Source organism: Rattus norvegicus, chromosome 19 (assembly GCF_036323735.1).
Source record: "Rattus norvegicus strain BN/NHsdMcwi chromosome 19, GRCr8, whole genome shotgun sequence".
In the NCBI taxonomy this organism is placed as follows: Eukaryota; Metazoa; Chordata; class Mammalia; order Rodentia; family Muridae; genus Rattus; species Rattus norvegicus.
This window is the reverse complement of record NC_086037.1, coordinates 54,855,015-54,926,600: the sequence shown is the minus strand read 5'-3', so window position 1 is coordinate 54,926,600 and position 71,586 is coordinate 54,855,015. Positions and strand designations below refer to the sequence as shown.

General features: G+C 45.9%; 2 protein-coding genes and 1 long non-coding RNA gene across 4 annotated transcripts; 2 read left to right on the top strand and 1 right to left on the bottom strand.

Annotated features, from left to right (window-relative positions):
* Window positions 1-14,865: 14,865 nt before the first annotated feature.
* Window positions 14,866-25,687, top strand: Chst4 (carbohydrate sulfotransferase 4). 2 transcript variants are annotated; one of them, XM_063278054.1, is made up of 2 exons: window positions 14,866-15,051; window positions 21,540-25,687. In XM_063278054.1, the coding sequence occupies exon 2, from the start codon at window positions 21,555-21,557 to the stop codon at window positions 22,719-22,721; it is 1,167 nt and encodes a 388-aa protein (XP_063134124.1). In that variant the 5' UTR covers window positions 14,866-15,051; window positions 21,540-21,554; the 3' UTR covers window positions 22,722-25,687. The 2 variants fall into 2 exon arrangements, with proteins under 2 accessions (XP_063134124.1, NP_001100897.1); NM_001107427.2 differs by having other exon boundaries at window positions 15,029-15,122; window positions 21,554-23,681.
* Window positions 25,688-31,831: 6,144 nt separating this feature from the next.
* On the top strand, window positions 31,832-43,768 carry LOC134483643 (uncharacterized). The gene is made up of 3 exons (XR_010060477.1): window positions 31,832-32,183; window positions 37,640-37,796; window positions 38,689-43,768. It is a non-coding gene; the product is annotated as an uncharacterized LOC134483643 (long non-coding RNA).
* A 15,664-nt stretch (window positions 43,769-59,432) lies between these two features.
* Tat (tyrosine aminotransferase) lies at window positions 59,433-69,997 on the bottom strand. The gene is made up of 12 exons (NM_012668.2): window positions 69,966-69,997; window positions 68,747-68,993; window positions 68,496-68,600; window positions 66,247-66,314; window positions 64,844-65,002; window positions 64,107-64,245; window positions 63,408-63,460; window positions 62,468-62,620; window positions 61,837-61,965; window positions 61,351-61,434; window positions 60,549-60,647; window positions 59,433-60,158 (listed from the first exon to the last, which is right to left on the bottom strand). Exons 2-12 carry the CDS (start codon window positions 68,979-68,981, stop codon window positions 60,018-60,020), a joined length of 1,365 nt encoding a protein of 454 aa, NP_036800.1. The 5' UTR covers window positions 68,982-68,993; window positions 69,966-69,997; the 3' UTR covers window positions 59,433-60,017.
* Window positions 69,998-71,586: the final 1,589 nt, after the last annotated feature.

The window sequence follows — 71,586 nt, the reverse complement described above, 5'->3', positions numbered from 1 at the left end:
TAGGCAACAACAGGATATCTGAGATGAGTCTCAGCTATGGCCCAATATTTATAGTGCTTAGGAAACCAGAGACCTTGAACCAGACCAATGGCTTGTTGCAATAAGAAACTGCATGTAAAGCTCTCTCTCTCTCTCTCTCTCTCTCTCTCTCTCTCTCTCTCTCTCTCTCTCTCTCTGTGTGTGTGTGTGTGTGTGTGTGTGTGTACACATACATATACATATACATATACACATGCATACTGTATGACACATTGCTCTTTGCAGTGCCAGTTCCATGAATAAAGGTGTGATGGAGAGGTGAGAAGGATTGCAGAACAAATGCCCTGCACATGGCAGGGAGACAAAGCGAGAGGCATGGGGTGGTGACAGATGTAGAAGTTCAGTGGCTGTGGACTGGATAGCATTGCCAAGTAGGGCTGGCAGGATGGTGAACCGCAGCCTGGATGTGATACAGCAGGCGATGACAGCTTGTTCACAATGGAGAACGGTTCGTTTTCTGGATTGGGCCTCCTCGAAAAGCCTCCATGGTCCATGCTGTTGCCAGAGGCCATGTTGCTGCATGTGGTCTGTGCTACAGCGGGGAGCCATGCTGGTGTCTGTGGTTCGTGCTGCCCCCTAAGGCCATGTTAGTGTCCGTGGTCTGAAATGCCATTGAGGGTGTGGGAGGTTTATGTTCATGGCTAGTATTTCTGCCAGAGGCCATGTTGATGTACTCGATCCTTGCAGCCACCAGAGACCATGTAGATGCCTGTGGTCTGTTTGGGTGCTGGAAACCACATGGAGGTCCATGATCCATGCTGCTACAGGCTGTTATGGGCAAGGAAGCTTCTGTTATAATGGTGTCCATTGCTCCAGACTCATGATTGAGAATAAGAGACATCGAAGGCTTCTACAACAACCTCCTCTCCCCCAAAGAAACCAATTAGACAGAAAGCTATTAAAGAAAGTCCTTAAGAACTCTAAAGTGGGGGCTGGGGATTTAGCTCAGTGGTAGAGTGCTTGCCTAGCAAGCGCAAGGCCCTGGGTTTGGTCCCCAGCTCCGAAAAAAAAGAAAAGAAAAGAAAAAAAAAAGAACTCTAAAGTGTATCACTTCACAGTTGATGGCAGTGGAGGTGGGGTTGATAAAGGACTCAATTATCCTTGAAGGGCTGCTCACTGGAAGGTTGGCCAAGCTTTAGTGAGTATGTGGGCAACACAAATTATTCTTGGTGTTTCTCTCTCTCTCTCTCTCTCTCTCTCTCTCTCTCTCTCTCTCTCTCTCTCTGTGTGTGTGTGTGTGTGTGTGTGTGTGTGTGTGTGTGTGTGTGTGTGTGGTGATTGGGTTTTATTCTGCAAAATTCCCAAATAACCAATAAAAATATTATGGGGCAGGGAGAAAATGCCCTGTAGGCTTGCCTACAGCCTGACCTTTTGGAAGCATTTTTTTCAATGGAATTCCCTTCTCTCAGGTGACTCTATCTTGTGTCAAGTTGACATAAAGCTAGCCAGCATAGGTGGGAAGGAGACAACAGAGTGTGTGGGTAAGGGTCTTATAGAGAAGGTGTGTTTATACAGAGCTCAGGTATCAAAATAGGAGTTTATCACAGGGAATGGGAGTAGGGTGAGGAGAAGATTCTAGAAGAAGCAGCAAGAACAGAAGCATGCTTAGGGCCGAGTCGATGGTGAATTGGTTAAGAGCACTTGCTGCTTTTGCAGAGGGTCTGGGTTCAGTGCTGCTAAACGCCCATATGGTGGCTCACAACTGTCTAGAACTCTAGTTCCAGGGGACCCAAAGCCCACTCTGACCTCTCTGGGTGCCAGGCACATGCCTGGCCCACATGCGTACATGCACCATTCGTGCACATAAAAATATAATTAATATTAAAAGGGTAAAAAGAGAACAATTAAAAAATTCCAAATGTTTGTGGTTAATAAGACGTAAGAACTTGGTTACCTTTCTTGATGCCAATCAACTTGCAAATAAAAGAAACGGTGACCCCGGGGTGGCAGTTCATGGCCAGCTAGTGGATTATTTAAAGTGATACACTCACACCCAGAAGGTAAATGTTGCCACAACTCAGGTGAAACGTGTTCTAGGAAACGGAGATTAGTATGGCTTATCCCGGTGTTGGTTCCGATTTTGGCTACACTGAGTCTCATCCATGCTTATATCCGATTGGTACTCCTGACTTGCTTTTTTGAACAGAACTGGACGGGGAAGTTTCAGAAGCAAAACAAAAGAGAACAAGATCAAATATCCACAGGAAAATAATCTGTGGGTGCTCTATAGAGCAAAGGCAAACTGACTCTCAGAAAGATAGCGCCCAGCACTATTCTCTCAGGATAATGCCTTGCTCATCAGGACCGTCCCTACGGATTTAAAAAGAAATGAACACAGTATTTACACAGTAGTATTTAGAATTTGATTGTTTGCTAGATTTGTTAAACATATTTGACGTACCCTATTCTAATGGTACGTACCTTGGATCTGGCATCTAAGCTGACGCAACGGTTCATTCATTCCTCTTATTTCATGGCGAGTACAGGACTTAGAAATCCCCTGGCCACACCCTGGAAGACATCCACATTGGCACACTCAACCCACCTCCACCCCTTTACTGCCTAGTGCTTTTGCTCTTTCTCAATTTTTTTTCTCTATCAATGCAAATGTTTTCCTTTTCAGAAACGCAAGCCTCTTGATATAATTTAGGAAACGTCAGTAGTCACAATGGTTTGGTAGTATGTACTGAAGATAATGGTGAGGATATTTAGACTGACTCATACCCACTTATTTACACTCTATCCTGTAAAGGCTGTTATGGGATTTAAGTTATCTTTAAGCCGATCCACACCGTGTAATAAAATGTAAGACAAAGTGACCAGTGTGGGAAACATAACCACTGTGCTTGACGTGAAAGGTAATGGGTGCTTCACAGATCTTATAGGACTGGGTCTGTTTCAGGGACATTCATTTGATTACACTGTTTGGTCATTGGAAATGGCACCCATTGCACTCACGGAATGGTGAGTTCCTTTGTCAGGGTTGAACAAAGGTTCACTCAATATTCTTCTCAGAGGCTTGTGATGAACACCTTCTACAGGACAAGCACTATACTGAGTGCTGGACATTTGCAGAGGAGAGGAGTCTCTCTCTCTAGATGAGCTGGAGACACAGGGGTAAGACTTGTGTCAGAGTTCTCTGCCTGGGAGACCGTGTCAGTGATCCCATGCTACAATAATGCTGGGTAAGGACCAACCAATGGCCTCCGTGGTATATAATAACTGGTAATTGCCCATGTGTCGGGAGTGAGGTGGTTGAGGACCTCCTGGCTGCTATTGGCTAATCCACAGTGGCCTCAGCAGGACAACCATGGTAATTTGGATCTGCCTTTCATGCCTGGTATTCTACCTGTTATTCCAGATTCTCATGGGAGCAGCCTAGACACAAGCCTGAATGTGTGCATGATTTTTCTTTGTTCTGATTTGAGGCAGGCTCTTACTCTGTAGCCCAGGCTGGCCTTGAACTCTGCAGTTATCCTCCTGCCTCTGTCTGCCAAGTGTTAGGAGCACAGACAGGTGTCCCAACACCCAGCTACTGCACAAGCAATCTTTTTAATTTCTTTGACAATTTCATCAGTGTATGTATTTTTTATACATTCACTCCCTTTTCCCTGTCCCCCCCTGCCCCACTTCCTCTGAATCCCCTCTTCCCCCAAGTCTCCTTTCTGACTTTCCTGCCCTTCTATGTGACCAGTGATTTTAATCAGGGCTGCTTGCCTGAGCGTGGGTGGGGCCCACTCACTGAGGCACGGAGCAGCCCTCTTAGAAACATAAAACTATAAGCACACTATTGACAGTCTTTGGAGAGATGCTCGCAAATGCTGCCCTTGAGACACTTCACCAGCCCTAAATGACACAAGGGTTTATTTATTTACTGTCCCAAGATCATGGTTTTCTGTTTGCCTTGCTGTCTTCTCCCTAGTCTATCCGGGTCATGCAAGAAGGTTGAGTTCATGTCTAGATGGTTCTCTACCCTTTGCCTGCCATCTCACTAGTAAGAATAGCACGCCACATCCTTCACCTTCCTGCCCTAAAGGAAACCTGGGTCATAGCTACGGACATGCCTTCTCCTGCCTCATCTTCAGTGACAGCCCCACAGTGGAACGGTTGTCCCTCCCTGCTCCTCATGGCTACCTGCAATCCATTCTGACGCTCCCTTTCTAAAGATGGCTGGCTTTGAAGCTGATGTCAACCAGGCTTCTTACCCTGGTTGTGGCCAAATGGCTGTTGTCACACTTCAGTCATGCTCACGGGGCAACTCTGCACGGACTTGCTATCCTATAGGTGGTCTTTCTAGATCAATGGTTCTCAACCTTCCTAATGCTGTAACAGTTTAAGAGTTCTTCATGTTGTGGTGGCCCCCAACGATAAAAGTACTTCCCTGCTACTTCAGAACTGTAATCTTGCTACTGTTATGAATCATAATGTAAGTATTTGACAGGCAGGGTATCTGATGTGACCCCTGAAAAAGGGTAATTTGACCCTCAAGGGGGTCGAGACCCACAGGTTGAGAACTACTGTTCTTGATGTATCATGTCTAAAATCTTTGACATCCTTGCTCCTAAGAGCTCCATGGTAGCTCTACAACACTTCTTGTGCATTTGTTTCTCCTCTAATCCAGCTTCAACTCCTCAGTCATCCTTACAAGTCACCCCAGTGAAGGCTCGCTTGGTTCTCTGCTCCTCAGTGTCATGACTGCACTCTTGAAAAACAACCAGTTGTACCTAAGTCTGACTCTGCATGGACACCTGCCAAAAGGCAGCGACTGCACAAGACTCCCTCCTGTGACTACTCCTGTCATCCTAAGCTTAGGACCCCTCACCTCCAAAAGGCTTTTAGCGTTACTTGTCTGACTTATCTGCATCACTAATCCATTCTCATGGATGTTCGTTCCTGTCTTCTTTTTGTTTACTCTTTTGAGACAAGGTCTCATGTAACCAGACTCACCTCAAACTCACTATATAGTGTAGCTTGACCTTGAACTCTTGACCTTCCTGACTGCCTCCACCTGCCTAGTGTGCCACCATGCCTGACCTTTCCTAAAGACAGGGAGATAATACCTCATCTGTTGTTTGTTGACACGTCCAGGTTAAAGAAAAAAATGCAGGTAGATAAATGAATATACATTGACACATATATGTAGGTATATTATGTATGTATGCACACATATGTAGATTATAAGAGCAGGCTACCTTTCTTATCTCCCATTCCACTAGTCATACCTTCGTACTCAGGACCCGGCAGCATTAACTTCTTGTCAAGGCCATTGATGGCACAATGTTTTAATACCTTTGTCTATTTTTGGAGGGAGTGGTAAGAAAGGGTCGCCCTATGTAGCCCGTACCTGAAACTCGGTCCTTCTGCCACATAACCACGCTTGGTGGCATACATCTTCTATCCCCGCACTTGGGAGATAGGAATCACAGGAGTATACTACTACACCGGGTCCTTTTAGAGGTTTTGAACACAGTTGACTATTTCTTTCTCCATGACATGACTTCTTTTCTTGGCTTGAAGGACTCCATACTGGCCCTACATATACCATCTCTGTGTTAACTCTCAAATGTGTACCATCAACCAGAGGTCTCCTCCGATCTCTGAATTGATGTATATATCCGTCCACTTGATAGTTCTTCTTGGATGCCCACTAGGCCTCTTGAACTTGACTCTTCCAGAATTCAACTCCTGAGTTCCAATCCTCAAACCTAACTCTTTCCTTTTTCAAAAGCCGACTGTGTATCTCTGAGTCAGTCTTGACACCCGGTGAATTCGTACATCGTGATTTGACTCTACTTTTTCGCTGAATATTTTAAACGCTCATCATAGTGTCTGGTACCTTATCAATATACCATCCTGAGACCTTCACTTCTGCCCTAATTGATCTGTGGGACTCTACCCCTGGCCCTCTTACAGTGTGTGCCCCTCAGTTATCCACAATGGTTCCTGCAATGTCTTTTCTAAATCCCTCCCCCCAAACCTCCAGAGGCTTCTGAGTTTAAAACTAGGGCAAAGTTTCACGAAGAGTGAAAAAGGCATCATATCTGACCCAGTAACCTCAGCAAGTATAGCCCATGTAGCCATTCCATTAGGCCTCCTGTGATCCCTGACTAAGAGACTGCCTTTTCTCTTCCCTTTATCTATTGTCTTTCTTCAGGTATTTCCTTAGCCCTCATGTTCTTTGTCTCTCCACTCAATTCTTATTTTCCTCTACCTTCCAGTCACGAAAGCAGAAGCCCCCAAACACAGCCACAGTCTCTTTTACAGCACACATGTTGGGCAGGTGAGAAACATAACAACAACATATCTGACGACACTCTACCAACAGGGTGTCTTAGTTAGGGTTTTACTGCTGTGAACAGACACCATGACCAAGGCACGTCTTATAAGGACAACATTTAATTGGGGCTGGTTTACAGGTACAGGAGTTCAGTCCATTATCATTGAGGTGGGAGCGTGGCAGCATCCAGGCAGGCATGGCGTACAGGAGCTGAGAATTCTGCATCTTGTTCTGAAGGCAAACAGGAGAAGACTGGCTTCCCGGAAGCTAGGATGAGGGTCTCTAAGCCCATACCCACAGTGACACACTTCCTCCCACACCTACTCCAACAAGGTTACACCCCCTAATATTGCCACTCCTTGGGCCAAGCATATTCAAACCACCACAGAGGGCTTCACCTGTGTTTGCCTCACGTGTGTTTTCCATACCCAAAGCAGAGCCTGGACTATAACAAACACTCCACAGATATTTTGGACCTTATAACATGAAAGAAGTTAGGATAGACTGTAGAGATGTCAGCCCTGAAAAGATACTTACTGGCAACCTGGGGAGTTCGAGTCTTGTCTGTAATGTGTTCCAATGCAGCGTTTATATCTAGGAAGCACTAGAGATTAGAGTGGTACAGGAAGTGATCACACCAACGGCTGAGTGACGACTAGAAAGGATGGTATGGGAGGTGAAAGAAGAGTTGAGGCATCACTGACATACATCCAATCAAGAAAAATTGAAAACCTGAGCAAAGACGGTGGCTCCCAACATAAGGGGGACACGTTGAACAGCCCTTCAGGAGTACAATATACAGACCTTAGATATTAACATAAAGCGTGGACTGTAGCCCACCACAAGACCCACTAATGTCCTTACCAGACTTCATCTCCGTTAGGCAATCATAGTTGGTTCTGAAGCTGAGGTAGAATTCTAGAAGTCTGATGCTGTCTGGCAATTCAGGCTGCTGCTTCTGTCAAGGCAAATGACAATGCCTGAGCCTCACTGGGAACTCCTGGCTCTTTGTTCCCCACTTTATCGTCCTCCCTTCCCTGTTAAAGAGCCTCAAGAAAGCAACAACCAAAGAGAAATCTAAGACTGCAATTCTCTTTCCCCCTAACTCTGATTTACCCTAATCCAACCTGTTCTTCCACTGTTGAAACAAACACTTCAAACACAGAGATTAAGGCTATCTCTCTGCCACCAAATTCCTACACAGTTGTCCACTGCCGGATCCCACCTTAAAGAGGCAGGCTCGGGGGCTGGGGATTTAGCTCAGTGGTAGAGCGCTTGCCTAGGAAGCGCAAGGCCCTGGGTTCGGTCCCCAGCTCCGAAAAAAAAAAAAAAGAAAAAAAAAAGAAGCAAAAAGAGGCAGGCTCTACTTCGGGCAACTGCCCATTTGAAAATAATGTTTCTAACAACTAGTACCCCCACACACACACACATGCCCTAAGCTGCAGGTACATCCCGAAATGCTAAAATCAAACTTAGAGAAGGATAGCCAAACTCAAAAGATGACATCCTTCAGGGTCCTTTCTCTAAACACAGCTACTAATCCAATGCCTTGGGCTTGGTAAACAATGCAGGGTTGGTGGCCAGTGTAAGAGAGTATTGGGCCCCTTAGCTCTGTCAGACTCACCATCCACATTGTGGACTGATGAATACTGAGTAGAATAAGGAGTGCTAGAGCCCTTGAATAAAAGGAACTCACGGAGAGACTCATCCTTTTAGTGGCATTGTGGTCAGAAAAGTCCATGCAGTCAAGAAGTGCCATGAAGATACTCCAAGCTCAAATTCCAGGGAGTAATAGTCTGGGGAAAAGTGGGAGTGGGATGCTGTAAGTAGCTTATATATTAATATTAGTAATTGTCATGTCTCTTTAAACTTGTTGAGAAGCTGATTTTGAAACCAAGATTCATACATACACCCTTTCAGGTCCAATCATGAAATTGGCATGCTACCACCACCACTGCCCCACACACACACCTCAAGAATATAAACAGTGTGGCCTTGGGGCTGTAGAGATGGCTCAGTGGTTAAGAACACTGGCTGCTCTTTTCCAGAGGACCTGAGTTCAGTTCCCAGCACCCACATGGTGGTTCAAAAACATCTGTAACTCCAGTTCCAGGGACCCAGTGCTCACCTCTGGCCTCTGAGGACATTGGACATGTATGTGGTTCATTGTGCCCTTTAAAAATAGCTTAAAGGTAAACTATATCCAACAGGGGTTACTATTGTTTATTCCATGATATAAGAGTGCCTACAATAGGAAAAAGAAGCCCAAAGTCCAGCCACGGGAAGCTCATCAATGGAGAGAAAACTCAGTCTGGAACTCAGGTTGATTGCCTCAACTTCCCCCACTGGTTTCTGCCAGAGGTTGTGAGTGTCTGACTTCATGGTGCTACCATTCTGATGTTTGCTCTTTTACTTAGAAGGTTTCCCCAAAGGGATGCTGTGCTCTGCCCAGGACACTCTCTACTGTGAGCTCCCGTCTTCACTTAACTTGACTTCTGCTGGATGCCATGAGGACCCCATCTAATGTCACATATGTCTGCAATTATTTGTACTATTGATAACTCTAGCTGGCTGCTATCTATCTACCTATATCTGTCTCTGTCTCTGTCTCTGTCTCTCTCTCTCTCTCTCTCTATATATATATATATATATATATATATATCACCTACTACCTATCCCTCCATGTTTAATGTATATAATATATTAATACATTATATATCAACATATTATATCTCTAAAGTAAAGGGATATTAACATATTCATATATTGATTATATATATATATATATGTATATGCTCACTCATCACAACCGAACGTTTATCCACTGAAGATTGTCCTCTTTTTTTTTTTTTCTTTTCTATTTTTCGGAGCTGGGGACCGAACCCAGGGCCTTGCGCTTGGTAGGCAAGCGCTCTACCACTGAGCTAAATCCCCAGCCCCTAAGATTGTCCTCTTGATCACACAGAATGGAGCTGCTGTTCTAAGATGAATGCCCCGGATGCCATTTCCTCTTTGAAGGAGTGACTCTTTCCAAACGTAAGAGAGGGGTGATAGAGGATAGTGGTAAGAATGGTGACAGACCCCACAGAAACTGGCCCTCCCATACGTCCCTAGTGGAACGAGGGCATACATGGCCTCTATATTTAAAGTTACAAAACTTACAGGCCTAACATGTAAAGATTTTTGGTTTTCTGCATATCATTTCTCCCTTGTCCTTTTTGTGATCAACAAAACTATTCACTACATAAGATCATTGATAACTCTACAGGTGATGTGGAAATGTAAATCAATGTAAAGCTTCCTCTAAATCTTAAATCCTGTTGGAAGGAAGGAAGGAAGGAAGGAAGGAAGGAAGGAAGGAAGGAAGGAAGCAAAAGGTATAAAAATCCAAGCAAATGGATAAAAGATTTGTCTAAGATTTGCAGCAAGAACAACAACAAACAGCTTGGTGGTTATCAGCACGTACACAGCTAATCTCAATTTACCATGGTGTGCATTGTATGTAATTTGTATTCAACTCTTTTTACAAAAATAAAATGAAAACAACTAAGTAGGTAATACATCTTTAAAGGGGTATAAGGTTTATTTTTGTTAAATTTTTTTTTGGTTCTTTTTTTTTTTTCTTTTTTTTTTTTTTTTTTTCGGAGCTGGGGACCGAACCCAGGGCCTTGCGCTTCCTAGGTAAGCGCTCTACCACTGAGCTAAATCCCCAGCCCCGTTAAATGTTTTTAAAGACCAGTTATGTCTTAGTTACTAGTCTATTGCTGTGAGGAAATACCATGACCAAGGCAGATCTTACCATGAAAGCGTTTAATTATGGACTTGCTTACAGTTTCAGAGGGCTAGGCCATGATCATCAGGCATCTGGCAGAGAGAGAGAGAGAGAGAGAGAGAGAGAGAGAGAGAGAGAGAGAGAGAGAGAAACAGAGAGAGAGAGAGACAGAAACAGAGAGAGAGACAGACAGAAACAGAGAGAGAGGGGGGGAGAGAGGGAGAGAAACAGAGAGAGAGACAGAAACAGAGAGAGAGAGACAGAGAGAGAGAGAGACAGACAGAAACAGAGAGAGACAGAAACAGAGAGAGAGACAGACAGAAACAGAGAGAGAGAAAGAGAGACAGAGAGACAGAGACAGAGACAGAAACAGAGAGGGACAGAGAGAGAGATTGGGTCTAAAGTCAGAGCTTTTGAAATAAGCTACCCCTCAGTGGCACATCTCCAACAAAGCCACCTCTGCTGTAGCCTTGTAAGGTCAAACCTCCTAGTCCTTCTCAAGCAATTCCACTTGCCAATGAGGAAGCATTCAAATATACAAGACTCTAGGGACCATTCTTATTCAAACCACAACAGATTATCTGTAATGGTTGTTAAAATTTTTGTCCCAGGGAGCAGTAAAACAATATACCCACCTCCCCCCAACACACACACACACACACACACACACACACACGACTTCAGTGACAAACTGAAGTTTAATTCCATTAAAGTTCACTTTGGGGTAGCCAATACATGTTTTTAAACCTCCTTACAGAGCCTAGGCAAGGTGTTCCTCACAGGTGTACGGACATTCTTCTCCCAACTGACCACACCTGAAAGCCTTATCCAGTCCTGAGGAAAGCTTCTTCATCTCCACGGGCTCTGTACATATCCTAGCTCCTCCCTGGGTTACTTTCAGAGTTGTCAGATAGTAGGGAGCCAATGGATACTCGGGTGAGAATCTCGTGCCTCTATTGGGGCAGTGGGTGGGGGTGAGGAGTCACCCACCATTGCTGCTGGATGATCTTTTCCAAGGAGATACAACTAAGTTCCCCAAGATGGCAGTTGCTTGGCTCAGAGGGCAGTCACTCATGACACAGCAATAAAATAAGATTTCGTTCCTGAGAGTAAAAGAGCATGTACCATAACAAACCGTAGAAAGTTTTAATCTAAGTCACAGAACGTTGGTGGGAGATAAGACTTAAGGATGCCATATGCTTCGTGGTAAAAGATTATAAAAAAGTTCAGAGTTCAGGACGATAATACCGGATATCTGGAAAACCAATGGGAGGTGCTCTTGAGACAAAGATTTACCTGTTTACAAAAAGTAACTTTAAAAACAAATGTGGATATGACCAATATAATTGTATAATTGCTTGTTTTGCCTACTTTTTAAGGCTTCAATCGCTTGGGAAAACTGAGTCCAAATAGGATTTCTTTCTTTCTTTTTTTTTTTTTAAGTGTTTGGTTTTCTTGTCAAAAACGAATCTAAATGTTACACAGATGTTAAAATTACAAGATCGGGGGGTTGGGGATTTAGATCAGTGGTAGAGCACTTGCCTAGCAAGCACAAGGCCCTGGGTTCGGTCCCCAGCTCTGAAAAAAAGAAAAGAAAAAAAAAATAATTACAAGATCGGTAAGGCCATCCTTCTGGGTGTTCAACAAACCAAAGTCTGATGACCTCACTACCAAAGATAAGAGGATTATGAAGCACTGCCAATGTTATCATCCGTGATCACCTGAGGCCCAGGACATGAAGGGATGCCTCCGTTAAGTCACCTGTTCTCTAGAGTAGAAGGCCATTTGGTCTCCAAAGAGACTGAACTGTTACCAGTATACATCGTACAGGAAAAAGCATCAAGCGAAGACATATCCCCTGTGCTTCCTAAGGAGGCTACATGTTCAACAGTGCTCTGACTCATCCCTTCAAATGACACTGCTGGTGGAGAAAAATCAACCAAGTTCAGATGTCTCCTCAAATGTTCCTATGAGGAGACTCTAACGAGTCTCAGCTAGCATCAAAAATTTAATAATCATAACCTAACTTTAAGAGTTAAAAAGAGACATTATCCAAAAAGCATTAATGTAGCCGGGTATAGCAGCTCATCCCTGGGATCCTAGCACTTGGAAGGCTGAGGCAAGAGGGATCATCACAACTTCAGGCTAGCCTTGGCTATGTAGTGACTTCCAGGCCAGCCTGGGCTAAAGAATGAGGCCCCCCCCCATCTTGAAGAAATAAGGATTAGCTGACAGGGATAAATGTTTGTGATATAAGGTGAAAGAGACTCTGAAGTCACCCTCTGCCAGGGTGTACGCCAATCCTCTCCAGTTATAGCTGGAAAGATCTCTAGTGTCCACGAGACAGCATTGGCATAGTCACACAGTGAACATCACATTGCAAGAAAACAAGGCCTCAAACAGCGCCATAAGTCTTACAAGGATGCTTCGGAATGAAAGGAGGAAAATCTCCGGGTAAGTATCACAGATTCACCAACAGACAGGCCACATCCTGAGTCAGGGACATTTGAGGAGAAGGACATGGGAGTGGCCTTTTGTAAGGCTCTGGGTTAGAGTTTCTTTTTTTTTTTAATGGAGAATGCCTTTATTTAATAAATTGAACCTTTGTGTCGTAATTGTACTTTGGAACTTAAATTATCTTAAAGCAAAAACAGAGGGCTGGGATGATTTAGGGAAGTGCTTGCTTCGCAAGGCTGAGGGGCAGAGTTTGGTTCCCAGCTTCCACACAAAGAAACTGAATGTGGTGGCAAATGCCCATCATGCTGGTGCTAGAGAGGCAGAAACAGAGGGATTCCTGGGACTTTGTGGTCAAAGGCAAGAGTTCTGAGCTCAGTGAGAGGTCTTGTTTCAAAAAATAATTAAGTGACAGAGAATAGAAGAAGGCACCAGACATCCACTTTTGGCTCACACACAGGTGTGCACGCACACACACACACACACACACACACACATGCACACACATGTCTGTGCATGCTCGGAGACACAGAGAAAGACTGAGAGAGAGACACACACACACAAGAAAGAGAAACACACACACACTCACACACACATGCACACACATGTCTGTGCATGCACGGAGACACAAAGACTGAGAGAGACACACACACACACACACAAAGAGACAGAGACAGAGAAACACAGAGAAAGAGACAGACAAAGAGAGATAGACAGAGAGACAGAAAGAACAAATATACAAGCCTCTGTGTGCTAGAGTGAGGCATAAACTTTGGCTGGCAAATTTTCCAGACTTCTACTGTCATGGGAGGAAAGGTATGGCTTCCTCTGGGCAGCATCATGGCCGGGGGTTCGTATTCCCTTCCTTACACACACTGCATCCTTCGGTGCCTCCTCAGCTCCTAAGCTGAGAACAAGAACGACTGCCCATTTCCAGTTCTTTAGCACTGATCTCTCAGCAGCCACTTGGAAGAAGAGAGCTTTGTCTCCTCCGTGCCAGGAGGAAACAGGAAGGGAGGAAGAGACCCAACTGAAAGCAGTACCAGGGGGCCTCCTCAGACTCCTGTCACTTGTACAACGATAAGGCCTTCGGAGATGCAGCTGATGGGAACCTGCCAGACCTGGGTGTGACTCACCCCAGCCCCCACCCCTGACGTGGCCTGGCTGTTCTCTTGTGAAGCCTGGAAAATGCCTCAGCAGCTGATTAAGAAGAGGTATGGCATATTAAATAACAGCTAACACTTTTTCTCCAGATTTATTTTATTCGTGTGTGTGTGTATGTGTGTGTGTGTGTGTGTGTGTGTGAGAGAGAGAGAGAGAGAGAGAGAGAGAGAGAGAGTGTGCGTGCTAGATGACCTAGGATCCTCTGCAAAAGCAATATTGCTCCTAACCACAGAGCCCTCTCTGTAACCCCAGTAACTAACACTTTTAAACCCTTATCATCATAAAATTGGACAAGTGTTCTTACGCACTAATCCCTATATTCACAATAAGTAGGTGGGGACTGTCATCCCTGTTGTATATTGATTTTCCAGTCACACTCAGCCTTTGTCCCCCATGGCAATTCATGTTTTTCCATTATTTCAGGCTGTTGACAACCAGATAAAGTAGCCCAGAGTGGGCGTATGACTTGCCCTCAGAAACACAGTTATTAAGAAGCTAGACTTTTCGGGGCTGGGGATTTAGCTCAGTGGTAGAGCGCTTACCTAGGAAGCGCAAGGCCCTGGGTTCGGTCCCCAGCTCTGAAAAAAAAAAAAAAAAAAAAGAACCAAAAAAAAAAAAAAGAAGCTAGACTTTTCGATAACTTGCATTTTGTCATAAAAGGCAAGTTCTTCAAGCTGTAGTCAAACCAAACACCGGTAAACCAGTGTTCTCCTAGCCGAGAACGTGTTTGTTACCTCTTGCAAGGAGAGTGAAGACATTGGACATGATATAGGAGCTAAGAAATGTTACCTCCCTAGGGTGGGGTGAAGAAACAGATGTGATGCCTGGAAAATAATCTTTATACAGTCGCTGTAGAGATAAGAGCAAAACACAGGAGGGAGCGATGCTTACAAAACCTTCTGGGCTACATAACTATCTGGCAACACCCCTATCCAACCTCACCTTCTGCAGCTCCAGGGGTCTCTTCTCCTTCCATGGGGCCTTAAAGGGACCTAACCTCTGGCTGCCGAAGAAGAGTGGACATTCCAATGTCATCTGTCATCCTTCTCGGCTTAGCTCACCTAAAGGGAGGCTCCTCACCCTGACCCCTCACCCCTCACCCCACCCCAAAACCTTTAGCCTCAAGGCATTCTATCTGCTCGTACCACAGCTTTTCTGGAGCCAGAGCTTTCTGGAGCCTGTCCTGCAATGTGGGTGTTTTTTCACTCTAAGGGAGAGGGCAAGCCAAAGAGTTAGGTATGCAAAATGCAAGGAGGAGGAGGAGTTCATGAGTCAGAGAAAGAAAGGTGCTCAGCCTGGCAGGCAGTGAGCCACTCAGTCATCTTGGGCACTGGGGAAGCCTAAGGTAAGAAAAGAATCCCTTGGGGAGCCGCTACCATGAAGGGCATTATCCCAACTACAGGATCAGAATATCGGGTGGCCCTGACATCTAAGCTGGAGATTTTGATGGCTGGGGGAGGAGGGCTAGGACAAATGAATGGTGTTGGGGGACACTCTGGATCACCAAGGTAATCTTCTAGAAAAGAAAAAACTCAAGCTGCTTACCAGAAGCTGAACCCCACCAGCTCCACCCACAAAGGATGAGAAAGAGCCTCAAATGTGGGTAGGAGTGTTGTAATGGAGCCCTAGTTTTTCTGACTGTCCAGATTCTCTCCTGTTCTCTGCTGAATGGGGGATGGGATCAGGGAGCCACAGGCTTGGTCCAGCATAGGCAGAGTGGAGCATGGCCATTAATCAGATCAAATGGGCAGAGAGCTATTGCAGCTAAACACCCGAATCAATCGAATGTCAGTTGTTCCTTTTGAAAAATAAGGAAGCAGGGGGCCAGTGAGATGGCTCAGTGGGTAAGGGTGCTTGCCACCAAGCCTGGTGATCCAAGTTCCAGTCCCGAGACCCACTTGGTGGGAGCGAATCCGTTTCCATAGTTTTCCTCTGACCTCCACACACAGGACAGGACAAATACACTACATCCATAAAACGTGAAAGTTAAGAATAGGGAAGTGGCCAGTGCTGTTTTGAGAGTCTCATTGTGTCTGATTGGATTGTAATTTATAACCGCCCCCACAGAGGGCTTCGGAAGTCCAGAAGTGTATTGTAGATGTGAAATATAATGGTGTTTATACAGCAAGCGCAGCAGCTGAGGAGGACATGACTTCTGCCTCAAACGGCCCTGGATGATTCTGTTTCATTAGGACTGGAGCAGTTTTTTTTTTAACTTTATTTTTCTTGGATATTTTATGTATTTACATTTCAAATGTTACTCCCTTCTTCCCTCTCCCATAGCCCCTCCCCCTCCCGTGCTTCTATGAGGATGTGCCCACTCCCACCCGCCCACTCCCATGGAATAGTTTTATATGTATAAAATAAGTGCGACATCTTACCCACTCCCCTCAAGTCATCAAGGGCACCCTGAGAGGCAAGACTGTCCCCATGGATATTGGTTCACTCAGACACTCATGGACAGGTGTTTCCCTGAGCTGTGTGCCCAGCACTGCCTATGGGCATGCAGGAGTTAAATTTATTCGTCAGAGTGTGGTGGCTAAGTGTGTAATCCTGGCACTTGGGAGGCAGAAACAGGGAGATCGCTGTTTGGTTGAGTTCAGGGCCAGCTTTGGATGCAGTGTGAGCCGCTGTCTCAAACAAAGTTTGTTTTGTGGTTGCTTTTATCTGGAAACTTATCCCCAAGAGTCTCCCAGGTCTGTAGGCTATCTATGGTGACAGCAGTGTCCCCAGCCTACCTCCATTCTCTGTGCACAGTGACTTCCTGCTGTCTCTACCTTCTGCTAGCTGGGACATCAGTTCCCTAAAGAATCTAAATTGAGTGGCGGAAGTCTTTAGAATGCTGGCCTCTTAAATTGATATCCAGGGTTTTGTCTGTCTGTCTGTTGTCTGTCTGTCTGTTTAGTCGATTTTGGTCAGGATTTCCCATTTGCTTCTAAAAGCTTACGTGCTCCTGATTGCCGGGGCAGGCTCTGTGATCCAAGCCCTTGTAGTCAGACCATGAACGGAAGCTTCCAACCCTGGTGCCGCCATGGTCCCTGCACCTGACATAGGTCCCCCTCACCAACACCCCTCTGATGATGGTTCTCAAGTCCTGAGTGTTTTCATGCCTTTCTGGTCCCAAGCCGAACGAAGCTAGACACCTGTCACTGTGACCTTTAGTGCACACCTATAAATTCTCAACGCTCGAGGGTTGGACGGAGGAGGATCAGAAGTTCCGGGTCATCCCCTGATACCTGGCCAGTTTGGAGGCCAGTCTGAGCCACATGAAACCGGGTAGCAAACAAAGCTCAAAGGCTTTTCTGCTTTCTAACAATTTGCTTCTTCTTCTTCCATCCAATTAGCCATGGACTTCACTGGTCCAGGAGGCTTAAGGCGTCCTAATCGGCTGCACAAGTATCTCACACAGAGAGCCAGCTAAGACATGGCTGCCTCTTCAGTAACTGTAGCTCGGTGGGAAGTCTGCGGCTGTGCCACGTGCAGTTGGCGGAATCCTCGTGCACATTTGGGAGACAGAGGGATAGCATTCTTTTGGAGAGAAAGAGGGCCTGTAGAGTACTCTCTTGAAGGAAGAATGGCAGCCCCCCTAGTGTCTCCCTGCTCCTCTGCAAGAAGGCAGGTTGGGGAGACCCGGAAGTTGGCTATCGGCATAGAAACAGGGAATTAAAGGACAGGCAGGGCAGGCCCTGGGCACAAAGCCTGGGGACTTGGGTTTCAGCTTGTACGTGTTAGTACATTAATCCAAGAGATTTTAGACCAAGAGTGTAACAGGAGGTGCTTTAGAAAGAGCTGCGACCATGGGGGAGGGAGCTGAGGGAGAGGAGGGAAATGCCAAGGCCTCAAGCAGAGAGGAATTCTACCAATAGGAGGGTATGACTCAGGCTGGAACTGGAGGGTTTTCTTCTCCCCAGTGAGCCTCCTTGAGCATCAGGTAACCAGTGCCCTCATGGTCACCAGCCCAGGAGTGTCCCCTGCCTCTACTGTTGATTATTAAGATACGTTTTGCCTGAGATGTGCACTAGGGTGCTTTCTAGTGGCCTGGGCAAAGCCAACATGTGCTGCTCAGAGCCTGGTGACCAGGGACCGTACAAGCTTCACAAAAGCTTGCTCTTTCTGGCCAGTGTTCATGAGGAATTAAAACAGGTCTGGAGCCACGGCTTCATGATAGAACGGCAGGAGAAAGGTGCCAGGTCAATCCCCAACACCAACCCTACCACCATAAGAAAAAAAAAAAGGAAAGAAAACACAGAAAGGGCCTGGTTTAAGGCCAGCGGCAGCTGGCACATAAGGAAGGCCCAGAGCCATCGATCCCTGCAGGACAGAGTTGGCACAGGGCGGGATGGAGGAAAATCTTGCTTTCCTAGTGCCAAGAGATGTAAGCTTTAGGCTGAAGCAGTTACAGGACCTGCCTGTAAAATTCTAGTCTAGTCTCTGGCTGTCCACAGGCTGAGTTCTCTTCCAGTTTTCCTCTCCCTGATACTCTATTGCTTCCTATCTTTGTTCTACAGCAATTCTCCAATTGTTCTGCGGAGAAGCTCTCTGTCTTGGGATGGTGGCACAGGACCAACCACACTTAAACCACAGTCAGTAAATGACATAGTTTCTAAGTATTCCCTCCTGGACCTCAGTTTTAGAAACTGGTCATCTCCTAAGCCACGGGGCAACAAGGCAGGAAGTACCATTCACTGGCACAGTCCACCGTGCTAGCATCAGGGCACAGAGAGGGACTGTATGTGCACATGTGAGTCTATGGGGCCTCTATGTGCACATGTGAGTCTATGGGGACTATAGTGAATCTATTACCCTCTGAAGATAGGATCTCTCACTGGACACTGGGGCCAGCAAGCCCAAAGCATTCTCCCACAACACAGGATACACGCACCTAGTTGCTCATGCCTTGCTTTTCTGTGGGCGCTGGAGATATGAACTCATGTTCCTATGCTTGGGCAGCAAGTGCTCTTAACTGCTGAGCCAAGTGCTGGAATATTTTGGCCACAAAGAAGAGATGAGGGTTAGAGAGACAGACCCACAAGTCCACTTGCCTTGAGAACACCAAGACCTGAGTTTCATTGTCAGAACTCACATTTTAAAGAGCCGGGCCCGGCAGCAGGAACTTGGAATCCCAGAACTAGAGATCCCGGAGGCTCATTGACAAGCCTAGCCTATTAGGCTATCTCTAGGTCAGTGAGAGACCCTAAGGGGAGGAGAGAGAGGGGGGGGGAGGTAGAGGGAGAGAGAGAGGGAGAGGGAGAGAGAGAGAGAGAGAGAGAGGAGAGAGAGAGAGAGGAGAGAGAGAGAGAGAATGCACGGAGAAAAAAATGGCACTAAAGTTTACTGTGACCATCGCACGCATACACAAAAAGTAAGAAGGAAGAGAGATGGGGAGGGATGGAGGAGAAGGAAGGTGCCACTGCCACACAGTCTGGTGAGGATCGTGACACACTTCCAGAATGTTCAAGGGGATTTCCAAGGGAAGCCCAAGAGCTGGCAAAGCATGCCCTACCTCTTGAGGAAATAAGTTACAAACTCCAAGAATCCCCTCTGTGGCTGCCTCCTCCTTGACCCATTTTCTAATACCTCCCTCCATGTTCACAGGAAGCAGAAAGCTGCCTGGCAATGACTGTCTAAGTCACAATCACACACACACACACACACACACACACACACATGCACACACACACACACGCACACGCACACGCACACATGCACACATACATACACATGCACATACACACATACATACACATGCACATACACACATGCACACACGCGCGCACACACACACACGCACATGCACACATGCACACACACATACACATATATACATACATACATACATACATACACACACACACACTTTTTGACTCAACAATTTGCTTCTGTGCATTTAATCTTACAAGTGTGTAGACAAGAAGCTTGTGACTGAAACCTTTGAAATAAGGAAGCTTGGAAACAACCCAGGAGCCCTGTGGTTAGATAAATTGTTGTATGTGTCCATACAATAGAATTCTGTGTGGTAAAAAGAAACAAGGAAATGCTTTGTGTGTTCTGCATCTCCGAAAACATGCTTACAAGAGGAAAAAAGGGGGGAAAAAAAGAAAAGGCAGGGCGCCCTGGTTAGAGAGAGAGAGGTCTTACTATGTGTCGCTGTTTAAGAGGGGAAATATCAAGGGTGTATAAACATTCGAATCTCCTGTGTGTACAGAAAGCGACTGAAATGACAAATAGAATGAATCACCATTGTAGAGAGGAGAGTTGATAACTGCACAGTCTCGGAGGTGGAGTTTTTACTTGGTACCAATGACAAGATTGACACTGGCTCTCACAAAGAGGGACAAGTTCACCAAGTCACCAACTAGAAGGATTCTTAACGTTTTCTTTCCCCTAGGAAAACACTGTGACCTATTTGAAGATGTGTCACATAGCCCACATACAGTTCACTCTAAGAATGCTGTAACTTCCCCTGAGACCCAACTGAGGCAGCAAGATCTCTCCTTGCTCCCAGAGACCTAGGTCTGGCAAGCCCTCCCTCCCACATACAGTGTCTTAAGAGAGCCACACTTTTCGTTCTTCCTCTGTGGGCTTCGTGTCCATGAGAACAAATCTTTTCAAGGCAATTTGAAAACTGTGTAATCATTTCCTATTAAAAAGACCCCATTTGAGTAGACTGTCAGAACATTTATTATTTTTATCCTTTGACAATTTCATATTATATATAATATATATATAACCTTTTATTCTTATCGGAGCCATTCTAATTCAACTCAGTAGGTCTAAAATAATTTTTAAGACATGAAAGTAGAAAGATGACTAGACTGAGAGGGTCAGGGGTGTTAGAGTTAAAGAGAGGGCAGGGTGACAGCTAAAGAGAGGGTCAGGAGTGGGTGATGGGGGATAAGAGAATGCTGGGGTGAATATTATCCAAGTATATCACATATGAGTATGGAAATAACATTATGAGACACATTTTATATAATTAAAATATCCTAATAAAAATCAACCTATAAAAAGTTGGGCTTAGTGTCTCATCCCTGTAACCTCAGCACTTAGGACACTGAGGCAGAAGAATCTACAGGAGTTTAGGGCTATCTAGATCTCCATCGTAAGATCCAGGCCAGCCTATCTCGAAATTCCAACAAAAATGTAAGACCTGTGCAAAGGGACTTTGGTACAAGGGAGCAAGAGGAAGCTCCTTAGAGTTAAGAACACAGACACATTATCGATTCTTGCTTTAGCTTCATTTCTGTTGCTGTGAAAAGATATCCTGTGTGAAATAATTTAAGGGAGGAAAGGGTTTGTTTGGTTTTCAGGGCCGTTCCCAGTCAGTTACTGCTGGGAAATCACAGGCATGGTGAATCCTCCAGCTTAGCAATGAAGGCAATCCCCCCACGGCCAAGCCCACAGACCAACCTGATCTAGACAACTCCTCAGTTAAGGCTGTCTCCTTGGGTGGTTTTGGGGTCTGGGAAGCTGGAAATGAAAAGCTAATCACTCACTTGCAAAATCTATTTTAGAGATTAAAAGTCACTTCAGCTTGAGCTCTTTTAGCACAATTAAGAACCAGAATTACGGGGGCTCAGTGGTAGAGTGCTTGCCTAGCAAGTGCACGGCCCTGGGTTCTGTCCCCAGCTCCAAAAAGAAGAAGAAAAAAAAAAGAAAAAGAAAAAGAAAAAGAAAAAGAACCAGAATTACTCTGCAGAGGGATCTGGACCTGTGCTTGCAGAAAGCTTCTGAATTTTTTACATTGATCCTTGGAGGGGGTCTAGGAGAAGCCAAAGGGTAGATACTGTAACAGCCTAACTCAGCCCCGTCCCCTCTGCTTGCCCCTTAAAGGTCTACTTCCGCAGGATGATGCTGTTTAAGAAAGGGAGGCTGCTGGCGTTCCTGTGTTCCCAGGTGATAGTTGTAGCTCTCTTCGTCCACATGTCCGGTCATAGACACTTGTTCCAGAGGGAGGAGTCCAGGAGGCCTGTGCACGTGCTGGTCCTGTCTTCCTGGCGCTCGGGGTCCTCTTTTGTGGGACAGCTTTTTGGGCAGCACCCGGATGTGTTCTACCTGATGGAGCCTGCCTGGCACGTGTGGATGACTTTCACCAGCAGCACAGCCTGGAAGCTGCACATGGCCGTGCGGGATCTTCTGCGTTCCGTCTTCCTGTGTGACATGAGCGTCTTTGATGCCTACATGAACCCGGGCCCCCGAAAACAATCCAGCCTCTTCCAGTGGGAGCAAAGCCGGGCCCTGTGCTCTTCGCCTATTTGCGACTTCTTCCCTGCTGACCAGATCAGCTCGCCCAAGCATTGCAAGCCGCTCTGCAGTCAGCTGCCCTTTGATATGGTGGAGAAGGCCTGCCGCTCTCACAGCCACGTGGTACTCAAGGAGGTGCGTTTCCTCAGCCTGCAGGCCCTGTATCCACTGCTCACAGACCCTTCCCTCAACCTGCACATCGTGCACCTGGTCCGAGACCCGCGGGCTGTGTTCCGATCCCGAGAACACACCACAGCAGAACTCATGATTGACAGTCATATTGTGCTAGGGCAGAATTTGAAAATGATCAAGGAGGAAGACCAGCCCTATTATGCCATGAAGATCATCTGCAAAAGCCACGTGGACATAGTCAAGGCCATCCAAACCCTACCTGAAGTTCTGCAGCGGCGTTACCTGCTCCTGAGGTATGAGGACCTGGTCCGGGCACCTCTAGCTCAGACTTCCAGACTGTATAAATTTGTGGGGTTGGACTTTTTGCCTCATCTCCAAACCTGGGTTCACAATGTCACCCGTGGCAAGGGCATGGGTCAGCATGCCTTCCACACTAATGCCAGGGACGCCCTCAACGTCTCCCAGGCATGGCGTTGGTCCTTACCTTATACAAAGGTTTCTCAGCTTCAAGATGACTGTGGTGAAGCTATGGATTTTCTGGGATACCTCCAGGTCAGATCCCAACAAGAGCAAGGCAACCTGTCCCTGAATCTTCTGTCCTCTTCCCGTATCTTGGGGCAGGTCTTCCAAGAAGGTTAACGAGGTCTGTCTGCACCCCTTGGTTCCAGCCTCAGTCGCCATTAAACACACGGAAACCTTAAGTAAGGTATGAACAAACTGAGCACCCATTTATCCTCAGTCCCAAGCAGAGGAGTCTCTTTTATACTCAGGTCTATACGGCCAAGCCTAAAAGGCCAAGAAACAATATCTTTCTGTCTTGAACATTCTTAGGAGCCTTGAGCAGCCCCTTCGGCCCTTCAAGCAAGACTATCGTCTTTCTTGTTTCCTCAGCCTTCCTACCTGGGCATACCTCACAGACTACGGTCTGAAGGCCTATTGGACACAGCAAGCAGCATCCATGGAGTGAGTCTGTAAACCTCCATGATCACAGCTTCCCAATAAGAAGGGGTAGAATAAGAGTCAGGGAGGGGTTGGGGATTTAGCTCAGTGGTAGAGCACTTGCCTAGCAAGTGCAAGGCCCTGAGTTTGGTCCTCAGCTCCAGGAGGAAAAAAAAAAAAAGAACCATGGAAACGGGACTTTCACTGAAGAGTTCCCAGCAACTTCCACAGAGACATGAACCTCAAGGTTTCCAGAGAATTTGAGGAAGCAGGGGTGGATGCTTACCTGAGAGTCTGTCCATTGCAGGAATCAGAAACAGGAAGCAGAGTCCCCAAACATCAGGGCCAGAGCTCAAGTTCAAGGTGTGTCAGGTACAGATAGCATCTCGTCTCAGTGTTTTCCTGCCATATGGGACTCTGACCTGTGTAACTGCCTCCCAGTGATATGAAAATTATACCCTCAGCTTCTGTTCTGAAATCCCCGTGTATGTTGTCTAAGGACCAGTCACCAATGCTCATTCTCATGGGGTTCTAACCACAGACATAATCACCTTGGTAGAGAGCTGTATTGTCATTTACTATTACCTAACACATAGAACGCTGCCCCTTTTGGAGTCAGATGATAAACTGAGCCTCAGCTCTCTTCAGAGCTGATGGAAGGCAGATACATTAGCGACTTGCCTGCAGTGGAACTCTGTGGCCGAATGCAACTTCGGGGAGAACAGGTTTATTTTTGGCTGATAAACCCTAGTCGGGCTCCAGCTCATCGTGGTGGGAAAGGCATGGTGGCAGCTGTGTGCAGCTGGAAGACCACATTTCTCCCACGTGCAGGAGGCAGAGAGAGAGAACGGGACATCAGACCAAGCTATAGAACCTGAAAAACCCCCCCGCAGGGACATACGTACGTCTCCAGAGAAGCCCCACCTTCTGAGAGTGACATTAACTTTCCCAAACAACGGCACCGACTGGGACAACATATTGAAAGGCAGAAGCCTGTGTGTGACGTTGTACATTCAAGCTACAACAGCTGACACCCAGCAAACCAGCCCTTTCATGGACAATGCACACATCGTAATAAGGTGTGCACTATTCTGGGGTCTCTGTACGTAATTCTTTTAGTCTAATTCCTCAGCCAGAAGACCTCGGTTCTAGTACTCATCTCCTCCTGTGGTCACCTCCCCTAATAAGGAAAGTTCCTTCTCCCAGTCTCTGTAGATATCACCGGATTCAGCTGGGCTTCAAGACCATCTGGTACAAGTGTGCACTGCCAGGTGCTTCCTCAAGTCTAATGGGATCAGAGCCTCTCGGTGTGGGACTCTAGATGCTCACCACACTGCCCAGCGGGCTCTCCAGGGTCTAGAGACTTCTCCTGGCCCAAGGTGTGTCCCTATGTTAGGCAGCAACGAAATTCACCTCCTGTCTCCAAGACATGCTGAGCACCTTTCTTGCTGCCACTACCACTGGGGTGTAAAGAACAAAGATAGGTGTCTACTTAAGGGTCTGGAGAGGTGGCCAAGGTCAAGAGAACGCTCTTGGAGAGGAAACCAAGTTCAGTTCCCAGCACTTGTGTCTTATGGTTCACAATTACCTGTAACCCCAACTTGAGGATCTGGCCCTCTCTTCTGGCATCCATAGGCACATGCACGTACACTGCACACTTACGCAGACAAGACAGACTGACAGACACACCTAGAGACACACCCAGACACAGACACACAGAGAGACAGACAGTATCCACAGAGGTCTGGAATTTTATGAACGTCTGAGCTATGACTTTATTTTTAAAGGACTTATTTGGTCCAAATCCAACAGGTTCCACCATTTTTGAAATTACTTTCAACTTGTCATTCTTTCTTGCTTCATAAAGCTTCCTCAGTGTCGGGTCAGGACCCTCCCCCTCCATTATTCTGAGCAGCAACCAAGTGCTCTGTCCTCTGAGACACTTGGTCAGCTCACCGCCTTTGCTAGCAGGATTGGCTAGCACTGACGAGTACACTGCTGCAAAAATTGTATTCGGGTGCCAAACCCAAGCAACTCTCAGAACCGCTCAAGAGCTGACAACCTGGAGCTGGAGAGACGGCTTAGCTGGTCCATTGGTCGCCACACGTGCAGGAATTCAGAGGCCCAGAACCCATGTTAAAAAGCCGAGCATGGTGGTGTACATCTAAGATCTCAGTGTTACTGTGCAGGAGGGGAATGGTAGGCCTGGCCAAATGCATACACTTCAGCTTCAAAGAGAGACCTCACCTCAAAAAACTAATGCATAGGGGCTGGAAAGATGGCTGATCTTCCAAAAGACCTGGGTTTACTTCCTAACACTCACATGTGGTATACAGACATATATGCAGGCAAACACCTATTTGCATAATAAATAAGTAAATTTTAAACATTTATTTTTTTTAGAGAAAAATGGGAACCTCAACTACAATTTGACTATTTCTATTTGCACCTCCGGTGTGGTCTCGCTTTCTGTGTCATGACGGCGGTTGCTAATATTTTAACGAAGTTTAATTACAACTATGTTTTTTACACCTGTGAATGGTGGCTCTAGAAAGGTAAAATCAATTTCTGGTGATTGTACAAAATCTGACATGGTGTTAATCTGTAGTCTTTTTTTTTTCTCAAGTTAAAACTAATAATTTATTATATGGTTTGTTGTGGCTAAATATACAGTCCATGTGTGTATTATTATAATTCTATTGAATTCGTCTCACAGGCTAAGAAACCAAAGTTTGTCAAATGAGTATGTGGGAGTGATGTGGGCCACTTAGCGATGAATCGCTGACGGGTGACGGTCAGGAAGGCCCGGTGTGCAAACAGCAAACAGGCTCAGGATTGTACCGTTCTCCTCACAGACATCTCTGGCCCACTGGAGGAAGAGGGTTTTCTAAACACTATTGCAGAAAAGCAGTTGCCAATAGCCCGGGTCTGGGTATGACTTTCTGTCAAGTATGTCTTCACTCATTCCCTGTTTAACAGGCTTTACAATAGGCCGTGGAACGTGCTGGAGGTTGGTGTTGGAGGACATGTTAGCCTATGTGTGAGTCTGTACTAGAGCAGGATACGGGGTCAGGGAACGAGAAGGGTCCTATGCTACAGAAGTCAGAGAGTCGTTATCTTTGAGGGAGCGTCTCTCTAGAAACAAGGGAACATGCCATTGAGAAGCCTGGAAACAGATGCCCAGACAAATGTTGGGGTCTGCAAAGACAAAGCCAGAAAGACTCAGTGAGGGTGACGATGTTCTCACGACGGTCAGACTTGAGACAGAAAGTACAGACATGGCTGGAGAGACAAGAAACCGAGAAGTCATGAACCCATGGAATGGTGACTCTGCTCTTGCCAGCTGGGTTTTCTCGTGTCTCCATATTCTTGTTCATAATCCCACGGTGAGTAGTATGACTGCATCAAGCTTCCCAGGAGTCACTGGGAAGATGGGTGGGCAAACGCAGAGGGCATCCTTAGTGAGCTTTGAGATATATATATATATATATATATATATATATGTATATATGTATATATATATATATGTTTTTGTCTTCAGACACACCAAAAGAGGGCCTCAGATCCCATTACAGATGGTTGTGAGCCACCATGTGGTTGTTGGGATTTGAACTCAGGACCTCTGAAAGACCAATCAGTGCTCTTAACCGCTGAGCTATCTCTCCAGCCCCAATGATGGACACTTTTAATGCTAGCACGTGGAAAGCTGAGGCAGGCAGATCTTTGAGCTCAAGGCCAGTCTGATCTACACAGAGAGTTCCAGACAGACAGGGCTACACAGAGAAATCCTATCTCAAAAACCCTGTGATATCAGTAGGTCAGGGAGACTATGGGGAGTGGGGGAGTGAAATTGGGATGGGTACACAGGGAGATCCATGAGGAATAAGGAGGTAGGGAATGGAGAATGGATATGATCAAAATACATTGTGTGTGTGTGTGTGTGCGTGCGTGCGTGCGTGCGTGCGTGCGTGTGTGTGTGTGTGTGTGTGTGTGTGTGTGTGTGTGTTTGGAATTCTCAAAGGATGCTTTTTCTCCATTTGAAGTACAGAACTGTGCCATGGGAAGTAAAGAGAAAGGAGTTTAAGAAAGGTGTGCAGGACACTGCCTGGGACCATCACTCACAGGTGGCTCTGTCCCTGACCTGAGGCTCGTGTCCATATTAATTCAGGCAGCAGTGACCCGAATAGGAAAAGTGGTGGAAGGTGAAACACAGCCATTCGGAGCATGGAGTAAAATGGACAGAAGCAGGTGGGTCAGGGAGACCAGCAGACATGTTGAAGACAAGGGACTCAGTCCTGGATGCCAGCAGATGCTCTGGGCACCACGGGACCTGGGCTCACCTCCTGGGCTTCATTCAGCTTCTTTGTCTCCTGTCAGCTCCCTTCACTCTTCAACCTTCAGAGTTTGACTTTTAAATGTGATTTTTGCATGCACTTAATTATCTCTGTGCGTGTGGATACAATGGCAGGTAGATAAGGGAGCGTGGGTGCACCCGTGCTACGGCACCTGGAGGTCAGAGGGCAACTTGTGGAAGTCAGTCGGTTCTCTCCTCCCATCAGGTGGACTCTAGGGTGTGAATGCAGATCACCAGGCTTGGCGGCAAGCACCCTTGCTCACTGAGTCCTTTTGCTGGCCCATCAGCAACTTTTCAGACATGTTTTTCCTAATGGTCAGCCCTCCTCCCCCATAAAATGCAAAGATCTCAGATTCATCTATCTACCATGTTCTGTGGCAGCCCCGTGGAGCACACAGGCTACTGTTATTTCTAAATTTCTGGTTCCCTTCCCAGACTCCATCTCCATCCCCATGGCTGTGACATTCCTCCACTAACAATGCATGCTTCCGCCACTACCCTTAATCCTTTCTCCATCCTTCCCAGCCCCTCTCTTTTTCCTTCATTTATCAGCTGCCATTGAATCCCCTGATCAACATGAATTAAATGGGATGAGATAAACCCAGAAATGAGAGCAATTTTAATCTGGAAAAAAACTATGAAAATGTTGATTATTAGTAATGGTTTAGAATGATGACAACCCCTGGCTTCCACCCATGCACATGCACACACATATATGTATACACATACAAGTACACACATGTACATGCATACAAATGACCACATATTTGCCAAGTACATGTGCGCACACACATGTACACACAAGTACACACATGTACGCATGTACATGCATGCATGTGACCACATACTTGCAAATACACACATACACACCAGTACACATACACACACATATGCACACATGGCCACATACTTGCCAAGTATGCACACACATATATGCATACAAGTACACACATGCACATATATATACTCATACATGCATGCGTACACACATGTACACACATATGCACATACATGTACACACACAAGCACACACAAGCGTGCATGTGGCCACATGCTTGCAAACACACACATGTACACATACACATGCAATAAATAAACAATGAATTCTAAGTGTGCCTTCCCTCTACCTAGACTTTACAGAGCTGAGTGGTAACCCTCTGGACTGATCATCCTGACCTTGCTGCCAGTTTCTAAGCGGCTTCTTACTAATCCTGAGAAAATAAGGAAACTGGGTTACTGTTTGTGTTTGAAGTTTATGGCAGGAAACAGTAACTGCCATGGGCTCTTGGAGCTACAATTCATAAAATTCAATGTCATTCCTGAGTTAGCCCTGCTCCACCCCAATCGATGACCGAGAAGGGTAACGTAACAGCAGGGAAGATAACTGTATGAACACAGTAGAGACGTCTGTTCTTTTACCTGGTTGCAGGGAGGGAACCAAACCATGAGAACTTTATGGATAAGATGGGGTGGGAGGGAGAAGGAACAAGAACATTCTGGAAACTATTAGCCTGAAATTTCAACTATGCTGAATGTATCCGGAGTCTCTCTGTGAGAATCTCGACTATGTCCTCGTGCAGGGAAAGAAAAGAACACACATGTGAAGGGCCATCCAAATTCATCGGACCGGGGAAGATTTCATTTTCTCAGAACATTGTGCCCAGCAGGAGAGTGTTTGGAGAAAGGCCAGTCTGGAAAGTGCTGAATATCTTCAGCCATGACAAGTCAGGATAGGATCACACCCTGCTTTCTCCCTGCCTGCTCCCATGCCCCAGCCAGCAAGTAACAACGAAGAAAAATCACAGAGCAGGACAACTGCCTTCGTGTGCAGTTTTAACACTCTGCTTCGGATCCCCTCCCCTGCTCTATGAAACCACCACACCCCTCCTCTGAAAAACCATGGGCTAATGAACTCCTCAAGTCACCCACACTAAGCTTCTGAGCATCCCCTTCCCCTTCCAAGGCCAGTCCCACCATTGGAGATGTCAATCCTAGCCTCTCCCACCTTCCAAAGAACTGTCTGTCTTTCAAGTCTACGCCCTCTCTTCCGAACCTCAAATTCTCTTTAACTAAATCCTCCTCTTTTGTTCAGTGTCCACAATGCTCTCCCTTCTTGGGGGGAAACAAAACAAACCTGCCCCTTGTTTCTGTGTCTAAAGACGAGCCGGGCTCCTCACTGGTCTGGCTACGCTGACCTGCGGTAGTAGCCATGTTCTGCTTGCTTCTTAGCCCGCTACAGAGATTCGCCACCTACACTTCCACTGATCCGGTTTTCACTGACCACAAAACATCAAATCCCGTACTGTTCGATCACCCCAGGAGATGCAGTCTGGTGCTTGGCCACTCTGCCTCCCTTTAAACGCCGGCTCTAGATGGCTCTCAGCCTCTCTGCTTCCTCTCAGCTTTCTGTGTAATGTTCTCATTTCCTAGCTGCTAAATATTGGAGTCCCTGGACCCACTCTCACCAGAGACTTGCAATCTACCTCATGTGTGGCAAAAAATTGTAGGTGACTTACACATAACCAGCCCTGACCCAGACACCCATAGCCTTAGATCTGTACAATCCAATAGCTGCTGTAGGGAAAAAGAAAATCAGATTGTCCAAATCGCACGGGGTAGTTAGAAAGCCTCACAAACTGATCCTTGGGGATGTCTCCCCTTACACATTCTCAGCGTTTACTCTTCACTCTTAAATCTATGTCTCATCCAGTGGGCCACGTAAGTATCTTCCTTCCGGTTTTGGACCAGGATATTTGTGCCACATAAAATATCATCTGATGGCTGTCATTTCACTTTCTTTCTCCCACCTGGAGTAAGCCACTGTTTTCTACCACCAGATTCTGTGGCTTTTAAGTTTGTTTTTGTTTTCTTCAGGTTCCGAGGGAAGCCCTCTGGAAGGTTTCGCCATCTTGGACCTCTTTATTAGTTACTGCCCTTGTTGATTCAGTGCGGAGACCCCACAGCCCACAGCATGGTGTTGCCCACAGTTAAAATGGCTCTTCCTACCCCAACTAGGCTAAAGTTAGCAAGTCTTTACAAGAGTATCTAGGGCGGAGCTAATACCTCACAACACACCCAGAAGCTTGTCTTCTAGGTGACTCTAGATCCTGTCAAATTGACGGTATTAACCACCACACCCCCACATCCTTGCTGTGCGTCAGTGCAGTGAGTGAACTTTCTGCTGTCACAGCGAGCTTCTCTGTGGTAAAACCATCCAGGTCAGGTGACCTTTGAATCCTTGGAGGAAAGGAATTGTCTTATCTACTGTGATATATCAGTACAGTGACTGATACATACCAAGCCCTCACAAGATATGTATTTAATACACTCAGGAAACAGAAACTAAGCAGGAGTATCTAAGGCTAGCTCAAGGCTAACTGCAGCTACGTATTAAGACCTTATCTCGAAGATTAAAACAAAACAGCCAAATAGAACCAGGAGGTAAGCCAGGGTCTCTAGAATGGCCACACTTCCGAATCTGACTTCTGTCGTATTATGCTCAAAAGGCTCGTTCTTCGTGGACCATTTAGGGAAGGGAAAGCACAGGTAAAGGATTATAGAAGCTTCCATCCTGAAAAATGTGGTGACGCATTTGAAGTCCAGAAAATAAAGAGCCAACACTTGACATGCTTCCTGTTTGATATTAATAGAGGCCGTTGGATCCGAAAGCTAAGGGCTTAGAAAGTCATGGGTCAAGTGGAATGGGGGTGGGTTCCTAACATAACAGATTCAAACTCTGGGTTGACCTCTATTTTTAATGGTGATAGGATTTCAGCCCCAAAGGCTGAGAATTCCCACATTTTCCGAAAATGTGAATTACTCAAGTGGTCCTCACATGCGTTCGATAAATCCTTGGAGACTGATTGCAATTTGGTTCTTGCCAAATCTAGCAGAAAATTTCCGGCCTGGTGGTTGTTTTGTTTTCTTGCTTCTCCATTGACATCAAGCTGAGCGCTACTCTAAGTTACTCAGTGTTGTGTAAGACAGTGGTTTCTCAGGTGTGCCTTGCCCAGAGAGACGCCATTTACAAGTGTCCTTTGATTCCATCCAAGTGCAATGATTCTAGAAGAGTCGAGCATGGTGGGCACTCCACTAACCCACAGTCGGGCAAGAGGGCCATGGGTTCAAGGCTAACCTCGACTACATATTAGACTGTCTCAAAAATTAAAATAAAATAAACAAGATAAAACAATGTGGGGGGAGGGATAAAGAATCTCTAGGATGTCCACACTTCTGAAACCCACTGTGAGGAACTTACCTGAATGAAACAAGTATTTAGCTAGTAATAATTATGACAAGTTCTCAAATGTTACATGGCTACCATAAAGTCTAAGGCCTCTGGATAATGTCCTAATACAACAATTAGAGAAATATTTGTTTGAGAAGAATTACTCAATCCTGTAAGAACAGGAAAAAAAAATCGGGCATTTGAACCATGTTCCCTCTCACCGACCCAGTTCAGTGAGAGGGAAATTTTAATCTAGGCAGGGTAACCAGGAAGATGGGGCTCCCTCTCCTGCCAGCTCCTAATCTAAAATTAAGGTTTTACTCTAGGAGGAGGCAAGTGGCAGGCATCTCCTGGGGCTATTCCCCACTCTTCCAGAGGCAAGAGATAGGACTGGAGCTCCCTTCCAAAGCACGGGTCTCACTTCTGGATTAGAAGCCCAGCTCACGCAGAGAAGGCCAAGAGTGTTGGGTTCCAAATGCTTCTACTGGACACGTTCCGAGGATCGACACCAGGAGAAGCACAGTGGAAAGACCAGAGGCTACTGTGTACATTTCAGCGTCCCACTTACGTGCCAAGGCAGGTACGTCACTTCAGATGAGCACCCTGTGGTGGCATAGCGGCAGATTCTGTTCAGTGAGAAGGGGAGGCCTTAAGAAGATGGGGTTCCAGAACTCTTCCTAAGATAACTTACTTAAAAGAAAAACACACGACGTTTGTGCCTCACTGTGTTGCCAGAAGTAGTAGCAGGGAGAGGGCTCAGCTGGTAAAGTACCAGCCCGAGACCTGTGCTGAGAGCCCCAGCATCTATGTAAAAGGCTCAGCGCAGCATATGCCTGTAACCCAAAGCTACCTCTGTGGAGACAGGAGGAGTCCGTGGGACCTGCTGGGCTGTTAGTCTTGCCAAACTGGGGAGCTCCAGGTTTAAACACGAGAGACTGTGTCTCAAACTTAAGACGGAGGGTTTGGAGAGACGGCTTCATGCCTAAGAGCTCTGGTGTTCTTCCAGAGGACTTCAGATCAGCTCTCAGTCCTCACCGGGCAGCTCACAACCACCTGTAAGTCAGGTTCCAGGGCTTCTGACGCCCCCTTGTGGCCTCATCAGACACCCACCCACGTACCTCACAGTGATCCACCTGCCTCTGCTTCTGGACTGCTGGGATTGAAGGCGTGAACCACCATGCCAAGCTTATATCTGGATAAATAAGCTGGAAAGCAACAGATGACACTGATATCAACCCCTGGCCTTCTCCTGCAGGTGCACTTCCATGCACACATATATGAACATACACACACACACACACACACACACACACACACGCGCGCGCGCGCGCGCGAACATTTAAAGAGAAATAAATGGAGGTCTTGAAGGGAGGCACTTAGAAGGAGGGTCTTGGTGACATTAAATTAGCAGCAACAATGAAATTTTTCAAAACATTGTCACTTACGGCAGAAAAACAAGCCTTCCTTTTTAATGAGCTTTTCCCATTTCAAGAGTCCTCACCATTAGGTCAGATTGAGTCTGGAAGTACATCAATATAATAATGCAGAAAAGCTTGTCTGTAGTTGGCTTAGCTTAAAGGAACCAGGGGGAGAAAGAGCTAAGAGAATCCTTCCTGGGATCCCAGCCAGTATCTACAACTGCCTGTATCCGGCCATTATCAAAAACAATTAAGCAATCAGGCCTTGGCTACTAGAGCTAACACCTGAATATACTGCTGAATAACGTCAGGAGAGGTCAGGCCAGGAGCTCTGACAGGAGACATAGGAAGGGGAGGCAAAGAGAGTTCTATTACAGCAGCATTCTATTCATCTCAGATCTCCAGGGACAGTGGCTGACAGGGTTTCCCTCCCTGAGGACAACATCCACATCCGAAGTGTCAGCATCGGAGACTGCACTCACCACCAGGGAAATACGCTTCTGTGACCTAGTCCAGCCAAGTCACTGGAAAAAAACAAACAAATAACAACAGGCCCCAGAAAAGAGAGGAGTTAATACCCAGGATTTCCATAAAATCTTATCTGAAATGTATGATAATGTGGGGAGATCGGGGGTGAGGGAGGAGGACAGATTTGTGGGAAAAGATATGAAAGCTTTTCCAAAACAAGAAAGAAAAGAAATCAGTCAGAAGAGTCTAACTCTGAGGGCCCAGATGCTGAACTTAATGTAACAAAAAGAACAAAGTTCTTACGTTTGTTCTGAGACACAAAGGATTCCAAGCTTAAAAAATACAGGAAGGTATATGGAGACCCCTTGTCAGTATTAATAGAAACATTTAAGCAGAAATAGAGTACAGTCACAGCATGCCAAAACTTCCCAGGAGCTTAGAGGTAAGGTCTCAACTTTAAGTGATCAATATTTTAAAAAGAAAATCACGGTCTGGGGAGACAGTCCAGTGGTTAGAGCACTTGACACACGACTGTGAGAACCAGGATTCAGATCAGTCCTCATGCAGAGGCCAGGCAGGAATGGGCAGACTGTAATTCCAGCAACAGAGATGGGGAATGCCCAGAGCAAGCTGACCAGGGAGACGAGCCATGCAGACAAGTTCTGGCTTTGATGGAGAGACCAGTCCTGTGTGCTGGTTTGAATGAGAATAACCTCTAGAAGTTCATATATTTGAACACTCAGTCCCAAGTTGGTGGAACTGTTTTGGGAAGGATTAGGAGGCGTGGCCTTGTTGGGGGAGGTGTGTCACTGGGGGATGGGTCTTCAGGTTTCAAAAGCCCATGCCATTCCCAGTTAGTTCATGTTGATAAAATGAAGGGGAAAACCAACTGAGTGTTTCAGTAGACACAGACTAACACCTAGTCCGACAATCTTTTATAATTTAAAAAAAAATCAACAAATTAAACATAGAAGGGAACTTCCTCAAACTGACTCCATTGAAAACCCACAGCTAACATGATACTTACTGACGAAGGCACTAATCATTCTCCAACATCAGAAAAACCGCGAAGATGTCAACTCACACACATATGCAACACTAGCAGCTCCTCTCGGGGACAACCGGGCAAGGGGTAGAAAACATACTAATTGGGGGACAAGAAGTCAATGATCCCTTTTTTGCATGTGACTCAGTGGTGCCCATCAGAATTCCTGAGGAACCCATCTAAAAGACTTTTTGAAATAATTTAAAAGGTTGGCAAGGTTACAGAATAGCGGATCACTAAACAGAAACCAATTCCATTTTTAATTTTAAAAAAATTGGGTAAGATGCCTCCATAGAAGAAGGTGCCCTCTACCAACCTGAGAACCTGAGTTTGTTTCCTGGGACCCACATGGTGGAAGAAGAACTGTCTTCTGACCTCCACCATGACTTCTGTATACAAACAAATAAATGTATAAAAACACATAAAGGATTGCTCACAATAATCCAAAACACAATTACACAAGCAATGTTTTAGACCAGGAATGGTGGTGCACGTCTGTAATTCCAACACTTGGAAACCTGAGGCAGGAGGATAGCCTTAAGTTAGAGCTATCTGAGCTACATAGCAAGACCATGTCTCAAATAAATGTAGAGTTGCAAAAAATTAAGGGGCATGGGAATAATTGTTTGTTTGTTTGTTTATGTGTAGCCCTGGCTAATCTGAAACTTGCTCTGTAAGCTGTCCTCAAACTGAGGAATATTTTGTAAGCTCGTTTCTCTTACTTGTTATTTTGTGTGTATGGGTGTTTTGCCTGCATGTCTTTGTCTGTGCACCGCCTGCACATAGTGCCTGAGGGGGGCAGAAGAAAGTGTGAGATCTTGGGACTGAAGTTACGGACTGCTGTGTCCCACCATGTGGGTGCTGAGAACCCAGCCTGGGTGCTTGTAACACCTGAGCCATCACACCAGGTCCCGGAACACAGTTTTAAAGAGCAGTACAGACTTCTACGCTGACATGCATAGAAAACTGAAGAAGTAAAGCATCAAAACAAACGAAAAGATGAGCTCAGGTTCCGAGTCCAGAAGGCCTTTGCTGTCAGGATGACAACACACCATGCTGATCCGTAGAATGTGTGCAATCCATCCCCACCTGGCTTCTTCGCAAAAACTGAACAGTGGATCCAAAAGTTCGTGCAAGGGACTAGAATAGCCAAAAAGTGTTATGAAAAATAATAATGGCTTGATTTTTTGTTGCTGTTGTTGCTGTGGTTGTTGTTGCTGCTGCTGCTGCTGCTGTTGCTGTCAATGTTGCTGTGGTTACTGCTGTTGTTGTTTTGATGTTGTTGCTGCTGTTATTGCTGTTCTTGCTATTGTTTCTGTTATGTTGTTAGTGCTGTTGCTGTTGCTCTTGTTGTTTCTGTTATTGTTGTTGCTGTTGTTGTTACTGCTGCTGTTACTGTGCTGTTGTTGTTACTGCTACTGCTGTTGCTGTTGTTTCTGTTGCTGCTGTTGTTGTTGTTACTGCTGTTGTTGTTTGGATGCTGTTTTGATGTTGTTGTTGCTACTGTTTCTGTTATTGTTGTTGTTGCTATTGTTTCTGTTATTGTTGTTGTTGTTGCTGCTGCTGCTGCTGCTGCTGCTGGCGATGGTGGTGGTGGTGGTGTTTTAAACAGCGTCTCATTATGTAGATCAGGCTGGTCTCAAACTCACAAAAGTCCATCTGCCTCCTGAATGCACCACCACACCGTGTAAATCCCTTGATTTTAAACTTGCTACCAAGCTGTGGTAATTAAGAGCCATTATTCTCAATTCTCAGGTCAACTTCCTTCTAAAGCAACGTGACCCTTAAGTGATCATCCCAGATGCTTATTAAAATGACAAATCACTGGACTACTCTTCTGCAGGCTTAGACTCACACTTCTAATCACATGTCTCTCTGCCTAGAGAATCAAATAGCAGGGAGATGGGGTACCACCAAAGCTGGGGTACCATTCCCAGGGTCCCATTTCCATTGTGCTGACTTAGATGCCAAGATTGTTATTATACAGGAAAAAACAGAAATTAGAACCAACATCACATTTTGGAGGATGATTTCCAGCTTAGTTTGAATTTAAGCCTCCTTGAATATGCCACAGCGACTAGCTCTCGGCTCCAGTGTGACCCCATGAACTTGGGCCTGCTTGCTTTACCCACCAATTAGAACTCTCACAGGAAAGCTGCTTTGGTGATGAAGACAAATTCCCTGATAAAAAGGTTTGGCTCATCAGCCCCTTCCTGTGTATTTGTTGCTGTCCTTGTTCCTGATATCGGCAGTGTGAATTAGTTAACCCACTCTGTGCTCCCAAGAGTGTGCTAGATTCATGAATGAAAAACAGACAGACAGATAGACAGGTAGGCAGGCAGGCACGCACGCACGCACACACAAAGATAGGTGGAAGGCAGTGACCCTCTTTGTGGGAATAATCTGAAATCAAGTCATATAAGAACCACCAAAACCAGTATAAGTAAGTTTTCCATAGACCTGGCAATAGGTCAGAGACTTAGGAACAGGCTGTAGGTCACGATAAAGGAGCATCCAATAGTAGGAAAGGAAGGTACCAAAACACATCCAAGACCAAACTTCCAAAGACTTGTGTACAAAGGCTGGAGCTTGGTCTTCAGAGACCCCCCAAGACAAACTCAGAGGAAAATCACAACACACTTGATTGGAAATGGAAGATTTCAGACCTCACTCAAAACCTAGATTCAAATTCACAACCTCACATAATCCTTGGGTTACTGACTTACGTACCTGTTTGAGAAGCACTGTGGACATTTCAGAGTCACGGGGCTGGTGCCTACTCTCACCAGCAGCATGGTTCCACCAGACTGAACCAAGGGAACAAGCGGAAAACATGCAGGAAATGTCTTCTCAAGTGGCCTGAGGGACTCACACATAGGGAAAAAAAAAGACATTGGAAATATTGGGTTCAAAAGTTATGGACAAGATTTTGATATGATAATCTGATGGGATTAAGATGTTTTTATCGGGTGTTTAAATTTCATTAGGGTTGTGTCATAAAAAGAATTTTAAAATCTTTGGTGTGTCACTTACTGTGACTCCTTGCTTGTTGGGGACAGTGACCAGGGCCTGATGTCTGCTCCTGTTGTCTTTGCTTCTAACCAGCTACCACCATCCATGGCGTCTTTGTCTACACTGGCCAGACTGGCGTCAAGATTTCAATGCCTGTTAGAAGCTACAGACTTGGAATATGATGCTCAAGCCCATGTCCACGTGCAAATGATGAGACTTGGAGGGATAACGCCTTCAGGGTCTTCTTCAGGTAACTGTGGAGGTGACCAATCCTCTCCTGGGAAAAGTACATGAGCATAATGCAGACAGCTTTCCTTATGGCCAGGCCTGAGCAGTTAGGTCCCCACGTGGCAAGGGCCTGTGGGGATATTCATGCAGAATCCCCTATCATTTCCTGAAGGAACGCTGTTGTACCAAGAAGCATCTGAACCCCAAAAGACCGCCAAGGAAGGAGCCATTTTCAATGTAATCCCATTAGCGTCTCTTTATTATAAACCCACTGCCGACCCACAGGGCGGTTTGGTGAAGCAGCCTGAACTCTCATCAGGACAAAGTTTTACAGAAAACAGGAGTGACTGGGGGGTTGAGGGAGGGGGTGTCCTCTCAACACTTCTTCCGCCTTTCCCTTGCGTTTGCACTCTTGGCTTTGCTAGTGGAAGTCTTTACTTTCACCTTATCAGTGACAGATGTTTCCCCAGAACCAGAAATAATAAAAAGGCTTGGACTATGATTTATTATTGTTTGTCTCTGAGGATTATGGGAGTGGAATAGATCCCTGCTCCTCTGTTTGTTAATGATGGTGATGTGGTTGAGTCAACACAAGGTCTGGGTACATCAGCTGACATCCAGATGTTCTCTCGATGGGAACTTAGTTCTGACATTCAGAGGTGAGCTAAGCAAGGCAAGGAGCTGCCTTGGGTTACTAATCTGCTGAAAGCACTTGGGCACTAGAAGAATTAGATCTCCTGGTAGGATATGGAGAGGTGCCTGGAGCCAATAATTAATCAGAATTTCCTGGGAATATAATTTATTATCTCTCTATACTGTAACCGCGATTGCTACCAACCATGGTCACTTGGCTATTGTCAATGTGCTGGGTTAGATATTAACTGCTGAAGCATGTTTCTTCTTTCTTGGTACAGTTCATGGATTAGCAGAAAACCCTGGAGACCGAGGAGGAGAAGGAAGGGGCAAGGTACAGTGTGCACATTATTGTTACACATAGGAAGTTCTTCAAAGAGATGGTATGTGAGAAAATGGATGTAAAACCTGAGATGGCTCAGTGGTTAAGAACACTGACTGTTCTTCCAGAGGTCCTGAGTTCAATTCCCAGCAATCACATGGTGGCTCACAACCATAAGATCTGATGCCCTCTTCTGGTGTGTCTGAAGACAGCAACAGTGTACTTATATATAATAAATAAACAAAATCTAAAACAAAAAACAAAAACCTTTCAGCTGTTAAAAAAATAGATATCTAAATCAAGGTGGCCTGAGGTGTCTCAATGCCAGGGTGTGTGAACTGTGTCTCTCGGTCAAAGTCTTCTCTGGCCTATTCTGCGCATCCTCCATCGGGTTTTGAACAGCCCTGGCATAGACGGATGCTGGCAAGCATGTGACCACAGTAGCATCTGTAGACCTGAAACCCATCACCATTAACGAAGTTCCTACTGACACCTACTGCCAGCTCTTCTCTGTAGACTGTCTCACAGGCAGTGGGATGCTGCTGACACACACATGGGCACTCTACCACGGGCAGGAAGACCACAGTCTTCATGTCAGAGCCCCGTGCAGGCCTTCAGGGCATCTTCACTTTCTGCAGCTTTGGTGAGGGAAGAGCTTTGGTGAGGGAGGTTTTACCACCTGGGTGACAGAATGTCTGTTGATCACAGTAGGTCCAAGATGGAGTTCTCCACTTAGCCTGCCCCCCATGCTTTCACAGTTCTGGATGATCCTTAAAACTCCATCCTCACCACCCACACCTCCCTAGAGCACTCTGGTTGTCCCTCCGTGGTAGATGGTAGGCCACCTACGACGTCTCTCATAGAAGTCACAATACTAAGAAATCAGTCTACACTGACTCTCGTTACCCCCTTTTCTGGATCGTAGCTTCTATAGACGCTTCTCTTGGTTTGACAGAACCTGACAGAATTCCAGATCAACCTGGTGCCCTCCTTTTCACCGTCTTCCCTCTGGCCATGCCTCTGTCATCTCTGCTGAGAACATGAACACGTTCATGTAGCAGAGATCACTAATCCTTGCCTTGAGACAGCCAACCGGATGGTGAAATGCGACCTTTACTGTGACAAACACCTGGCCTACTGCCTGTTGTGTCCTGGTGACACGGCTCTCAAAGATGCCAAAGCTGCCATCGTCATCGGCTCCAAACAAAACATCCAGTGTGAACTGGTATCCCCCTGGCTTCCGGCTTGCTTTATTCTTTTAAAGAATCATTTATTTATTTCACATATATGTATACACTGCAGCTGTCTTCAGACACACCAGAAGAGGGCATCGGATCCCATTACGGATGGCTGTGAGACACCATGTGGTTGCTGGGAACTCAGGACCTCTGCAAGAGCTGTCAGTGCCCTTAACCTCTGAGCCATCTCTCCAGCCCACCTCCCAGGTTGTTATTAATTATAGCTTCTCACTGTGGTCGCATGGGAGGCCTGGATAAGGGGCAGCAACTGGTGAGCAGCCCCAACACCACAACACTGTTGAGAGCTGGGCTCATCTGAAGCACAGCTGGACTCCGTGTGTTCCAAATATGCCTGTGTTCCATGACATGTGTGTGAGGGCGTGGCAGGAGGAGAGGTCTTGAGATACCTTATTTTTTGGATATTTTATGTATTTACATTTTAAATGTTATCCCCTCTCCTGGTTGTGGGTGGACATTCTTGATGGAGAGACTAGAGATGGAATAATGGAGATTTTATACATCGGTATATATTGAATATATACATTATATATAAGGAAATATATAATAACATATGTATTGGAGATGGAGAAAAATCGATTTTATTTATATATACATATATAATACATATATTTTATATATAAGGAATATAATACATTATAATGTATTATAGCATGCCATGCTCCCAGATTCTGGGTTTCAATGTAATTGACAGGCCCCAACTCTTACAGATAGTCAATTGCGATCCACTCTGTCTCTTCTATGTACAGAATTTTCCCAAGAGTATATCAAAGGATGATATTTAAGGGGGAAAACGGTTTTGCGTATAAAAACATGCATGCATTAAATTATGTGAGATCTGAGATCTGCTTTAAAAACGCCCAGGGAAAATAGAAAGCTCCCGGTAACACACTGACTATTGCACATGGATGGCGGACAAGTATACTGAGACTCGCTCATGATGCTACTGTCTCTGGTTTTGTATGTCTTAAAGTCCCCACTCACAGTTTTAAAAGGTAAATGGCAAAGTCAAAAATGCTGTCGGGGCTGATCGATAGCTCTGTGTTAGGACAGCTGCCTGGTGTGGAGGACTGATCTAGAGCTCTGTGGTAGGACAGTTGCCTAGGAGGCATAGGGCACTAGCCAGGTCAGGAAGATGGAGGACTTGTGTGTCTGCCCGGAGACAACGATGAAGGGGAATGGACAAGTACAGTTATGAACCCAGCCCTTTAGGTACTCGACGTCGTTGAATTCTCCCCCTCACAGTTCTACTCAATGACTGCATCTTAACCAAGTGATTGAATTTTGCGACATCAATGTGGGACTGCGGAACATGTTCGCCCCCTGGTGGATACATTAGGAAGTACATGTTGTCACCATTGGCTTCTTGTCTTAAAAAAAAAAACGTTCCAACAGGGACAGCAATCAACTGTGGGACCTGGGACAGGAGAATAGTCTGGACTTTTCAAAATTGTCAACACCATGAGAGACAAAATGGGAGCCGGAATTGCTGGAGCAGGCCTACTGCCTACCTACTTGGGAAACTGGGACTTAAGTACAAAACCTGTTTAGGGTTTAGGCTATGAAGTGAGTTCAAGTTCGGCCAAGGCAGCCAGTGACACCCTGTCTCAATCGCAAGTGAAAAAGAGGACTGGAGAAGTCACTCAGTGGTAGAGCCCCTGCCTAGAGCGACAAGCTGTAAGTTCGATCCCCAGCACAAAGTAAGGTGCGGTTTCAAAAGTCAGGTGAATTTTTAACTTAAACTGGGGATATATGATCTCTATTACAAAGCGTAATATCTGGATCCCAGGTTTAAAAAGAAAGGCTAAAACGGTTGTCATGGAGCTGCGGAGGGCTCAGTGGGTGATGTACTTGCTGCACGGGACCGGAGTGTGACCCCAGCACTGGTGAAATGACGCTATGTTTGGTCGTACACATTTGTAAGCCCAGCACTGGCAGGCAAGGTGGACCCCGGCTAGTCCTTCCTGATCAGCAAACTCTAGCCTGTGAGGGATCCTGTGAGAACCAAACTAGGTGGTCCCTGGGGAGCCCAAAACCGACCTCCAAATTCCACATACAGGCACACACGTGCACCCCACACACACGCACATGTTCTCACTCACAAACACGTGTATACACATGTACCCACCTACACGTGTACATCCACATACACATGTGCGCCCCCTCACACAGATGCCCCAACCCACATCTTCCACATGTATGCACACGCCCATGCACCCACCCACACAGTACATCTCATACACATGGACACACACGGAGAAGTATTGTGGAGATAATCCGAAATTTTGACAAATTATATATTTAATGATGTTCACAAGTAATGTTTTAAAAAACATTTAACTACGACAAAAAAACCTCTGAGACTTTTTTAAGTCATGTGTCAGTGTGTGGTTACATGCACGTGTGTGCAGGTGACCACAGAGGTCAAAGGTATCATATCTTTCCTTCAGGATTTTCCTGGTACTGGCATTCATTCATTTATTCAACACAAAATGCCAGGAGACAGTGCTAAACAGAATGGCCACAGCCCTAGAATCCACCCTCTGATGGAGAAGATAGATGCTCGTTAACTCCTGGAGTCAGTCCAATCTTCGTTATTACCAAACCAGATTAAAAAGCAATGAGGGAAAGGAAACCGACCGAAGCCGAAAGGTAACAGCGAGTTTCCCCGAGCTGCAGTTCAAAGAGTAAATAAGAGATAATAGCACACAGAGGCGAGAGTCTGCGCAGCAGACCTGCATGGGAAGCGTGGCATTACCCATAGGTACGGGACAGGAGGAGCAAGGCCCAAGCCAGGACCCCAGCATCCGTGTCAAACACCAGGCCCAGTGCCGTGACTCTGTGATCCCAGTGCTGGCGAGGAAGGATGCTTGGGGCTCGCTGGCTAGACCTTCCTGCTGAATCCCTGAGCTCCAGGTTCAGTGAGAGACTCAGTGTCCTGGTTTGCTATCTGTTGTGATAAGAACCATAACCAAAAACAACCTGGGAAGAAACGGGTCCATTGGCTTATGTGTTCTGATCTCAATCCGTCGCTGAGTAAAATCTGGGCAGAACTCAAGCAGGAGCAGAGGCAGGCAGTGTGGAGGACTTCTGCTTACTCGATTGCTCTCCACCGTTTGCTCAGTCTGCTTTCTTATACCGCCCAAGACCACCAGCCCAGAGTGACACCACCACAGTGGGCTGGCTTTTCCCACATCAGCCTTAAGTGGTGACTCAGCAATCAAGAGCACTTTGTTCCTGATCGTGGCGGCGCACACCTTTGATGCAGCACTTGTGAGGCAGAGACAGGCGGACCTCTGTGAGTTCAAGGCCAGCCTGGACTCCGTAGAGAGTTCTAGAACCGCCTGGACTATATAGTGGGTTCTAGGACAGCCAGGGCTACACAGAGAGAAACCCTGTATTTAAAAAGGAAAGAAAAAAAGCACATGTTGCTTTTTTCGAGGACCCTGGTACACTTCTCCCACACGGTGGCTCACAGCTATCTGTAAGTCTAGTTCCAGGGGATCCAACACTCTCTTCTGACTTCTGAGGGCACAGCCATTCAAACAGTACACTTGCAGACATGCAGGCAAGCCATCGTATACATAAAATAAAATAAATCAATCTTTAAAAAATAATAAAGAAAGAAAACGCCCACAAACGTGTCCCACAGGACAGCCTTGCCTGAGACCCTCCCTCCCCAGATGAGTCTGGGTTTACGTCAAATGAGTTTTGTGTTTGTTTCACTAAAACTAACCACTACGCCCTGTCTTGAAAAAATAAATAAATAAAGTGAAGTGGACCTGTGAGGCAACCATGTTCGCTGTCATACTTGATGGATGACTTGAGTTTGTGCCCTGGAACCTGCATGGTAGAAAGGAGAGAGCTGGTTCCTCTGAGTAGTCCTCAACACCAACGGGGGATTAGAAACGTAACACAATTGGGTTTGGGGGTTTTTAAACACTGGTGATTGTTCAGATAGTTCTGAGGTTAAAGGTAGATGAAGCCAGTTAAGAGGTTGTGGAGAAGTTAGACATTGGTGAGCAGGGAAGGAGGGGCCGGATCTAAGGGATGTGTGGAAGGCTGGACCTAGAAACAGGTAGGAATCGGAGGATCTGGCCAATCACTGAGAAGGGGGCGGGGTTCCACTGGAAGAAGATGGATGTGGGCAGCGCCATTCTGAGTGGGACCTCAGAAATCCTAGACTGGTGATGCTTTCTAAGATCTCTACGTGGAGCATAGAAGAGGCAGTCAGCTGTGCAGGTCTGAAGTTCAGGCGAGAGGGTCTAGCCTGGAGATACACATTTGAGAATCGTCAACTTGTGGAGAAGGCCGAACCGGAAAGTGAGTATAAACAGAGCCTCTAGGACTCCATACTTCTTAAAGCAAAAGCAGCAGTTGCTGTAGAAACACTGAAATGAGTGGTAGTGGGGTTGGGTGAGGAGTCTGACCGCCTCACCCACCATAGCTTCTCGTGTTCACAATAGGAGACAGGCATGAGGTTAGGATGCTGGAAATGTACGCTGAGAGATATTGAAATCTCCTATATGTTGAGACCCAAAGAAAATGAAAGGCAGAATAGAGAACGGTTTCAAAGATAAAGTGTTTCAAAGGTGGAGACTTAGAGCAGGGAGGGGACGCCCTGAAGAAGGTCAGTCAGAGTCTACGCTATAAACAAGCAGTTTCGAGCTGACTGCCACAGCAGGGATGGAATCATTGTGTTGGAGAGCTTGGTAAGAGCATTAAATGTCATCTGCATGGGCTGGAGATTCTGCGGTAGAGAGGGAGCAGAGGGCTATGGGGTTTCCATGACAACACAGCAAAGCAAATAACACTAAGCTGTCTAAGATTCGAAACACCCAGCTGGGAATGCCAGATCAAAGCCAAGGACTGGACCCGAGGGCAAAGATGCTCGCCTCCACACCTGATCCCCTGAGTTCAATCCCTGAGACCTAGAAGGTGGAAGAAGACAGTCAGTTCGCACCTGTTGTCCCCTGGCCTCCTATATACACCCTTCCCCTCCCACCACACGTAAATAAATGTAAGGAAAAAACATTTAACCAAGAAATATTTTCAGGTTTACAATCAGTCTCAAAAGAGAGAAAAGTAGTCTCCCAAGGAATAGAAACAAGGACACAAATTCGCTTGAAACGGCCCTGTTGCAATAGACAACTGTCGTGCAGGTCAGCCCTAGGAAAGAAGGCTTAGACCCAGGTAAAGTTAGGAGTTTAAAAGCCTGAATGAATCCAATCCCATCCAAAGGTTAATCTTGAACTATGGGCTCAGAAGAGAGCTCTCAGCCATGCATGATGGCATGCATCCATAATCCCAACACTGGAAGGCTGAGGCAGGAGAACCGCTGTGAGTTCAAAGTTAGCCTAAGCTACCAAGTGAGACCCTGTATCAACACAAACACAGGACCGGGGAGATGGCTCAGTGGCTCAGAGCACAGGACCTGAGTTAAATTTCTAGCATCTGTATCAGAGATGCATGCTTCCTGACTCTAGTCCAGGGATCTAATGCCCTCTTCTTGCCTCCAGAGGTATCCACACGTTCCACAGATGTGTGGGATGCACCCCCTCTGTGTGTGTGTGTGTGTGTGTGTGTGTGTGTGTGTGTTGTCTACATAAGATTTACTATGTATTCCAGGCTGACCTGAGCTCACTACATAGCTCAGGTTAGCCCTCAATTCACAGCCATCCTCCTGCCTTAGCCTGCTAGGTGCTGTGATTACAGGTAATCACTACTGTGCCTGCCTAGAAATAATAGTTTTAGATATTTACTGAAGTGTTTGGGGGGGAAAGGTGATGTCTAGGAATTTCTTTGAAAGAAAACAGAGAGGAAAGAAGAAAGGACTGATATGGTAAAACACTGGAGCCCTGAAGTGAGCGACACACATTAGAGTGGATTGCATTAGAGTGGATTGATTCTCATTCACAGTTTCATAACAGACAACCCAAGATCCAAAGACAGCGAACTCGTCTAGCATACACGCTAATTCGCTCTTACAGAAATACCAGTTGTTTTTCTAGAACTATCGAATGAGAAAGCTGAAGTGTTGGAGTCCAGCTGACATTTGCCCTGCTTCCATTATGAAATTCCTGAGTCAGGAAAAAAATAAGCCCTTTGTACCCTGAGATGAACCAGTGATAACAAGGTCACTACATCCAGTTCTTCCCAAACTAATTCCTGTAAGTGTGGCCTTCCAAAAAAAAAAAAAAAAAAAAAATCAGGTCTTCCAGGTGCCTCTTCCAGGTGCCTCTTCCAGGTGCCTCTTCCAGGTGCCTCTTCCAGGTGCCTCTTCCAGGTGCCTCTTCCAGGTGCCTCTTCCAGGTGGCTCTGCAGCTGAAAGCACCTGCCCCCACACCTGGTGTCCTGAATTGTACCCAGCATCTCATAGGATGGAAGGAAAGAACAGACTGCTGAAAGTGTCCTCTGACTTGTGTATGTCACCTCCCATGCACACACAGAAAATACACGTATTTTTTTTCCTTTAAGAGGGGAAAAAATGTTTTCCATTTCAGAATGCTAAAGTCTGAAATGATGTCACACTCTCCGTGAGAAAAACCAATTTTCACTGTGAACAGATAAATATAAACTGATCATCTTGCAGGAGGTTTTTGCTTTGTTTGTGTTTTTGCCTTTGTTTTCTTTTAAATGTTTTAATGTTTTAAATATCTGGGCATGGTGGTGTGTAACTGGAATCTCAGCGTGGTGGGGATCTTAGGTTCGAGGCCAGCCTGAAGAACACAGGAAGACCTTGTCTCAAAACAAAGCTAATTTAAAACAGCGTGAACGTCCTTTTTTTTTTTTTTTTTTTTTTTTTTTTTTTTGGTTCTTTTTTTTGGAGCTGGGGACCGAACCCAGGGCCTTGCGCTTCCTAGGCAAGCGCTCTACCACTGAGCTAAATCCCCAACCCTGTGAACTTCATTTAAATGCCAACACATATTCCAGCTGGGTGTCCAAAGATCTCATTCCCTTCTGCCATTTTTGAAAGTGTCATGGAAATGTAGCCCCTTATCCTATATCTTATCTCACAGTGTGTACTTGTTGCTCTTTAGTATATTAAGGGTTCTGCAAGCAGCACCGTGATCAATTTAGAACATACCCCTCACCCCAGCACGCAGTGACACTGGCAAACACTCATTTCCTGCCCTGCTCCTCACGCCCAGCCTCAGGCAGCCAGCGGATCCTGCTTCAGGCTCCGTGAGTTTGCCTTCGCTACTCATTTGGTATCAACAGAACCACACGCGCAGTATTTCTGACTGGCGTCTTTCACTCAGCCTAATATTTTCCAGGCCCAACGATGTTGAGGCCTGTGTTGCTAATTTATTCTCTTTCACTGTGAATGTTTTTTAAGATTTACTTTAATTTTTAAATACACGTCAAAGTGTCTTTGTCTCCACGTATCTATGTGAAGCACGTATATGTGAGCGATGCCCACAGAAGCCAGTAGAGGGCGTTGGATCCTCTGGAATTACAAGTGGTTGGGCGCTGCTGCCACTGGGTGCTAGGAATTGAACCTCTCGGTTCCCTGGAAGAGCAGCCAGGGCTCTTAATGGCTGAGTCATCTCTCCAGTTGCCCCTTGTATTCATATATACACACATACATATACATATATATTTATTCTACTATATAATTTTATTGTAATGCCATTAATGGAAATCTGAGTTGTCCCCCTTTCGGCTACAGTGCTGTGATGCTCATGTGTAAAAATGCTTTAAGACTAAATTAGGTACTTTTTATACTAAAACAAGTCATGATTTGGATGAGGATTACTATGAATCTATAGCTCCCTTTGGAGTCTATGAACACCTTATTACTAATTCTTCTAATCCCTGCTCATGGCTAGAAGGAGGTATCCCACAAGCCAGGACTCTCTTGATGTTGTCTCTTCCCAGGTGAGGTATCTGGGCATTGGGCTTTGGGGAGGAACTTACAGGTCATGTCTCAGGAGGGTGCCTGTGCGAATCTGTGAAAGGGACCAAGGAGGCTGCAGTAGATGTGTGTCCTGAGCAGAACATACTCTTACGGCAATGTTTGCAGGCATATTTAGACTGTTTTCAGTTAGTAAGAGTACCCCACAAGACCATTCCGCTGTTGGGTACACACAGTCAGTCCTCAGTAGGATCCAGAAGGCATGGAGTTGACAGAGTCTCTCCTTGACCACAAACTCTTGCCAGGATTCCCTGAGCCCTTTCTCAACCATTAATAGCTTCGAGATTTGAACCAAGCAGGAACACAGTTTTCAACAAACCAAACTCACCTCCTTAGGATGATCCAGGTATTAAGACAGCTCCCCAAAGAATTTACTGTTTGCTCCAGACAATCTCTGACTCCAGTATCCCTGTGTCCAGCCTCCACTGGAAACTTAGGGAGTGACCCTCCCCTAACTTCTCCACGCGTGTTTAACAACACACCCGGGTGCATTTCACATGAGCTAACGTCTTTCCTTTTTTTCTCCTAATTTTTCTTCTTTACTCCTTGGAGGCTCCCACTTGTTGCCCCCCCCAACCTGTTTCTTTTACTGAAAGATCCCACGCAGAGAGACCCTTACTCAAGTCTTGGGAAATCGCGGACCCCAGACACAGAGAGACCATTTTGGATGTAATAAGCAAAGGCGAGGTTTATTACGGAGACCTATTACAGAGATCTCCGGGCCGACACGTATCCCGCGCAGGAGACAGAGGTGTCGGCCCCGAGAGGCTGGGAAAAAGAGTATTTAAAGGCAGAGGCTGTGAGCACCAGGGGATGGGGGATGTCAAAGGGGAATGTACCACAAGTTACAAGATTGTTTTATGGCTCCAGGAGATAAGGGGACGCCAGAAGGTTTTATGGCCCCCTGGTTCCTGGAACAGAGCTACTAAATCAGGAGAAGGGTAGGGTCTTCAGGTCCTCATTATTTTTAAACGTTTGTCAAAACTGATGGAGCATTTGTATTTGAAACACCTCTGGTTAGGCTTGGGCTGTCCGGTTTCTTGGAGTGCTCTCTGCAGGACACAATGGCTGAAAAGCACAAGTAGGGGCTTATCAGGGTCTGGAGGACATCTGGTTAAAGTATGACTCTGAGTAAGCTGGGGGGATGTCTTTGGATGGTTTATGGCTCAGTCCTCGATAGCCTGAGCTGGTTCTTGCATTCCTTTTCTTTATCTTTATGGCCTGCTATTCCTGGCGGCAGGGCTTAGCCCTGAGTTTGTGGCTTTTGGGGCTAACTCTTTTAATTTTATATTTTTAAACCTAGTATTCGTATAATTTTCTTTTCATTCCCGTCTTCTCCTACTAAATAATTCTAATCTTAGAATTTTGATATCAAGTCTCGTATTTGGTCTCACCAGTTGTCCTAACTGACTGGTACTGTTGTCTCACAACCATCAACCGCACAGCACCCACTCGATTTTTAACAAAAGCAATTAACCTGTTTGTCACGCAGGAGCCAAAAACTAAAACCAAGAAAATTATTAATAATGGCCCAGCTGTAGCAGAGAGTAGGGTAGTCATCCAGGGAGATCTACTAAACTAGCTCTCGAACTATCTCTGATGTGTTTTTCTGTCTGTCTTTTGTCTAACCTTTTTCTAAGTTTATTTATGGAGTCTTTAATTACTCCTGAATGGTCTGTATAGAAGCAGCATTTTTCTTTCAGTGTAGCACACAGATTCCTTCTTTAAGGAATATCAGGTCTGATCTTTTCTTATTTTGAAGGACTACCTCTGAGAGGGAGGTTAGGTATTCTTGGAGGTCAGCTAAAAAGTCTTTCATTCTTTTTATATCTGAGTCAATGGCAGTTCTGAATTCTCTATAAGCTTTGTATTGTAGGGCAACAGCAGATGTCCTTGTGCTGCCCTTGCAGCACCTAGATAGCCCTAGCCCTAAGTAATTCTCAACTCTTTTTTTTATTAAGTTTTTAGCATCAGGATTCTATCTGGACACTATCTGAACCTATATATCAAGGTCATGACTGTCTTTTAGAACTTTTAAACTTATACAGGTTGTGATCCCTGAGGCACAGTCCCAAGAAGTGTTAGGAGTACTAACATATGTAATGTTACATCATTTGTAATAGAAATCAAGCCTATCCCCCCACCTATCTCGATGGAACCCAGGACAAACATGACTGAATTTCCCTCTAGGTCCCAGCTCTCAGCCCTAACAGCTAGTAAGTACACGGCTGGTGAGGGCTGAGAATTGACGGCTGTCAGGGTGGTCAGCAGCACCAGGTACGGTCCTTTCCAGCGAGGCTCGAGTGTCTGGGCTCAGTGTAGCTGCTTCCGGCCTGGAACTGATGGGATGTCTCAGGGGTCTTCGGAGCATAGGCTGCTGTCAGCTGTGAGCAGATTTCTTTCTGTATCACCTGTAGGTCTTTTAGCCTGGCACACAAATCATTATTACTATGGCACTATGACAAGTTGGTTCAGTAACATCATCTAATACAGTCAGGGGAGCTGAGGCCCCATATAAGATCTCAAAGGGGGTAAGGCTGAATCTGGAAGGGGTATTTCTTGCTCTGAAGAGAGCAAGAGGGAAGGAGTGTCACCCAATCTGTGCCAGTCTCTATGGTCAATTTGTTTAGGGTCTCTTTTAAAATTTTATTTATTTACTCTATCTGTCCTGAACTTTGAGGTCTGTAAATATAATGTAATTTCTAATCGACCTCTAAATACTTGGCCACACCCTGGCTTACCTTGGCAACGAAAGTAGGGCCGTTGTCTGACCAGATTACCTTGGGCATTCTAGACCTGGGGAAGATTTCTTCTAGTATCTTCTTGATGATTGTAGAGGCCGTCTCTCGTTTGGTGAGGAAAGCTTCTATCTATTCCTGAAAAAGTATCTACAAGCACTAGGAGATACTTGTGATTATATTTTTCTGGTTTTATCTCAGTGAAGTTCACTTCGACTTTTCACTAAACTCTCTAGGTCTCTTTGCCCTGTTTGCTTGTTAAGCATTTACTTATTGACATATCTTATACTTTTTACTGTCTCTCTTGGCTAAAATCTTAAAGTCTATTATATATATTTTAACTATTTAGACAAACTTCTTATCTCTTAAATGAGTCTATTTCTTAATTTGGCAAAGTGAGTCTTTTGTTTGTTCTTTGGGGGGTATAGCTTTCTCCCCAAGTGTGTCATTGTCCTTTTATCTTTTAAACAACTTGGGCCTTTTTTTCTGTTGTACATTCTAAGTGAGGCCATCCCTTAGTCCAATCTCAGTTCCCAGTGGCTGTCTCTTGTAGGCCTGTAACCAGGATAGGCTCCTGTATAACCATTTCTCGAGCCACTTTATCTGTTTTGTTACTGTCCCATGTCACTGAATCTCTTTCCTCCTGATATCCTAAGCAATGAATAGTACTCACAGTTGTTGGCTTCATCAGGGCATCTAAGAGATGGCAAAGACATCTGTGGCGCTGATGTGCTGGGGGGGTTGGGGTTCAGCCATTCTAGATGACATTGTGTTGTCCACCATGGCAGCACCCACTTGTCTCTGACCTTCATTCATGAAGAGAACTGTTCCCGTCTGTGGACAAGGTCCTCGGCTTTCAGCAGGGGTCAATCAGCCAGTCGCAGAGGTCTTTCCTCCACCCATGTGCTTCTGTCAGTGTTTGACACTCGTGCTGTGGTGGCTCCAGGTCCGGATTGGGCAGCGAGGTGACCAGATTGTCCCCAACCGGTGGAGAATCTAGTCCATGGCAGCTGACCAGTGGTCCCATCTTTAGGGACACTCTATCCAAAGGCAAAACATCAGCCACTCTATCACAGTTTAAGTCCTGGATTGGGTGATAATTGTTAGTGCCCGGCTGGCAGGAACGGTGTGTTCCAGGCAGAAAAGCACTAAGCCATTCATCTCCCAGCATCAGTTACTGGTGTACTGAGACAGGTCTTAAGCTCCACATACACAGTCTATAGATATGTATACACATGGCCTCATCCAGCCATTTCAGCCCACGCAAGCCAATTTGGAGAGCAATTTTCTCATGAGCAAGGGATAGGGGCAGTCAGGGATGACCATGAATTAGTGGGTGGGTTACCCGGCCCACACCAAGGTCCACTGTTCTTCGGGCAGTCCATAAGTATTGTTCGTTGTCAGTAGCTCCTTGCACTCAAGGTCTTTGGATATTGGCCCACAGGGGGGCATAGGAGCACAGAGCATTGGGTCCCTGTATCCACAAAACAACTGGGCGGGCTTCCCTTCTATCTCTGTGTATAGCCAGCACCAAGAGGCTCTCCAGTGTCCCCTCTTGTTCTTTCTGGGGCAGTCCCTGACCCAATGTCCTTTTTCTTCGTATTAGGCACACTGATCTTTAGCCAGGAATTCTCTTTTGTTGTCAGGTACTATCTTCCTAGGTTCCCTAACTACTGTGGCCAGTATATGTTCCTCTCTCGTCTTTTATCCCTCTTTAGCTCTCTAACTTCCTCTTCTTAACTTTCTTTCTCTTTTCTTCTCTAGCTTTCTGTTCTTTTTACCTCTTTTTTTAACCTTATTTTCTCTGTAACTTATACTAACTCTCAGCAACTTAACTTAACCCTTTAAATTTCTGTAACATTTTCTTTATATCCTTTCCTTATCTTAGCCAGATTGGTGGGGCATTTTTTAGCCCCTCAGAGACCCACCCTTGGAGCCTGGCGGCAGACCTGGCACTCCCTACCTTTAGGCGTCTGAAGAGAGCAGGCAGAAGTGAGGGCCTTCTATCCATCTCTGGAACACTTTTTCTGGCCTCTAGTAGGATTCTGTCTTTCCTCGGTGGTAAAGGAGACCTGTAACAGTTACTAACAAGCATCTTAAATGGGATGGTGAGAAAACAAGGGAATCTTGAGAATAGAGGTCCACTGAAGAGGGCAAATAGCATTTAGTCACACAGCTAAGCCAGGAGGCTTTCTTGGGACAAAAAGACCTTGTGTCTGTGAAACAGAAAAGTGAGCAGAGGGGCAGTCTATCTGTTACTGGTTGTCTCTCTGGACTTAGATTTTCCCTTAAGGAGTACCTTCCTTTAGTGCCAGCTCAGTGGCTTTATCGCTCAAGAGACCCATCCTCTAAATGGCACTAGGCTTCCAGTAAGAACTAATAACAAAAGGATGGAGAGACAGTTAGAACCTGGGTGTTAGATACTAAGCAGCTGACAAAAGAATTGTAACCAGTTCACCTGGGGCTTTCAGGACCTCAGTAGCAGCCCTTTACCAAACTTTCTCAGTGGGCTAAAGGCCCATGGAAAAGAAAACATTAATCCTGACCTTGGCCACAGCCAAAGCCTGAATTTTAAATTCTGACTGGCAAAACAAAACAAAGTTCTTCACTGTTTGTAGTAGATTTTTTGAAACTATTTTAGGGGCTTCTCTGTCCCCCAACCTGGGACATTTCGACCACAGGGGCAGGAACTGGCTGCTGTGGGGATAGGATCAAAGGCATTCTCCATGTTAATGATGACCAGTGAGAAAAGTAATTTAATGCTGGAGACTGGCTCCTCTCTTGGAATAGGGCCAGCAGATAAGGCAGGCTCCTTAAAGAACTTCTCTTAATGAGCACCCTCTTTCTGTGAGCAAGAGTTGAAGGTCTGGTCACTAAAAGCAGAAAATTTTTTTTTCTTGTTCTTTTTTTTCTAGAGTCCTCTCTCACCTCACTTTTAGCCTTTTTAGATCATTTTTCCTGTAGCATTTCTAACACAGCCTGTCCTTTTTTTATAGCCTGTTGACAGCATTTCTGATCTTTTAGGCAGCTACGCACTAAGTGCCATACCGGCTGAAACTCCGCCTTTAAGAATCATTGCTCTCAAGCAAAATTTAAATCTTTTTTTAGCTTATCTCAGCTGTCTATCGTGAGATTCCCAGAGATCGCGAACCAAGGTGTAGTAATTCACTAAGAAATCTCTCTATAGTGTTTCTTTTTACCTTAAGCCTTTTCCTTTTAAACAGCTCCTGAAGAGCCAGAAAAATTGGGTGAGACTTGAGAAGTCCCCATGCTCGCTGCAGCAGCTCCGCAGCTAATTTCGCTCCCCCCTACTGTGTGTTGTGAGCACAAGCACAGATAAAACACTATGTTTTAAAAAATTAACATTGGCTATCAACCAACACACTGCCACTAGAGCGGGGTCCATAAAATTAAGTTTCTTACTCACTATACTTGTTTTATACCGGAGGCCTAATCTGGGGAACTTTTTTATTTACGAGCAGTTTTGTCCTCAAGGTTTTTGTTAATGTCTGTTTACACAACTGTTAACAGCAGCTAGGCTGATCAAGGGGAGTAAAGGGTGGCGCCTCTCTCCTTGGAGAGGAGGCTCAAGAGAGAAAGACAAAACTCCCTGGCAGAAAACAATTTTTCTCAAGCAAATTATTTTTAACTCTTAACTTAAGCACCAAGAGGACCAAGTAAAACTCTTTGACGAACAAAGCAAACAGTTTCATGATTTCAAACACAGTCGTCAGTCCAAAATTTTAAACACAGTCGTCAGTCCAAGATTTTAAACACAGTCGTCAGTCTAAATTTAAAAACGAAACAAAAGCCAAAAAGACACTCGACAATACCACAGAAAACAAACCAGACAAACGAGACCAAGACAAAGCATCCTATAACCAATTTTCACAGATGCCTGGTACCTTCAGTACCTGGCCCAAACTGCAGCTTAACCTTAGCTGCTTCTGGGATACCAAACACAGAAACAGAATACAGACAACAGACACTAACACGTATTCCACTTCCACTCTCTAAGCACTGACCAGAGTGAGACTCTACGTCCACTCTCTAAGCACTGACCAGAGTGAGACTCCACGTCCACTCTCTAAGCACTGACCAGAGTGAGACTCTACGTCCACTCTCTAAGCACTGACCAGAGTGAGACTCCACGTCCACTCTCTAAGCACTGACCAGAGTGAGACTCCACGTCCACTCTCTAAGCACTAACCAGAGTGAGACTCCACGTCCACTCTCTAAGCACTGACCAGAGTGAGACTCCACGTCCACTCTCTAAGCACTGACCAGAGTGAGATTCCACGTCCACTCTCTAAGCACTGACCAGAGTGAGACTCCACGTCCACTCTCTAAGCACTGACCAGAGTGAGATTCCACGTCCACTCTCTAAGCACTGACCAGAGTGAGATTCCACGTCCACTCTCTAAGCACTGACCAGAGTGAGACTCCACGTCCACTCTCTAAGCACTGACCAGAGTGAGATTCCACTTCCACTCTCTAAGTACTGACCAGAGTGAGACTCCACGTCCACTCTCTAAGCACTGACCAGAGTGAGACTCCACGTCTACTCTCTAAGTACTGACCAGAGTGAGATTCCACTTCCACTCTCTAAGTACTGACCAGAGTGAGACTCCACGTCCACTCTCTAAGTACTGACCAGAGTGAGACTCCACGTCCACTCTCTAAGTACTGACCAGAGTGAGATTCCACTTCCACTCTCTAAGTACTGACCAGAGTGAGACTCCACGTCCACTCTCTAAGCACTGACCAGAGTGAGATTCCACTTCCACTCTCTAAGTACTGACCAGAGTGAGACTCCACGTCCACTCTCTAAGTACTGACCAGAGTGAGACTCCACCGGTACCGAGACACACACATATACACACACGGCGGAACCAAAACAGACAGACACAGACTGACAAATGCGGCGCCGCTCACACAGAAACACTCAGACAAACATCCAACTCACCTCCAAGGGGTCTTCGGAGTCTGGGGTGGTCGCGCAGATCCCGGACGAGCCCCCATTATGAAAGATCCCACGCAGAGAGACCCTTACTCAAGTCTTGGGAAATCGCGGACCCCAGACACAGAGAGACCATTTTGGATGTAATAAGCAAAGGCGAGGTTTATTACGGAGACCTATTACAGAGATCTCCGGGCCGACACGTATCCCGCGCAGGAGACAGAGGTGTCGGCCCCGAGAGGCTGGGAAAAAGAGTATTTAAAGGCAGAGGCTGTGAGCACCAGGGGATGGGGGATGTCAAAGGGGAATGTACCACAAGTTACAAGATTGTTTTATGGCTCCAGGAGATAAGGGGACGCCAGAAGGTTTTATGGCCCCCTGGTTCCTGGAACAGAGCTACTAAATCAGGAGAAGGGTAGGGTCTTCAGGTCCTCATTATTTTTAAACGTTTGTCAAAACTGATGGAGCATTTGTATTTGAAACACCTCTGGTTAGGCTTGGGCTGTCCGGTTTCTTGGAGTGCTCTCTGCAGGACACAATGGCTGAAAAGCACAAGTAGGGGCTTATCAGGGTCTGGAGGACATCTGGTTAAAGTATGACTCTGAGTAAGCTGGGGGGATGTCTTTGGATGGTTTATGGCTCAGTCCTCGATAGCCTGAGCTGGTTCTTGCATTCCTTTTCTTTATCTTTATGGCCTGCTATTCCTGGCGGCAGGGCTTAGCCCTGAGTTTGTGGCTTTTGGGGCTAACTCTTTTAATTTTATATTTTTAAACCTAGTATTCGTATAATTTTCTTTTCATTACTACCATGTCTGGAAAAATTAAAGTTCCCTATATTTCATGCTGGTTGCTCCCCCATTACAATCAACACATCGCTGGTTCAAGTCTCCCCTCGTCTCTACGCTCGTGTCCAGTTTCATCTCTGACAAGACCATTGGAGCTGATTCGGTTTTCCTGCTGCAAGGAACGCAGGGCCATGGAGGGCACAATTCTTGGAAGAAACGTTCCAAAGAGCCGTATTTTTGACACCAGCTAACGCCCCACTCTGCTTCCCAATGGGTCAAGTTCAAACTGGAAGTGCAAACAAAATGGAGAAAAGGGCGTGGCTACTGTCAAAATTTGCCCACATGCACCTCTCATGGCCTTTAACCCAGCCCTATGGAGTTGTTCATCTGAGCATGTGCGTGTGTGTGTGTGGTGTGTGTGTGTGTGTGTGTGTGTGTGTGTGTGTGTGTGTGTGTGTGTGTGTAGGTTGTTGGGGAGAAATTTAAGGCATAAAATTTCTGGAGCTCACTGGGTTAGAAGGGGCATTTGGTGCTGTTTTTTTTTTTTTTTTTTTGTAAAGATAATTCTTTGGGTGTGACCAGCAGGACTGAGAGCCTAAATTCCTCTTCTAATTAAGAAGACCTGTCTTGGTGAACTGTCTCCAGACTGGGATGGTCTAATACAGTGCCAGGCCAGCCTTGCAAGATTTCTCCTGCCCTTCTCTAAGAGAGGTGTTGAGGAAAAGTTGTAAATAGGCAACTGCACCTCAGAAGGTTTGCAGACAAAGTGCTGACCTCTCACCTTTAGGTCCAGTGAACGTCATTCCACAGAGTAGCTACAGGATAAGGTCAGGGTAGGTGACCGGTATCAAAGGCTTCGGAGTCAAGATATTGAAAGCATGAGGATACACATAGACATCACATACATATGTAGGGTTGAAAAGCTCTCAGGGAGAACTTTCCCTCGGGATGGAGACCCTCCAACTCCAAAGACCAGACCGAGACACCACAGGATGCAATCAGCAAGAGGATTTGGTTTATTGTCGGGATACACAGGCACAGGCACCTGCGGGCGCTTCAGTCACTCGGGGGACTGGCGCGCCCCACGGAACCAAGGATGGGCTTTTATAGGATTTTGGGGAGCAGAAGCAAGCATACAGAAGCAGATGCATGGTTACAGGGATATAATTGGTGGATTCTAATATGGCAAGGGTTTAGCCCGGGGGCAAGTTTCCTAGCTACCTTCCTGAAACATAATGGCTGACTCGGCCCCCCAAGAGTTTAGCCCGGGGGCAAGTTTCTTAGCTACCTTCTTGGAACATAACGACTGACTCGGCCCCCCACCAGGGTGTGGGACCTCTCCCGGGGCTTTTTTTCATTGTCAGGTGCTCAACCGAAGTCGTCCTGTTGCCAGGCCTTCAACCAAACATATCTTGCTTGGCAGCCGCTGTGTACTCAGTGTTCTAACCTTTCCCTGAACCAGTCATCTTAAGTACAGCCTTGCAAAATGGCGTTACTGCTGCTAAGCTGGGGTCTTTCAGGGTGTATGGGACGATGCAGCTACCAGACAGGCATAAGAATTGGTAAGGGTGAGTCAGCTCAAACCCTGGGGATCTCAGAGATTTGAGACCAGGGGGAGTGGAGCCTTTCCCCACCCATCTCAGGAATGTGTAACCATGACACCCAACTGAGAGACACCCGTGGGCATAACCATGTTAATGAGGTATCTAGAGAGCCTTGAGCCTCTTGCCAATGACCTTCCTTTCCTGGGTCTTCTCACGCCTTTCACCCAAGAGGTATTTAATCCCTGGTTCACCTGAATAAAGGGTCCACCCCCACCCCCAGTAAAGCAATACGAATAAGCAAGTTTCATCTCAGAGAGCTGCTTTGTTAAAAATTGCCACAGGGAAGGCCTTCACCTAAAAGAGCCTCCTGAAGGTTTTTCTCTTCTCCAGCCCCTGTGGTAAGCAGCACTTGTTCCCAGTAAGACCAGGTCCCACTCATTCCAGGCTGTACCCTCACCCTTTCTCCCAGGCATGCAGAAGACCCAAGGGGAAGGGTGAACCAAGGACACCTGACTTCCTCTCCCAGAGGGGAGATTAGGAACCACAGCGTTTGTCCCAGATCCCACTGTTCCCATTCTATTCTGACACACATCTGTGTCTAAAGGGAAACACAGGCTATGGACTCCTCATTTGAGACTTTGCCCTGCCTTCTCTCTGAGACAGTGAGTTGTCAACAACCAGACAATGCCGGGGAAGAAAGGCAGCAGCTTGTAGCACGTACATATACGCACGTATAAACATACACATATGCATACACATATAAACATACACATATTTCATAGGACCTTCTAAAATCAGTACACCTACAAAGAAAGAAATGAGACCAGGATGGTTGGTATTCGTGGTTAACGCGGTCTAGAATAACCCAGGAGAGAAGCGTATGGCTATGAGGGATTTTATAGAGTGTGAACTGAGGTGAAAACATCCACCCTAACTGTAGGCAGCACCATGCCATGGGCTGGGGCCCTGGAATGAATAAAAAGGAGACATTGAGCTGAGCATGGCAAGCATCCCTCTCTGTGCCTCCCTTCCATGATGGACTGCACGCCCTGAAACTGTGAACCAGAATGAACCCTTCCTCATGTCAGGTGCTCTGTTACACCAATGAGAAGAAGTAACTAATGCAGAGACCTCGTGGGTAAAAGACTGGACCTAACCCCGCCCCAGAGAACACATCACAGAGAAGCATATTTGATAAATTTTTATTTCAAAAATAAAGAAAAAATAATTTATGCCCTTGACAAAATAAAAGGCCTTATAATATAAATGTTTCTTAGAAAATATATGAAAAGTTAATATTACAAATATCAATAAATCAATATTCACATGATAGCAAAAGTGGCTATATATGATTCTACGAGAAGACAAGGAGGAAGATGCTGTCCTGTACACAGCAAAGTCTCTAGAGAGGCCTCCGGTCCCTTCTTTCTCCTTCAGTGAGGTGTCCTCCTATTTTAGGAAAACCTGATACAAGTAGATCTATCTAATCAGTTAGGAAGTTGATCAGTTTAGGAAGCTGGTATTTATTTGCACCGCAAAATAATCCTTTACAAAAAATAAAAATAAAAATTCTGTCAGGGATCCTTTAAACATCAAGTTTCCTGATGTGTTTAGAATACAATTAACTGAATTCACAAGTCCTCGACTTCTCTCTGGTGTAGCTGTACCACGAGGAGTGAGGTTTGCCTGAAGTGAGGCAGCAACTGAGGTGACTTCCGACCTGACTGAAGAGGATGTCAGCACGAGGAAATGGGTGGGAGAGGCATCCTCCGTCTTCTGCTTCTCTCATCCTGAGCTCTCTCTTTTCTTGGCCCAGCTTCTTTCTGGTAAATTGGTCTGATACCCTCAGGATAAGGAAGTGGGGGGTGGGGGGCAGTGAGCTCATGGCTCCAGCAGAACTGAGTAGGGAGGGGTCTGGGTTTCCAGGCGTGCGTTGGGTGAAACTGGGGGAAGGAGAAATGATCTTCAAGTCTTCATGCGGTGCTTTAGAGGTTCCTCTCCCATCAGAGACATTTGGCTCCCTGAGGAGGAGCGGTCCAGTCCAACCGTCCTTGCGTGGGACATGTCTTCAGGAGGACGGGTGAGGGCTTATTTGTCACACTCCTCCTGGCTGCCTTCAGCACAGTGGTAGTGCTGTTCACAGAACTCCTGGATCCGGCTACAAGCCTCCAGCATCATCACCTCGGGGACTGTGATGACCACTCGGAAGAAATTTGGGTACTCGAAGCACTGCAAAAACAATGGCCAGTTATCTCCAGGGCAACCAAACCGGATCACCTTAAACTGGCCAGGCCACTAGTGAGCAAGACAGTAATGCTATTCCACTAAGGGACGTCCTTTCACTCCGCTGGAGGGAACTGAGTTGATAACTGAGTTCATTCATCTTGAAATCGACAATCGACAACTTTCCTCCGGCCCACTGTGCTTCCAACTTTTCTTCCTTTTTTTGGAGGGGGGGTGGGGGGATGTGGGGAGGAGGGGGGAGGAGAGGGGGCGAATAGTGATGAAGGAGGATGCTTGGTATGGGAGAAAACGTCGGGCTAAAACACATCTCAGGAAGACCTCTGCGGTTTGCAGGGGCTGCTGGGAATGTCCGCAGATACCCACACCCGCACTCACCGTTGCTGGGAGACAGTGGACAGCCTGCTCCGCAATCAACCGCTCTGTGAACTCCACGTCGTTCTCGAATTCCGGGAAATGCTCCATCTCAATTCCCACCTGAACCCACAATAAAAAGAGAAGGCCAGGGTGTCACTGGAGCAATACCGATCAGTTTCCTGTGCCAGAAATGGGGGCAGGGAGTCCCCGAGACCATCTGAGAACTCTGCCGCCCATAACTGAGAAAACCAAGAAGACATGGTTATATCCATATTTTGGTTTATTGAAGGGCTCCTTCCCGGATGTTAGTTAGGGAAAACAGGGAGAAGAATGCCATCTCTCTATTTTTGCAAAAGAGGCACCAGGACTTCTCACTTCGTGGGGTCTATCCCACTCATTGCAGGACAGTTAGCATCCCAGGGCCACAAGGGGCACTAGTGATACTGCAGACAGACAAAAATCCCTATGTGGTCCCTGACCTCCGAAGGAACCACATGTCTGTTAGTCACAAACCACAAAGCATGCCTCTGTATCTGCCCACGACAGGAATGACTGAGCTGAGGTTATTAAGAGGCTGTGGAGAATACGGGTCAATGGAGGTACTGGGACAATTCATAACAAGACAGTTTCTCCAGTGATGGGGACCAGAGCCTAACTCATTCTTGTGGATGGAGGCAGACCCTGCACGACCACCCATGACGATCCTGACAAGCCATCTCCTGTGCTTTATCACATCTATACATACATACATACATACATACATACATACATACATACATACATACGCACGCACACACGTACGCATGCATGCACGCACGCTTACCATAAGGTACATGGCTCCAGAAGGGCGGACCGGCTGGAGTCCAGGGATGGCAGCCAGTGCCCCATAGCAGAGGTCCGCATTGGACTAAAAGAAGAGGCAGAGGGAAACAAACAAACAAACAAATCAAGGATCAAATTTTAAGTGAAAGAAAAACTTGGCTTTCATAAATAGAGTTTTATGTAATAAAGCAATTTTTTAAAAGAAACAAAAACATGATTGAAGCTAGAACCTTCATTGAAGGCCACAAACCCAGACTTAGTGTTAGAGCACAAAGAGCCAACAAGAACAAAACCCCATCCCTTGGAAGTTCTTAGCAGGACGGAGCGAATTACAAGAAGTGGAGGGAGCTGCCTATGACGTCGCCTTCTGATTTGAAAGCCCCGGTGGCACAGGGCTGAAGAGATAAGGGGCCACCATTCCTAATTCTGCTGATACCTTCTCTGGCTCCCAAAGCCCTCGAGTGGAAGGCTACCAACCGCCCCTTACCTTGAGGAAGCTTAACGTGTCGTGATAGAACTCCTGAGGGGTTCGCTGAAGGATGCTCTTCAGAGCACCCTGGACTATGGTGCATGGTCCCAGGATCCGCTGACTCAGTTTCACCAGCCCGTCTCGAATCTAGAACCCCCCAGGAGACAAATTATTTAGCCTTTCATAAGCATCCTTGTGCTGTGTGGCTCTATTCTAACCTCTCTATCGAGCTTTCAACCTCAGGGAAGATGGTGCCTGGTGACCCTCTTAGGTCCTTCTCTGTCACAAACCTGTGTGTGACTGTAGGCAGATGATGTAACTTCTCTGCACCCTTGACTGTAAAATTTTCTCATAGGGTGTTATAGGTTCACAAAACATGAATAATAGTGCCATCATTACTGTGGTTGTTTGCCTTTGTATAGCCTCAAAATTGGAGGCAGGTGGACCGTCTTCACAGACCCAGAGACCCAAACATGAGAAAAGTAGGTTTGGCTGAGGAATATCTATCTATATCTTCATCCGTCATATTCCCAGACACTGCAAACAACACAGTCGGGGGCAGGGGGAGACCCTCCCTCCGCAACACTGAGTATTCAAAACCGAATACATATACTAAATTATTCATACCATCCTACCATGTTGCTCTCACCTCATTGCCAAAAATGTCTCTTCGATCATGAATGAGGATCCAGCCCAACCTCCAGCCAGGAACCAGCCAGCGCTTGGCCAGCCCACCACAGGACAGGATGGGAACATTGGTGCTGAGGTTGGCCAGTGGTTCGTATTTGCAATCTGAAAACACCTGAGGAAGAGAGGTGTCCTTGAATGCTTTCCTCTGGGTCCCTGCCTTCCTCCTATCCCTTTTTTTAGATGATGACGGGCTGGACCCCACACAGTTCAGGGAAACTTATCCAAAGGATTTACTTTAGTGTGTGGTCTGGAATAATGGAAGCCTGACATGAGGGCAAGGACGCTAGTCCAATGGTGTGTACAACTTCTGGAAGCTTGCACTATGGAACTTCAATAGGTGGAGTTATTGATTTAAGAATAAAAGGAGGGGTCGATAATCCAATGTCTAACATCCCTGGGCCCAGCCATGTTGCAGAATGCAGACTTTTGGAGAGACTAGAAGGTTCACAGTACATTATAGATTCCCAAAGAAGTCTAGAATGATTATCAACTGTTCTTCCTCTGCCTGTGCACTTTTTCTTTTAATTTCTGATGCCAGGAATTAGAATTAGATTTGAGCACCCTAGTTGGCTGTGTACTCAACCACTGAGCTATGTTTTCAAGACCCCTCTCCCCAATGATACTCAAAATACACATCCGTAAGTGTCATAAACAAGAAATCCACCTTTATATCCCATCTCCTTGGCGAGTACATTCAAGGAAATCCCAAGAACTTTTGCTTTTCCCCAGATCTTCGAATTAAATAACTTAATTCATGAAAAGCTAAGCTGTGTATTGTCGAGAACATCTGCACAGAACAGCCAGATACTTCTGGCCATTCCATTAAGGCAACTCTCCTCGACCCAGAGGACAATGTACTATTGAGACTCCTGTAATGATATAACCCAACCCAGACTTACCATGTCACCATAGATCTCGTCAGCTAAGATGGGGACACACTGCCTTTCAGCCACTGGAAAGAACAAAAACAATGCTGGAATCATTTTCAGTTCGGTTTCCGTCATCGCTTCCTTCATGCCGAGCCCTCTGGGTCCCGCGTTCCGTACTCACGGAACTAAGTGCTACTGGGAACTAAGCACGCCCGATGTTCTCCCCGGATGTCTAGCCTAGCTGTGCCATTTAACCACACATTCCAAACTCTCTTCCACAGATGGGAGTGGGGAAAGGCAAACACGGGTGACCTAGTTCTCAACCACTGCATCGGGGTGTTTTGGACTTGAGTATTTTATCAGTACGCTTTGTTGGGGGTGGGGGTGGGGGTGGGGGTGTTTGCTTGCTTGTTTGTGGTCTTAAAAGGAGGGATTTGAGGATATTTACACGGATTTGCCATTTGAAGAGTTCTAAACTGAAACACAAAATCCGCCAAAATGAAAGGCTTGCCAGTTTTGGGTTAAGGATGTATTTCTCATTTCTCCCTTCTTTTAGGCAAACCCTAGGACCCCAGGACACATCATGGGCTAGAGGCAGTGCTGGCCTGGCAGCCTGGCCTTTCTCCACCTCTATTCCAGACCTAGGACATTCTGTCACTGAGCAGCTAAAGGATGCTGTTCTCACCTCCCCCCCCCCCCCCAGTGTGGGTGTCCTTGGCACTCACTCACCTGCCAAAATCTTCTGAAGGTGCCGCTTACTGAACACGGAGCCACAGGGATTGGATGGGTTGTTGACAACAAGACACGCTGTTTTTTCATCGATCAGAGATTCCAGTTGTTTTAGGTCAATTTCCCAAGACTTCTCGGGCTGAGAAAGAAAAACAGGAGACTAAGATGTTTCTGAATAATTTGGAGGGAATATTCAGGCCAAGAATTCAGTGTAAAGAACAAAATAAGAGCCCACCAAGCCTGGTGATCTGAGTTCCAGCCCTGACAGCCACATGGTGGGAGGAGAGAACTGATTGCAGAAATTTGTCTTGGACCTCCACACACGGGCCACTGTATACACACACTAAACTCACTGCCCCAACCACATGCACAAATGTACACAGAAAATAGAGGAATATAAAAAGTTTTTAAAAGAATAAATCTGCCTTTGACTCCAACCTCCCATCTGCAGACCAGTCTCTGTATCACAATGACCATTTCCTTTTTTACAGGTTAGTAACTGAGCACTTGAGTCAAAAATTAAGGCCTGGAGTAATGGCTCAGGGGGTAAGAGTACTTGCTGTTCTTGCAAAGGATCTAGGTTCAATTCCCAGCATCCACACGATGGCTCACGACCATCTATAACTCCAGTTCCAGGGACCTTAAAAATCCTCATCTGGCAGGCACATATGTTGTATGCAGACAAAGATACCCGTACATGTTCAATAAAATAAGCATTAAAAGGTGTTTTTAATTACCAGGAGATTGTAGAGCTTGACCTCAATTCCCATAGACTCAGCCAAAGTCCTATAGAGGGAAAACCCGGGCCTTGGAATGAGGATGTTTTGTCCAGGATTGGCCAACACAGCTAGACATAGCTCAATGGCCTGACTGCAGCCGCTTGTCAGAATGACATCCTGTGAAGAGAGGAAAGGGTGGGCTTGGGAGAAAGCTCATCATGTGTGTGAGCTGGAAGTATTAAGGAACTTATTTTAATAAGTCCCAAAGAAATAGGAAGGATTGTGATGAGCCCAACCAAATCTATCTTGTCTGTCTATCTGCCTATCTATCTATCTATCTATCTATCTATCTATCTATCTATCTATCTATCATCTACTTATTTATCTATCATCCATCATCAATCTATTTATCGTGTATCTATCTCTCATCTATCTTATCTATCATGTCCCGATCATCTATTATCTGTTTATTTACCACCCACCATCTATCTAGCATTTATCATTTCTCTTCTGTCTATCTACCATCTATGTGTGTCTATCTCTCTTCTAACCATCTCTCAGCTTCCTCTAAATGTTGGAAATGGTGGCCACTTTAAAAAAATTAAGCCAATCACTTTAAAAAGGACAAGCCGGGGGGCTGGGGATTTAGCTCAGTGGTAGAGCGCTTACCTAGGAAGCGCAAGGCCCTGGGTTCGGTCCCCAGCTCCGAAAAAAAGAACCAAAAAAAAAAAAAAAGGACAAGCCGGCTATGACTCAGCTAACTCTCAAGGGACATCTTCGATTGACCTTGGACTCTTTTCCACCAGGTTATTTATTTACTTTTGACCAGAGGTAGGTAGCCTGACTCTTCTCTGAACACAGATGAGAGGCACCTCTTAGATCATAAGGTAGACAACAAGAAGGAAAGGCAGCATCCAAGGCTGGCCCTGCCACCAATCCACTGCTAATGTTCTGTCCCAGCGCCCTAACATGAGTGAAGGCAGACACATACATAAACACTTCCTAATGAGAAATTCTTTCAAATAAATAATTTACTATTTGTGAAGAGTTTCCCAATGATCTTTTGAAGAAAATCAAGTCTAGGATGGCCTTGGGGATCCTTTGAGACTCTAGGACAATAGTATATCTGTGCCAGGAGACACCTTTTTTTTTTTTTTTGGTTCTTTTTTTTTCGGAGCTGGGGACCGAACCCAGGGCCTTGTGCTTCCTAGGTAAGCGCTCCACAGGAGACACCTTTTATACCATAGTGAAATTAATCATAATTACTGATCAATGACCCCAACTGTGTAAGAAGTGCTCAACTTACTACAACTTGCTACACAGTGATTTTCCTCAGCTCCCCCCAAACCATCACCCCCTGTGGGACAGGAACAAGGAGTGTGCTTGCCCTCAGCGGCCTCTGAGGTGGTACTCTCGCTCACCTTAGCTTCCAGAGGAGCCTCATGACAGTGGTAGTAAGAAGCGACCTCCTCCCGACTGGATAGGTAGCCTGAGACAAGACAGGAGAGAGGAAGCTGGGGGTTTTCATCCCTTGATTGACAGCCGTGCCCCGAGCTTTGACTCAGCTTCCTGCCAGCCACCCTCTGCCCTTGCTTAGGGTTAGTCCATTCTGTACAGTTCAGTCGTGTGTGAGGGGAATTCATTTCCTATTCCTGCTCTATTAAAAGTGCAAATGTATGACAACAACCAGAAGCAGAAATACCCAGCAAATCGTGAATGCTATAATTACATTTTATTCTGCTTTAAATAAGGACTTAAATTACACCTTAAATCCTGTTATCTACTTTTTGAAATGCCATCAACAGTTTACTAACGGGTCTTTAAAGCAAAGTGATCAACATTTCCTACTTTATTAATGAGGAAGAAGGGATTCCGGAGAGATGACATCACCTTCCCTCCTTTATGGGCCATGCTCAGACCCTTTGAACCCTTGTCAGATAAGGGTTTGATTCCAGTTTCCAAGCTCGATTAGTTTCCTAATACTTTGGATAATGAAATTATTTACTTGGGTCTTGTGTGGCCGTGCACATGTGGTGGCTGGAGGACAACTTTGGGGAGTCAGTTCTCTCCCTCCACTATGGGGGTCCCAGGAATTGAACTCAGATCACCAGGCTTGGCAGCAAGTATTTTACCCAGTAAGGCATCTTACTGGTCCTCATGACAATATTTTATTACCTAATTTTGAGTCTTGAATTTGATTGTCATTGTATGCAACTTTCTAATATGTAAGTAATTTTCTGATACGTAATATAATCTACCTGAAAGCCATGCCTCTCTGACCCCTCTTGGAAAAGCTTTTGAATCTGATGTTAGCATGAAACTGGGCTGTTGTTGTTTTATTTTAATTAATTCTGCAATAAGAATGGATCAATGTGTACAATACCCAGGGGGAGATAAACAACATGATAACAAAGCCAGGGAATTATTTTGCCAAAATCTTTAGGAGAGACATTTTGACAGACGGAATTTTGCTAAATAGGGAAGTATCTTGCTCTCAGGAATAACTTCTGCCTTCGATGTATCAGCCACTCCTTGCTACATTCCCTCTGAAGGCGTTATCAATACACTTCAAGGCCAGAATAAAAACAGAGCTTTGAAACATAAGGAAATGAAGGAGCTAATTACAGGAGGCATAATGTATAAATGTCAAGCCTAGAGGACTGAGTGCAGCCAGACTAGCCCTCGAGGTAAAGATGGGCAGAACTGTTTGAGGGATAGCTCTGTGTGAGCACCTAAGGAGGAGGTGTTGGACAGCAGATGAAGTCAGGAAAAAAAAATTTTTTCAGACCACAGTGGCTGAGTTTAAGAATCCAGAGTGAGAGGGGTTGGGGATTTAGCTTAGCGGTAGAGCGCTTGCCTAGGAAGCGCAAGGCCCTGGGTTCGGTCCCCAGCTCCGAAAAAAAGAAAAAAAAAAAAAAAAGAAAAAAAAAAAAAAGAATCCAGAGTGAGGGCTGAAGAGATGGTTCAGCTGTTAAGAGCACTGATTGCTCTACCGCATGGTGGCTCACAACCGTCTGTAATGGGCATCCAATGCCTTCTTCTGGTGTGTCTGAAGACAGCTACAGTGTACCCACATACATGAAATAAATCTTAAAAAAGAAAAATAGAATCCAGAATAGGACCCTTTCCCTAATCTAAAGGGCTGTTCTATCTTGGGCTCTTCTTCAGAACCACAAATCAGGAAATCAACAATTATTATCGGTTGGAACCTTATTTAAAAAGCTTAAAAGAGAGCAAGTGAAGTGGCCCGGTGGGTAAAGGTGTTTGCTGCCAAGGCTCAGCCCTCACACACGATGGGAAGAGAAAGCCAGTCCCCACAGACAGTTGCCCTTTAACTGCCACACACATATACTGTGGCTACACATCATGCACTCTTTCTTCCCCCACCTATGTCTGTCTGTCTGCTGTCCGTTTGTCTGCCTGATTCTCTCTCTCTCTCTCTCTCTCTCTCTCTCTCTCTCTCTCTCTCTGTTTCTCTCTGTGTTTGTCTCTCACGTACACTCACACACAAATAAATACATTTAACTTTAAAAAAAACACACACATTAAAACTCAGGCACATGCCTATAATCCCAGCTCTTGAAAGGTTGAGGCAGGAGGACCGCTAGTTTGAGATCAGACTGTGTTCTACAGCAGTGCCCAGAAGGCACTCATCTCTGGGCAAGCTTACCGATGGACGGGGCATAGCCATTGTACTTCCCCGAGTCCAGGGCATCTTTCATGGCTTGGGTAACTTCAGGGTCTGTAGGCAGGTTCCCAAACACAGTAGGGTCCCCTGTCCATGGAAGAGAAAAGCAAAAGGTCCACCAAGAGTTTACATCCCCACGTTCGGGTCTCACCTCCTCTCGTCTCTTCCAGTCAGCCCAAGAGGGCAGGAGGTGGCAGGCAATACCAGCCTTCCATCAAGGGGCCCAAACTCACCAATTGACAGAGAAATCACGGTCTTGTTCGGATTGGGCTGCACCTTCATGTTGTCCACGATGGCTCGGATGGGATTGAAGGTCTTATTGGACATGTCAGAGGGTCTCACGTCCCATCTGGCCTTCCTGCCTTTCTTTCTTCCTTGTACCGAGTTTCTCCCACCAATATTGACATGCACATCCAGAACTGAGGACAAGCTGTCGTCGACATCCGTCTGAATCACGTAGGAGTCCATGCCTCTCGAAGCCTACAGGAAAATCAAACCATCCCCGTAAAGACTAAGGTGATGCGCTCTGAGATGGGGGGTCTAGGTTTAGACTTAAGCAGGGGTGACTTCGCGTGTGCATCTTTCTAAGACTTTTATACACTTTCACTCGTAAGGTAGTTTGGCTATGAATGGGGGGAGGAGGCAGGAAGAATGTCTTGCGGAGATGGGAAATAAAGGAGTTGCTCCTTTCCCAAAATTAGCAGGGAGCATGTAATTGGACAGTTATCTACTGCAAGGGGGACTGGTTGTTCCCTCTTGTCTTTGGCATGAGTGTGTACTTGTGCTCCTGTGAGGTTTAGGATGTCCTACTAGAAGTGTGTGGAGGTCAGAGGGCAACCTCAGGTATCAGTCCTCACCATGCACCTTGTCTGAGGCAGGATCTCCCCCTCATCTCACTGGGGGTTCTGGGGTTACAGATGTGCACTGCCACATTTGACTTTACATGGGTCCTGGAGATTCGAATTCTAATCCTCACACTTGGGCGACAAGGGCTTTTCCTGCTGAGTCATCTCCGCAGCCTTGTGTAAGTGCGATTTTCAGTATGCATCTCTAACCCTATGCTCTAAGTTAACCAGAGAGAAAATAAGTGACAGGAAAGTATTCATCAAAGTATGTGGGTTTCCATCTGTCCACACAGAGACCCCCAAAGAAAGTCTTCCCCATACTTCAGCCGGGGCAACTTGGCAAAGCCATGTCTCAAAACTTGTAAAACTAGGACAGTGAAGCACTTGCTTAGCAGAGCCAGGACCTATGTTCAATCTATGAGAGAGAGAGAGAGAGAGAGAGAGAGAGAGAGAGAGAGAGAGAGAGAGAGATATGAATATTGATACCAGTTAAAGTAAAGCCATGTCAGATAAGCATCTCAGCCCTGGGCAGAAAAAGTCAGACTATCAGAAAGAAAGCCAGGAGCATCCCAGTCACCATCACAGTGTAGAGAACCTCAGGGATTACCTTCCAAGTCCAGGCAAAGCAGCCTCCCAGCAGCCAAACCTATAAGCTCTCCTCCACCAAGTCCTCTGATGATGAGCTCAGGTGCAGTCCTGACCCTTGAAATAGTTTCAGCCAATGGGCGTTGGGCCCGAAGCCTTCGTGCTATTGGTTGAGAGTGAGAACTAAGTCCCTCCCCCGGACCTACCCCCATACCCCACCCCCGACTCTGCTGTTTCTCACCCCAACCCTGGGCCACCTTCCAATCTGGGATTTGTCCTTACATCAAGTATCTGGAATCCTGTTAACTCTTTCTAGTCATTTGGTGAGATGTTTGAGAAAATGGTGGAGGGCAGTTGGGGTGACAGTGATTAACTTTATTGGTCTTTTTTGGTTATGAAAATTGTGTTAACAGTACAGAAATACATTTAAACGAGGGTCCTTCTGGTACCCCTTTCTCTGTGCACTCTAGTCTCACTCCTGGATATAAGCAATGATAAGAGTTTGGTTGAATACCCATCTACCATATGTGGGATTTGCTACGGACAACGGTAATATCCACAAAAATTCAACCGCATTCCAAGGGAAAAACAAATAAAAAATTTCACTGATTCACCAAAATAGATAAGTATGCGGATAGCTAAATAGAAATGCAGAATAAATGCGTACAAAATTTAATAAGTTTTCAAAGCACAGATAGAATCATGCTCTCGTTCGATAATGGCATTTACATCGTCATCATCATCGTCGTCACCGTAGTCGTTATTATTATTTCTTTGCCCTATGCCTTAATTTCCTTTTCTTGGCACACCACAGAGTTTTGGACTCCAGTTAGAACAAACTGGGCAGTTCAAACAAATTAATAATCAATCAAGAAACAAGGCAGCCAAAAAGATCTCTGCAGCTTCATTTTCATCAGAGTACAAAACTGAGTGCAGCGAGTTAAGGGATCTGAAGTCGTTCTTTAAACAGTGGAAAATTCCCAGAGCAGCTTGTAACTGATCACAACGTTAACAAAGGAACCAACAACAGTGGTAGGATCTCTCTCCTACCCTAAAGCAGGTAATCTGATTCCAGGGCCACACAGGCTCCTTGCTCCAACAGGCACAGACCGCAGCTACAACACCGTCCACAAGAGGCGCTAGACTATTATTTGCATAGTAGCGTCTCTGCGCATGTGCAGTGCTCCCACCACCACGCTGCATCTCTACAATGGCTTCTTCCTGCGATGGGCCTGAAAAGGCGGACTGCGATTTAGATGCACAAGGCTCACATCCCCCTGGGTCCGACAGAGTTCTAGTGCCCAAACACACGGATCACTGAAACCCCCCAATAAAAGCTACAGCACGCAGAGATGTTTCATAAACACGGGTGTTGCCAGAGTCCTGCTGTGGATCCTCCTGTTGACATTAGGACACTGGGTGTCTTCCTCAGTCACTTTCTACAACTCCCTCCCACACACTCCTTTTTGATATAGGAAATTGAACCAAAGCAAACGCTGTACCGCCGGCTGTACATACTTTAGAGTTGCACGGCCTCCTATAATGGCTACAGCCATAATTGACTTTTGATCCTTGATATGTGGCTGGTCTAAAGTGAGATGCATTGTTGATATAAAAGAGACGTTGCATTGCGAAGACTTAGT

What these genes read in the sequence shown, in the direction of transcription:
- Chst4 (XM_063278054.1), top strand. Translation starts at nt 21,555, where the DNA reads ATGATGCTGTTTAAGAAAGGGAGGCTGCTGGCGTTCCTGTGTTCCCAG.
- Tat (NM_012668.2), bottom strand. Translation starts at nt 68,981, where the DNA reads ATGGACTCCTACGTGATTCAGACGGATGTCGACGACAGCTTGTCCTCA. An exon ending in TGGCTATGCCCCGTCCATCG is followed by an intron (nt 66,315 to 68,495) that starts GTAAGCTTGCCC and finishes GTCTTGTCTCAG; the next exon opens with GCTACCTATCCAGTCGGGAG. An exon ending in AGGCTCCTCTGGAAGCTAAG is followed by an intron (nt 65,003 to 66,246) that starts GTGAGCGAGAGT and finishes CTCTCTTCACAG; the next exon opens with GATGTCATTCTGACAAGCGG.